This window comes from Nicotiana tomentosiformis, chromosome 5 (genome assembly GCF_000390325.3).
Source record: "Nicotiana tomentosiformis chromosome 5, ASM39032v3, whole genome shotgun sequence".
Taxonomy (NCBI): Eukaryota; Viridiplantae; Streptophyta; class Magnoliopsida; order Solanales; family Solanaceae; genus Nicotiana; species Nicotiana tomentosiformis.
This window is the reverse complement of record NC_090816.1, coordinates 84,682,563-84,754,651: the sequence shown is the minus strand read 5'-3', so window position 1 is coordinate 84,754,651 and position 72,089 is coordinate 84,682,563. Positions and strand designations below refer to the sequence as shown.

Sequence of the window (72,089 nt, the reverse complement as noted above, 5' to 3'; positions counted from 1 at the left end):
GCCTCGATGAATAGCTCATCATCAGCAACTATCTTCTTCTCGACTTCACCCTCGTAGTATTTTAAACATTGATGGTAGGTAGATGGAACTACTTTATTCTCATGTATCCAAGGCCTTCCAAGCTAGACGTTGTATGAAGTCTTTGCACCGATCACATGTAGCCATGCACTTGATTGCATATCTTCAATGGTGATTCCCAGCCTGATCGCGCCTATGGCTCTTTGCCCCCCTTGGTTGAATCCTTGGATCATCACACGACTTTCTGAGAGTTCGTTCATGGGAATACCAAGTTCTTTCACAGTGCGAATTGGCAAGATGTTTACTGAGGATCCTCCATCAACCAAAATTTGATTTACCCTTTCATCATACATATAGCCAACCAGGTACAATGGGCGGTTATGAAGAGTATTACCTAGCAGAAGATCGTCATTCGTGAACGTGACTTTTTCCTCGCATGCATTAACTTCTTGAGAAATAGACTCGATGAGATTTTCTGAAGATGGTGCCAACGGTAGGTCATCACTCTTTTCTTCCCCTTTATCAACATTGCAACAAGAGGCCTCAATACCATCATGAAAAATCTTCATGCGGAACCAACATGGCAAGAAATCCTCCAAGGTCACTGGATGTCGTAGCTTTTGAGGATGGTGTACCTCGACTTTTGTTTTCTTCAAATGCTTAACTGGATTCCATCTCCTTGGTATTTTCACCATTATTTTCCATTTTGGTTGTTCTATTGATTCTTTTCGTGGGCTCCTTTTGTGGCGCCTACGACGAGTCACCAATGTCCAACCTTCATCATTATCAGGTTGATCGTGTTCAACTTTGTTGTTCTCCAATAATTCTTCATCTTTACTTTCTTTAAAACTACATAATTCATCTGGACTGGATGAGCCAAATGTGATAGAGACTTCGTTTGCGCTTGCTTTCTCATCTTCAAGCACGATCTTATTTTAACGAGCCAAGTCCATAACTTTGTCCTTGAAGATAAAGCACTTCTCCAGAGGGCGGATCACAAGTTGATGATATTTGCAGTAATTTGGGTCATCAGTTTTCCCGGCTTCATTTGGCCGCTTCATCACCGGAAGCTCAATGAGATTTAACTCGATGAGTTCTTCAAAAATTGCCGGCATATCAGAATCCAGAAATGGGTACTCCTTCTCTTGCATTTTTTTTAGAGTCAACTTTCCACTTGGTTTATCTTGAAAAGAAGTGGATTTCGTACTTTGCTTCTTGCTCACCTTCGTTGTGAACTTCACAGGTGATGTGTTGACATTCATATCTTCTTTGTTTTCAGACTTGGGTGCAAACTTGCTCCATTTCCTAGACTTCTTGGTTGTCGTTCCCTTTGCGAGGCTCATAGATAGGCAGCCTTTTGTTTCCAGCGGAGGCCATGCTTAACTCCATGTCATGAGCACGAGTCGCAAGTTCTTCAAATGTGCTAGGCTTGATACCTTGCAAGATGTAGCGAAGTCCCCAATGCATGCCTTGGATGCACATCTCAATGCCAGAAGCTTCACTAAGCCTGTCTTTGCAGTTGAGGCTTGCATTCCTCCAACAATTGATAAAGTCGATAACTTGTTTACCCTTCCGTTGACGAGTATTTGTAAGTTCTACCATGCTCATAGTGCGCCTTGTCCTATAAAAGCGATTGAGGAACTCTTGCTCTAGTTGATCCCAACTATCAATGATCCCACCTCCAGGTCTGTATACCAATCAAAAGCATTTCCTTTTAGCAAGTGGACGAACTGCTTGACGAGGTAATCTCCATAAGTCCCAGCGTTGTTGCATGTCTCAACGAAGTGTGCCACATGTTGCTTTGGGTTGCGTTTCCATAAAACTGTTGAAACTTTGGAGGTTGATAGCCAACAAGCATCTTCAACATATCGATCCTCGCAGTATATGGCTTTGCGTATGTGAGAGAGGACTTAGTAACAAATTCGTACTTGCTTTTAATAGTTCCTTCAATGAACTCCTTTAGTTGATCGATTGGAATCATCCCTTCAGATGAGACAGGGATAGCCTTAGCGGATGCAACTTGTCTCGGGGGAGAATTACTCTCTGGAACCTCTAGGAGATTGCTAGGTGCATGGGTGGATTCTTCTTCCATCAAGATTCACACCCTATCTGTTACCTTGTCAATTCTAGCATCTTGATTTTGCATGCACTTGGTCAAGCAGGTGTTTGCTTCCGTCAAATTTGGCAACTGCTATTCCACAGATGAAGTGTTTGTCACTATGGCTTGCATGATTGTTGTAGATGATGGGGAGTAGCATGGATTGTCACACAGATTGATTCTCGAATAGTTCACGCTATGCGGTGTAAGTAGGGAGGATCCATCACTTGAAACATCATCATCTTCCTTCACAGCAGAGTACTTAGATCCGGAGAGGTCAAGCAGAGCAAGAGTTTTCTTGACCTTTTCAGCAACATCGCTTCCTCCTTCGGATGCGTTTGTGGAAGATCTTGTTCATTTTGAGGATGAAGATCCGAAAACAGGGGTTGATGCGGACGACACTTGGAGTACTTGTTGTCCTAAAGAGCTTGCTTTGCTCCTCGTAACTGGTCTGAAGCTTCCAAAGGTAACATCGAGGATGCTTTCCACATCACCATAAATCCTGGAGTTAGCAGCCTTGGTGGAAGTTGATCCGGGGTTGATTTTCTTTGAAATAATTTTTGATGTTCTTAAACTTTGGTGATTGAAAAGTTTAGATGAGAGGTAGAGATTGTCCCACTGGGCGTGCCTGAATTTGTAGACAATAAATTGCGTCGAAAAAATAAAATCAAGACCGAAAAATATTGCAACAATCGTATTATTTTATTTCAAATATTTGAGTGTTACAATCTCTATGATTCCTCTGATTCTACTTTTCCAATATGAATTCAAGAGCCTTCGAGCTTAATCTTGAATTTTATTTCATTTTAATCTAAGTGCTTGCAGCTTGATCTTGATCTTGACGTATTTTTAATCCAAGGGCTTGCAGCTTGTTCTTGAATCTTTGTCTTGATCTTTTAATCCTTAGAACACTTGAATGCTTGTAGCTTTTAGAGAAATCTGCAGCGTTTGATCCACGAGCTCCCTCTTGCTTCTTGTTATAACTTCTGATTTCTTTTCTGGGTTATGAAGACCCCTATTTATAGTTGTGGAAGAGAAGAGTTTTGATAGGAACAAACTCTTTTCGACCAATCAGATTGAAGCATGATAATGCCACATTTGATTGGCCAGAACATGTCACTTGCACATATGGCGCAGTTTAATTGGCCTTTAATTTGACTTGGCATGCCTTATCATTTTTGACACGTGGCACGATCCTATTGGCTCTTCCGTTTGACTTGGCGTGCCACGTCTTTTGACACGTGGCACCAAACTGGGCCTCTAGGAAGATGAATTATTGTACCTAATGAAGTGGGCTCATTATTTGTAGCCCAACTAAATGGGCTAGCCCAGTCAATATTTATTGGACTTAAGTAATTAATCCAATTATATTAGCCCATAATATTTATTTGGACTAATATATATATTGAATTTAAACATAATCTAAAAAATTATTGGATTTAATTTTAATAAATTTTAGATGCCTACATGGACTTTTGCAAAAATATGTCACTCATTTCTGTATCTATTCAATTACCACTATCAATCCGATTGGCCACAGTGCTAGTTTTGTCAATAGGACAACAACATCAGAAAAGAAGATTTCAAGTCTCCCGGTTTCTGCTTTGACGTCCATTTCACAACTTCTGTTATAACGAAAGATGATAAGTCTTGGCCGACCAATCTAACATGCCAAGATATATAGCGTTCCCCAAATAAAAGGAGACAGAAACTAGTACAATACTAGTTAAATCACGCTTTGCAACGTTGTGGCGGGGAGTAAGAATGGGGATCAAGGAACATATATCAACTGATGATGCAGAAAACACTATAACAGAAGAAGAGAACATGGCAGTTTGGCTTCTTGGTATCAAAACACTTCGAATTCAGCCATATAGTCTCCCACCTCTTGGTTGGTATTTCTGTTCTTGCTCTTAGATCCCTGTCTTACTGAAATTTATTAGTTTTGCTGACACAACACTTATTTGAATTAGGTCCTTATGATGTCAAGATTCAAATAAAAGCTGTGGGTATATGTGGAAGTGATATCCATCATTTCAAGGTAAGTTTAGTCTGTTTAATTGTAAAAAAAAAAAGGGTACTTCAATTATTAAGAGTTTGATGGTTCAAGCTAGATAGAAGACTGGTGATACAGAGCAATTGTTATAAGGTACTTAGCTAAATTACTATGATTTGTATGATCCAGAATATGAGAGTAGCAAATTTCGTGGTTAAAAGGCCGATGGTACTTGGGCATGAGTGTGCTGGAATTGTAGAGCAAGTTGGTAGCCAGGTGAAGTCCCTGATGATCGGGGATCGCGTAGCTTTGGAGCCTGGTATTAGTTGCAGGCAGTGTTACTTATGCAAAGACGGTCGCTACAATCTCTGCCGTCAAATGAAATTCTTTGGCTCTCCTCCAACTAATGGTGCTTTAGCCAATCAGGTAATGTATCTGCTTAATCTTTCCCCCCAAAGTAGAATAAAAGGATACTTGAGGCTGGGCTTCACTTCAGACTTTCTCAGAGCTACCGAACTTACATCGATAAACACGAGATAAACAATGGTTGAGGTCTGAGTGTTGTCCTGAGACCTATACTTCAAGAGAATTTACTTTTCTTGAAATCCTTTACTAGGCTTCATAAGAAGTGTGGAACTTGTCTCTGCATCAGGTGGTACATCCTGCAGATCTGTGTTTTAAATTACCAGATAATGTAAGCTTGGAGGAAGGGGCAATGTGTGAACCTCTGAGTGTTGGTGTTCATGCTTGTTGTCGTGCCAAGGTAGGTCCAGAAACCAAAATAATCATTATAGGTGCAGGACCTATCGGCCTTGTCACTATGCTGGCAGCTCGTGCTTTTGGATCACCGAAGATAGTCATTGTTGATATAGATGATCAGCGTTTATCTTTCGCCAAAGACCTTGGTGCTGATGAGATCATTAAAGTTTCTTCCAATGTACAGGTTCTCATCTTCTTGTTCCAATATATTGTGGTAGTCTTTCCCTTAATGGCCAAATATGGCTGTTTCATGCAATGTTCGAGGTGCAGGATGTGGAAGATGAAGTGGGACAAATATGCAATGCAATGGGAGGTCCTGTGGATATGAGCTTTGATTGTGTTGGTTTTAACAAGACTTTGTCTATGGCTCTGCAAGCCACCCATGCTGGTGGTAAGGTTTGCCTCGTTGGATTAGGCCAAAGCGAGATGACTCTCCCTCTTTCTTCAGCTGCTGCAAGGTATTTGTGATTCTATGATTTCTAGATGCTCACTAAAATACCTCTTGAAATTTTCAATCAGTCATTTTTTTCTTCTCGTGTCATAGGGAGGTGGATGTCATAGGCATTTTCAGATATAGAAATACATGGCCACTCTGCATTGAACTTCTCAGAACTGGTAAAATAGATGTGAAGCCTCTCATAACCCACAGGTATAGGTTTACTCAAGAGGGGGTCGAAGAAGCCTTTGAGACCAGTTCTCGCGGTGGAAATGCCATCAAGGTCATGTTCAAACTATAGCTGCGTGGAATAGAAATTACTGGTAGTGTAGCCTAAACTGAAAGTCGGTATTCCATTTTACCTCTTTCAGCTAGAAGTATGAATAAAAGAAGAGAAAAACTTGAAACTTGTAGAGAAGGATATTATGGGCATGAATAATGTAGAGCTACTGAGCATTCATCCACTCGTCCACAAATTTCCATGAAACTTGGCTTGTCCACATCTAGAACTTTTACACAAGGTTTAATGTCAACCCATGATCACTAGGATAAATACCAGATATGAACATGATTTAGAAATATACAGTATGACTGAAAAAGTAAATAATCAACCAGTAAGACCTTTGCAGCAACATACCTTCCCATTATGCTGTTACAACTACATGCACAGCCCTATCTTCTAAGGAGTATGCTCCGACCATCTCTCAAATTTTACAGTGTTAGATGGGGCACAGAGGCAGTAGCAACTTGATTTCTAAAATGCAAAGAGCAGAAGACTGGTAGCATACTCGCAATATGCACCTGATATACGATGTATAAGTTACAACAACCATCTATAACCTCCAGGGAGCAGAGATCATAAATACAATTCTCTACTCCAGAATCAAACTTAATATGCTCTTTTAGGTGTCAAACAACAACCTGTATCCATTTCGAGACCTTCATCTTTATAGTGCTGAAGTAAAGCAAACCGAACTCATGCATGAGTTGGCAACTCGTATTAAGCTTTTTAATCCAAAAGGAAGCTAGAGAACAATAACTCTTGCTCACATGATGTGCACCTTGATTTCACGTGTCTTCAACAACTATTGCACGTTGTGTACTCAATCTTGTGATAATATGTACAAATGGTACTATGTGACGGAAGCCTTTGTTTCAGATACTTTACATTTCAAAGACATGGTTCACTGAATGCTAGACGATCGCATTTACTTCAATTGAACTCCATCCTAACGGCCTTTGAACGGCACCATCATTCATCAATTGCCTTAATTTCATTGCATCATCCCACCTCTCTGCAGTCGCATAAGTGCTCGATGACAGAACATAATTACCACCATTATCAGGATCTAATTGAAGAAGTTTGTTGGCAGCAATTTCAGCAAGAACCACGTTACCATGAAGTTTACAAGCACTAAGCAACATTCTCCACAAAACCACATCTGCAGCCATAGGCATAAGATTTATAAACTCAAATGCTCTATTTAAATTACCAGAGCGGCACAACAAATCAACAACACAACCATAATGCTTCATTTCTGGCACCAATCCATGATGTTTTACCATACTATCGAAGTATTCCAAACCTTTATCCACCAAACCTGCATGAGCACAAGCAAGTAGTACGCCGATAAAAGTACCATGAGTTGGCTTACAACGTTCTAACATCTGGGAGAACAGCTGAAGAGCATTGTCATGAAAACCATTCACTGCAAGGCCCGAGATTATCGAAGTCCAAGAAACAGTGTCCTTTCTGTTCATGCTAAAGAATACTTCCAAGGCTGTGTTAACAGATCCACATTTGCAGTACATATCCACCAAAGCATTCCCTACGTAAATATCCATTTTAATGCCATGCTGACGAACGTAATCATGCACTGCCTTACCCACATCAAGTGTACCTAAATGTGCACAAGCAGAGAGTACGCTAGCGACTGTAATTTCATCAGGCTTAACCTTAATTGCCATCATCTCTTGGAAAAGTGCAATACCTTCTGAAAATCGATTAGCTTGACAATATCCCGTGATCATAGAAGTCCAAGAAATCACATCCCTGTTGTGCATCTTATCAAAAAGCTCCCTTGCAGCCATTAAATTCCTTGCTTTAGCATATGCCATGATCATGGCATTCCACGAAACAACATTTCTCTCCTCCATCTTAGCAAAAACTTCTTCAGCTAAGAAAACCAATCCACGTCTACCATACATATCAATCAATGTATTCCCCAAGTAGACATCAATTCTCACACAATTATCCTCAATATACTTTGCCACAAAATCCACAGTGTCAATATCCCCTATATGGCTACAAGCTAGTACTACTTTGACCAAAGTCACCGCATCTGCCTTTACATTTTCTGCCTGCATTGAACCAAAAAGACTCAATACTTCACGAAACCTATTACATTGACTGTATCCACAAATCAATGAGTTCCATGATACTAAGTCTCCGTCAGACATTTCATCGAACACTATTCTAGCTCCAGCTAAATCACCACAAGAACCATACAGATAAATCAGAGTATTACACACATATAAGTAAGACTGGTACCCAAGCTTCAGAACGTTAACATGAACTGCCCGTCCAAGAACAATATCCGAAAGTTGTACACAAGCCTTGAAGATAAAAATAAAAGTGAGGTTATTGCCATGAAATCCTTGTTGACGCATTTTGTCAAACATGCGGAGTGCAGAAATGGGTTGATCACTCTTACACAACCCACGGATCATGTAATTCCAAATTGGCAATGTTGGTCGTTCAATTTGATTAAAAGAGAGAAGGGCTTTGTGTAGGGATGTTGGGAAGAGGGAGTAGAATCTGATAACGTCTGAAATAGCAAAAGGGTCGGTGTGTTTTTCAGTTCTGATAAGGTGACCGTGAAGTTCTTTGGTGGATGAAATGGAATTTGAACTCTTCAAGAATGAGGTAGACGAAAAAAGTCTTGAGAATTTCATGAAATTTTGAGACTTTGATTATAACTCCTATTCCTCGATAATCTCTCTCTCTCTCTTTCTGTCTTACTACGGTATAGTTTGAAAAATGAAACGTTGGTTTAGCCCATTTCAAAAAATAGGTGAAAGAACCCTTCGGGTTGCCGAGTTGGTTTGGAGGGTGGTTATCCATACGAAGGACCTGAGATCGATCCCCCTCAATGTCTTCTGGGTTGAGCATCTCGCACAGGGCTTGCCTAGTGCGGTTTACATCCTCTGTATAGTTTACAGGCTATTACACAAGGGAGGTTTACCCAGTGCGCACAAAATGCTCACTCGAAGGGCAGAGGCTGTGGCAGAGGTTGTAGCGACTGCGGGTTTCCCCTCTTACCAAAAAAAAAAAAAAGGTGAAAAGAAAGTATATGTTATAAAATAAAAGTAACTTAGTAAAACATGAATAAGACATGTTGTTATGAAATAAAAGCAATTTAGTAAAACATGAACAAGAAATGGAGATAGAGAGAAAGAAGATATTTTCTTCTTCAATTGTGTATATTTTCCTATCTATTACAAGGCCTTTATATAGGCATGAAAAGTGAAGAAAAATATGTCATTGAATATGTCATTAAGCATAGAAATATGTCATTGAATATGCCATTAAGCATTTGAGAAGATCATGGAGGAAGAGTAGACATCCACCATAATTTGATTTTTCTTATAATACTCCCTCTTGGATGTCCATAGATAATATGCCTCGTTAAAAACTTATTAAGAAAAAACCCTATGGCAAAAAAATCCCAGTGAAGGAAAATGAGTACACATGTTTAGAAATACGCCTTTTGGTTGCCTCGTTAAAAACCTTGCAAGAAAAACCTAGTGGGACAAAACCTTGTAAGGAAAAAAGAGTACAACGCGTATTAACTCTCCCTGATGAGAGCATCAATTCACATCCTTGAACCTTCGTATCCCAATCTTGTACACTAGTTTCTTGAAGGTTGACGTCGGTAGAGATTTGGTGAACAAATCAGCCATATTATCACTTGAACGGATCTGTTGCACATTGATATCACCATTCTTTTGAAGATCATATGTGAAAAATAACTTTGGTGAAATGTGCTTTGTTATATCCCCTTTTATGAATCCTCCCTTCAACTGGGCTATGCATGCTGCATTGTCTTCATACAAAATTGTGGGTAGTTTGTCACACTTCAAACCACATTTGTCTAGAATAAGGTGTATTATAGACCTCAACCATACATATTCTCGACTTGCTTCATGAATAGCAATTATCTCAGCATGATTAGATGAAGTAGCCACGATTGATTGCTTAGTCGATCGCCAAGATATGGCAGTGCCTCCATATGTAAACACATAGCCTGTTTGAGATCGAACCTTTTGTGGGTCATATAAATATCCAGCATCTGCATAACCAACAAGATTAGGACTGCAATCATTGCCATAAAATAATCCCATATCGGTAGTCCCTTTTAGATACCCAATATGTGTTTGATTCCATTCCAATGTCTCCTTGTAGAAGTAGAGCTATATCTTGTTAAGACATTAACTGAAAAAATTATGTCAGACCTTGTAATATTAGAAAGATACATTAGTGCACCAATTGCACTAAGATATGGTACGTCGGGACCAAAAAGCTCTTCATTATTTTTTTGAGATCGGAATGGATGGGCTTTATCCATATAAAATCGCTTTAAAATCATTTTAGTGTATGTTGATTGATGGACAAAAATTTCATCTTTCATATACTCAATTTGTAGACCAAGACAAAATTTTGTCTTTCCAAGATCTTTCATTTCAAATTCTTTCTTTAAATAGTCTACTACTTTAGGAAGCTCTACTGCTTTAGGAAGCTCCCTAGGAGTTCCAATGATATTTAAATCATCAACATACACGGTGATTATAACAAATTTAGATCAAGATCTTTTTATAAAGATGCAAGGACAAATTGAATCATTCTTGTACCCTTCTTTTAACAGGTACTCACTCAGGCGATTATACCACATGCGCCCTGATTGTTTCAATCCATATAAGAATTTTTGAAGATTTATTTAATAAATTTTTTGGAAACCTTAATATGCTTCAAAACAATTTAAATTCTTAAATGATTTCCATTATACGCATATCACGTTTTTCTTGTATTGCCAGATTAAAACCTGAAATGGCGACATCCACCACAAGAGAACATGTCTCTATACAATCAATGCCAGGATATTTACAAATCTTCTTGTGACACAAGTCATCTTTATGTCTATCGACTTGACCTTTTTTCTCCGCACAAGAACATATTTATACCTCCACTGGCTTTATACTTTCAGGTGTTGGGACTATCCGTCCAACTTCATATTTTTCAGGTGAAATCAATTTTCATTGCGTATTTTTCATTTGGCCAATTATTTATCTGTCCAAATTTCATGACAGATTTGATCTCAAGATCCTCGTCAATATTAATAATATTGAGCGCTACATTATATTAACAATATCGTCGACGATCATTTTATATCGGTTCTACTATTACCCAATAAAGACATAACTTATTGAGATCTCTTTATCTTATTATTTTCAGGGTACCTGAGCCTCTCCCATGAGGTCTTATGAAGTGTTATGTCGTGGTACTCTTCTAGAGCACTTGCCTCCTTATTATGACCATCTTGAACATTTGCTCCTCTCCTTCTTCAAGGAGTTTTATCTTTGGAACCGATTAGTCTATTATGCTTTATGCATGCCATGGACCCTATTCATTATGAACTTTATTTTATTTGGAGCATTAGCAGCTAAATATGACATTTAGCTTTGGGTCAGCAAATACGCCTGACAATATTTTGCAAATGAATTATCACTTGAACTTCAAGTTCACATTTTCTCGTACGAGGATCTCGATGTACTCATAATAATTCATTACATGCATTACTTTTTCAGCTTCCCATTTTCTCCCCCTATTGTTGAGATCACCAACACATATCCCTAGCCTTATTTGGGGATCCATCTTTGTGCATTGTGGTGGAATAATTAAATCATATAGCACATTCATATTTCTAGATGGAAATTATTTGGTTCCTGACCCTGAACCGATTGTGATAGGGAGAACTTATCATAACTTGGCTAGATGCGTACAACTGCTATTGTATATTAAATAATACATCACATACCAAATTTTATTTTGGCAATTTTGTTCTCATAATCAATGGTTTAGATATAATTGGAGGCATACAATTTCTGCTAAACCAACTTGGATTTAAACCAGTATTATCAAGATAAATCATCATAATTTATATTCTAAAACTGTGCTCTAATAATTTGAGCAATCAATCTTGCAAAAGCCAAACTACAAGTTGATAACAAATACACATATGACCATATAATAGATGCATCTATTAAAATCATATAATAGTAAACGGTCCACATAGAAGGTGACTGGGCCCATATATTTATCAACTTTTATTCGTTCCAGAAATCAAAGGATTCAATCCCAACCTTAACTGGTATATCATGAGAATAAGCAGCACAAGAGAATTCTTGAAGAATCTTATATTTCTTCAATATATGCCAATATAATTCTCAATTAATTTTTTCGCATCATAAGTGAACCGAGATGGTCAACCGGTCATGCCAACTAATATTTATTTCAGTAAACCTCTAGTTTACTTGTGGCTTGTGATTGCATCATTATGCTTATACTTGTGTAGTACAAATAGAAGAAAAGTCAGGCAACCTTTCATATTTACCCGGTATGATTATAGTAATATAAAGATATTCAATCTTCTTTTCATTTATAGTCTCAATATGCCAACCACTTTGGCTAATATATTTGTAAATCAAAATATTTCTTTTGATACTTACTACAATATTAATGTCATGAATAATTTTATTCATCCGGGTAGTAACAAATTAGTTCTTTCAGAACTCTTAACTGCTTTTGTACTACAAGATCTTTTGTCACACCATCCATATAATGAATGTCTCTTTCACAAAGAGAATCATATTATAATAATTGTCATGTTCAAAATCATCACAAGCAAAATAATTTCTTGCTTTAATTTTGCTTTTAATAACTTTCATAAGGCATGACAAAATATTTTTTTGGCGTATCACATGCATACGACCAATGATATATTCATGTAACTATACAATAATATTCATTATCTTTCTTTGTCTCAAACCTCCCTTAGAGGTGAGTTGTAGTATTTATCCAACTATGCACAAGTACATTATTATGCATAATCTTTATCATATATATATATTTTCACATTCGCTTTCTGGAATGAGTATGCAATCTCAATGTTTATCACAAGTCACATTCTCTTCAAAGAATTTCTCCCTTTTTATAATTACCATAGTGATTACAATTATTATTTTGGCCTTTCGCACGCCCGCATCCATTGGTCAACCACTTGTCTTTATTTAGACTTATCATGCACTGCTATCACATTCACTTCAAGAATGGAGCAAATCAAGTGGGACAAGCTTCATGCTTTTTCATGAAAATTAAATTAATTTTTCTTTAGTTATTATTATTATTATTATCAATATGGTGCATTAGGACTCAAGCCCAATGCTTTACCCATATAAAAGCATGCTAGGCCATAATGCGTTGATAGATAATGCGTTGGCATAACATGATGTATTTCATTAGGATATATGCCAATTTTGCTTTCAATGAAATACATCATGTTTTGGTAAAAATATTATTACTAAATTACCTTAATTATTATCTATCATAGTATGTAAAAGGTCAGAACATATATATATACGTTACAATATTATCTTTGTCCTATAAAAGATGTAGCAAATAAAGACATACCTTTTCAGTTCTTTATTTCACTGGATACAATTGAAAAAAATATTTTTACTAAACACTGCACATAAAGTTAATGTAAAGATATGAAAGTATGAATGAGTTTAGATGGATGTAAAACTTATCTTTGTATTATCATCCAAGACATTTTTCATTGTACTTGATCTCATTGCCTGCTTATAATTTACATAGTCTTGACGTAGAAGATCATGAAATGAGCAATTCGTGCTGATAACATGTTATAAAATAAAAGCAACTTAGTAAAACATGAATAAGACATGTTGTAATGAAATAAAAGCAATTTAGTAAAACATGAACAAGAAATGGAGATAGAGAGAAAGAAGAGATTTTCTTCTTCAATTGTGTATATTTTTCTATCTATTACAAAGCCTTTATATAGGCATGCAAAGTGAAAAAAAATATGTCATTGAATATGTCATTAAGCATAGAAATATGTCATTGAATATGTCATTAAGCATTTGAGAAGATCATGGAGGAAGAGTAGACATCCACCATAACTTGTTTTTTCTTATAACAGTATACATTAACTACTACTTGTGCATTATACTAAACATATATTTTGATATTTACTTATCCTTTTAGAAAATCAAAAGAAAAATAACTTTTTTTTCTTATTTTACCCTTGTCATATAATTATTCATTTCCGAAACCATTTCTAAAGATATTTTAAAATACTATTATTATTATTATTATTATTATTATTATTATTATTATTATTATTATTATTATTATTATTATTATTATTATTATTATTATTATTATGGGTATTATGGTAAAAAGTATACTTCATTTATAATTTTTTAAGGAGAGTGCAAAGTTTATTGTAGATAAGTAAAAGTGAACGAAGAGAGTAATAACTAAGCACCATTAGAGAGAAATTTAAAATATGACATTCAATTTTAAATCAAATTTTGGTAGTGTATTTTCATTTATTCAGAATAGTGTTTTACAAAATGTGCGCGCCAAGCGAGGCCTCTACCTACTAAGAGGCGAGCCGCAAGCTTTGAGGCACTGAACTTAATCCCCATAATTTTTTAATTATTAACATTTATAAATTAATATTAGTTTCTATGTACATATATTGCACATATTGTTTACCCGAAAAATCAGATAACGTTAAATTTATGTATGGTTCTAAGGATACGTGATACCCTTTGATACAAATCGTATAGAGAGATAGAAATACGAATATTCTTGACTATGAGAATATGAATAATGAGCAGAAAGAATGAGTAAAATGAAGTAAAACAAGCACAAGGAGATATCTTTCTTTTCAGTGTATTCAGTCCCTCCATAGTTTACAAGGATCCCCATTTTATAGTAGAGGATCATTACTTTATTTATAACAAAAAATAATAAAATAAAGCATATAGTGAAGGACCCATAATGATTTGTCTCTTCCTCGATTCCCACCAAGATTCTCTCTCTTGGTGCGGTTGCAACGGCTCTTGCTTGTGAGCTCGATACTGGGTCGAGCCCTTCGGTCTTGGCTCGAGTTCGACCTTCGGGATAGGCGTCGCGCATTTCCGACCTTGAAGCAATGCCTTGCGGATCGATTTGGTCACGGGCTCGATAAGATTATCGAGCCGACTCCTCGAGCAGCCTTCGGACTCGAGACTCGTTAGTACTGTTTTCAAAGCTCACTCTCAAAATCCCACTCCGATTTCTTACCACTTGAACTCGATCGAACGTAGGAAGGCCGAAATCTGTTTCGACCATATACAGATAGTCCCCTCGTTTCTCACAAAGGATGCGGTGAGAATCGATATGATTTTTGACGGTTCAACTTCCGCCTTGGCCTCAGCAAGCCGTGCTTCAAGCTCCTCGATCCTCTTAGCTTGAGCTGAATCTTGGCGGATAAGTCCATTGCCGTGTATCGGGCTGATGCCGAGGCTGCTCAGATGGAGGCACGAGAGGCGGCGGATACTGCCGACACTCGAGCACATTGGGTTGCCGAACTTGCTAAATGTAGGTCTCGGAGGGAGACCCTCGAGGAGATACACGCTCGAGGTTTCGACCTTACTGGAGAAATAAAAAAGGCTAAAGAGCTCGAAGCTAAAGCTAAAGCCTTGGCTTCTGATGGCGATGATGATGATGATGACAGTAGCAAGAGCGGATCCGAGGACGGGGAAGAGCCTGACAGAGAAGAAAATGCCCCTGAGGATGATCAGGAAGCTTAGTTCTTAATTTTTTACGTTTGTAATCAATCATGTACACAATTTTGTATATAGATTGAGACTTGATGGCCATACGAGATTGATATTCGATATCGTACCCACTGAGTTCGACGGCCTATTTGGCCAATCGGCCTGATAGTTCGGTCTTGTGCAAAATATTGCGAAGCGGGTAATGGTTAATACGCATATGGGGTGACATTGAAAGTACGGTCTTAACTTTATAGAGGCGCTTATCAGTGCAAGTGCCAATTTTTCTAGGTGCGGATATCTAGTTTCTACTTCTCCTAAGGTCCGACTTATATAATAAATGAGAAATTGCGTACCTTGCTCTTCTCTAACTAGGACACCGCTTACGGCGATTTCCGATACTGCCAAGTCCAAGAAAAGTTTTTTGTCCGTTTTTGGAGTGTGAAGTAGTGGTGGTCTCGATAGATATCGTTTTAGTTCCTAATGCTTGTTGGCATTCCGGGGTCCAAGCGAAATCGTTCTTCTTTTTGAGTAGATAGAAAAATTGCTGACTTCGATCTGATGATCTTGAAATGAATCGGCCTAAGGCTGCAATCCATCCCGTTAGTCTTTGTACGGCTTTCACGCTGTCCACGATGGTGATGTCTTCGATGGCCTTGATTTTATCGGGGTTAATCTCGATTCCCCGATTTGTCACCATGAAGCCGAGGAACTTGCCCGAACCGACCCCGAAAGTACATTTTTTGGGGTTGAGCTTCATGTTGTATTTCCTCAAAATCTCGAACGTTTCCTGCAAATGGGTCAAATGGTCCTCTGCGTGCAGGGACTTAACTAGCATGTCGTCAATATAAACTTCCATTGATTTACCTATTTGTTCTTCGAACATTTTATTTACTAGGCATTGGTAAGTAGCCCCTACATTTTTTAGCCCGAAGGGCATCACATTATAACAATATGTTCCATATTTGGTGACAAATAAAGTCTTTTCTTGGTCCTCCGGGTTCATCTAGATTTGATTATACCCAGAATAGGCATCGTGAAAAGTGAGGATCTCGTGGCCGGCTGTGGCATCGATCATGCGATCGATGTTAGGCAGCGGAAAGGAATCTTTGGGGCATGCTTTGTTAAAATCCTTATAGTCCACACACATTCTAAGTTTGTTCCCTTTTTTAGGCACTACAACTACGTTGGCTAACCATTCAGGATATTTCACCTCCCGAATGGACCCTATTTTGAGAAGTTTGGTTACTTCGTCCTTTATGAATGCGTGCTTTTCCTCGAACTGGGGTCTTCTCTTTTGCTTCACCAGTCTGACCCTAGGGTCCAAGCTTAGCCGATGCATCGTTATGTCCGGTGAGATCCCTGTTATATCTAAATGGGACCAGGCAAAACAATCAATGTTATCGATAAGAAATCGAACAAGTTTCTTCCTGAGTTCGGGGCTCAACCCCATTCCCAAGTATACCTTTTGCTCGGGCCAGTGCTCGATTAATATGATTTGCTCTAGTTCTTCAATTGTTGATTTGGTGGTGTCGGAGTCATCGGGAATCATGAAAGATTGAGGGACCCTTTGACCATCATCTTCTTTGATCTTCTGGTTATCTGGCTGGGTCGAAGCCGACATCTGTGATTCCTATTTGGTGTCTCGTTCTCCTTCTGAGCCCGATCCCTTTATCGGCGAAGGCGAGGATATTGATTTCGCTTCCTCGACGGTGAATATTTCTTTTGCGGCCGGTTGTTCTCCATACACTATTTTGACACCTCTCGATGTTGGGAATTTGAGGACCTGGTGTAGGGTCGAAGGTACAACTCTCATGTTGTGGATCCATGGCCTTCCGAAAAGGGCGTTGTACCTCATGTCGCCTTCGATCACGTGAAACTTCATTTCCTGGATGGTTTCGGCCACGTTTATTGGTAGGATTATCTCGCCTTTGGTGGTTTCATATGCCATATTGATTCCGTTTAGAACCAGAGTTGCGGGTACGATCTGGTCCTGCAGGCCGAGCTATTCTACGACCATCAATCTGATGATGTTGGCCGAGCTACTTGGATCGATTAACACACGCTTAATCTTAGTTTTATTCATGAGTACTGATATTACTAGTGCATCATTATGGGGTTGGATGACTCATTCTGCATCTTCATCATCGAAGGACAAAGTCCCTATGGGTGCGTAATCTTGAGTCTGAGATCGCTTTTCCCTCACAATCGATGTTTTAGTGCGTTTAAGCATTGGTCCCTGAGGGGTATCGGCGCCGCCGATGATCATGTGAATGACGTGCTACGGTTCTTCTTGCTCGTTTTGCTTGCCGAAATCCCTGTTTTTAAAATGGTTCTTTGCCCTATCACTCAGAAATTCCCGAAGGTGCCCTTTGTTAAATAAGCGAGCTACTTCCTCTTTTAGTTGCCTGCAATCTTCCGTTCTGTGACCATGGGTGCCATGATATTTGCACATTTTGTTAGGATTCCTTTGAGCAGGATCGGTCTGCATGGGTCGAGGCCACTTAGTGTCTTTGATGCCTCCGATAGCCAACACGATGGCGGATGCAACAACGCTATAGTTATACTCTGATAACCGAGGTACTTCTATAGGATCGACATATTTATTAAAGCCGCTCTTGCTCATAAGTCCCCGAGAATTTTGCCTTCGATTGTTCCGAACTGTATTGCGTGTTGAACCGTTGTTCATCCGATCTGCGACGTACGGTTGATATCGGTCTTTGTTCGACCTTTGTTCTCTGTCGATCTCCCTTTGGTTTTTAGTAGCTGTCCTGTTCTGATGCACGGGTCCATACGGAGCTCCCAACTGGTCATCTTCGACCCTAATTTTCGATTGATATCCGTGGTGTATATCTGCCCAAGTTATTGCTGGATACTCGATCAAATTTTTCTTCAGCCGACTTGATGCTGTCGAACTTAGCTCGTTTAACCCTTGGGTGAAAGCTTGTACGACCCAATCGTCTGTGACCGGTGGAAATTTCATGTGTTCCATTTGAAATCGGGATACGAATTCCCTCAGTATTTCATTACCCCTTTCTTTACTTTGAAGAGGTCTGATTTCCTTGTTGCAACCTTTATGGCACCAATATGTGCCTTTACGAACGAATCTACTAACATGGGAAAAGAATCGATGGAATTTGGCGGTAAATTGTGATACCAGATTATTGCTCCCTTCGAGAGGGTCTCCCCAAACCTTTTCAACAACACTGATTTGATCTCATCGTCTTCCAAATCGTTACCTTTGATGGCACATGTATAAAAGGTGACGTGTTCATTAGGATCGGTCGTACCGTTATATTTGGGAATTTCGGGCATACGGAGTTTTTTGGAGATTGGTTTTGGGGCCGCACTCGAGGGAAAAGGCTTTTGTATGAATTTTTTCGAATCAAGCCCTTTTATCATTGGTGGAGCTCCCGGGATTTGATCGACCCTGGCATTGTATGTTTCCACTCTCTTATCGTTGGCTTCGACTCATTTTGTGAGTTCCTCGAGCAATTTAGTAATTTTGGGAGTGATCCCCGATTCTTGCTCGTTTGATTTCACTATGGCGGGCTCCGTTCTGGGGGTGATTTCTCGAAGCGGATTGGGATTCGGCCTGCTTTGTATATTAGTTTGGCTATGTAACTGAGCTATCGCTACTTGTTGGGCTTGTAGCATCTCGAAGATCATACGTAAGCTGGCTCCGATTTCTCCCATGTTATGGGTGTCTCGGGCTACGAATCGAGTACCGCCCTGAATGCTTTTTTTTCCGGTTCGTAACGCTGATTCGCCTCCAAAGCTATTTGTAAATTGATATCCAATGGTACTTCAGATCGAATTTCGGGTACTTCAATTCGAGCCTCAGTGCCATCGTCAAGTGGCCTTCCGCCCCCGGGTACCAAGTTGTTGGTTTCATCTTGAAGGCCGGCTTCGTGGTCGATAGGTAAAGCCATTGCTGATTTGAAGTTGTAAACTGGTATGTACTGCAGATTTATATCAAACAATCACTGTTATCCTTAGCCCCACGGTGGGCGCCAAACTGTTTACCTGAAAAATATGATAATATTAAATTTACGTATGGTTCTAAGGATACATGATACCCTTTGATACAAATCGTATAGAGAGATAGCAATACGAATATTCTTGACTATGAGAATATCAATAATGAACAGAAAGAATGAGTATAATGAAGTAAAACAAGCACAAGGAGATATCTTTCTTTCCAGTGTATTCAGTCCCTCCATAGCTTACAAGGATCCCCATTTTATAGTAGAGGGTCATTACTTTATTTATAACAAAAAATAATAAAATAAAGCATATAGTGGAGGACCCATGATAATTTGTCTCTTCCTCGATTCCCGCCAAGATTCTCTCTCTTGGTGCGGTTGCAACGGCTCTTGTATGTGAGCTCGATACTGGCTCGAAATCATTACTGGGTCGAGCCATTCGATCTTGGCTCGAGTTCGACCTTCGGGATGGGTGTCGCGCATTTCCGACCTCGAAGCAATGCCTTGCGGATCGATTTGGTCACGGGCTCGATAAGATTATCGAGCCGACTTCTCGAGCAGCCTTCGGACTCGAGGCTCGTTAGTACTATCTTCAGAGCTCACTCTCAAAATCCCACTCCGATTTCTTACCACTTGAAATCGATCGAACGTAGGAAAGCCGAAATCTGTTTCGACCATATACACATATATCTCTCGCTAATTATTAAAAAATAAGGTAAAAAATATTTTCTTCCTCTAGCTTTATATTAAAGATCAACCTTTTGCTCTAACTTTAAATAATATACATTGTTCACGTCATGTCTCAAAATTGTGTTAATTAAGACGACTTTAGAAAGACAATGTAATTGTCAACCAAGTGATGATTTTAGACAGACAACGTCATTTTGCTCTTCTTTGTCAAGTCTTCTTCTATGTCAAATTTCTTTTTCATGATATTTTTATTTGTCTTTCTGAATAAAAGCAGAAATATCTAAGTTTATATTAAAAATCAACTTACTATCTAACTTTAAACAATATATAGACGTTTTTCTTGGCATGTCTCAAAATATACCAATTAAGCAATGATCGTGGAAAGGTGGCCGTGTCACTTTACCCTTTTGATTATTAAGTTATTCTCTTATATGTCCGATATATACAGCGAGCCAAAAGTTCAATTTCATACAACTTATTTTAGCGGCGAACATATACTATTTGAGGGATTGCGACAAAAAATGAGGAAAGAGACTGGTTAAATGTATATCAAACGAGAAGAACTGTGAATCTAATATAAAACTTTTGACCTTATATATCAAGCGAGAAAATATCCATAACCATAAGAATAAAAAAATAAGAAAAATAGGAAAATCAAACAAAAGAAAGCTTGACAGTCTGACACATTTACTAAGTTTAGTAAGCTTCATACACAGTTGATAAGAGCACGAATGCTCTTACCTTGAGAATCATCATGTGGTCCAAGTAAGTTCAAAATCGAATGTAGAAGTTAGAGGTTCAAAAGTTCATTAGGCTTGAATCGATGCGCGATTCGTAGTTTTAGCATTGTTTGAAGTGATTTGAAGGCTCGACTAAGTTCGTATCGTGTTTTAGGACTTGTTGATATCTTTGGTTGAGATCCTGGGGGGCCTCGGATGAGTTTCAGATGGTTAACAGCTCAATTTTTGGACTTGGGGATGTGCTGAAGTTTTTCTGGTGTTTGTATCTGGTTTCCTTGTACGTGATCGCGTGGGAAGGTCCGCGATCGCGTAGGCTAATTGGGGCAGCTAGGGAAATTTGTTCTATGCAATCACCTGTTGGGGCATGCAATCGTGTAAGCTGGAGGAGTCTGAGAATCGCAAACGCGTGGGAAGGGCCGCGTTCGTGTAGAAGAAGTGAAGCAGCAACTGAGTTCACGCATTGTTCTTCGCGACCGCGTGAAGAAGAGCGCGATCACATTGGTCTGAGGAGGCAGTGGTCCGCGTTCGTAGGTGTAGTGATGCATTCGCGTAGGCTTGAATTTCTGGGCAGCTGAGTTGTGCTTTGCGATCACGAGGCAATTTGTGCGATCGCGAGCCAATTTGCGCGATCGCGATGAAGGGTTGTCTAGGCAGAACTTAAATATTTCAAAACGAGGGTTTGAGTTCATAACACAAATTTGATTTTGGGAGCTCGGTTGGAGGCGATTCTTGGAGAGATTTTCAAGGAAGTGATTGGGGTGAGTGATTCTTACTTAGTTTTGGTTAAATTTCATGTTTATGTCTTTGATTTCATCATTTAATTAGTGATTTGGGTTGAAACATTGGGGAAAAATGGAGGAAAGTTCTTAGGCCGAATTTTGGGGATTTGAGCGAGATTTTTGGTATCGGATTTGTGTAATTCTTGTATGGTTGGACTCGATATCGAATGAGTGTTTGATTTTTGTAATTTTGGTCGGGTTCCGAGACGCGGGCCCAGGTAATTGTTTTGGAGCGATATTTCAAATTCTTAGCTAAGATCGTTATTTCAGTATTTAAAATTAGTTTCCTATAGTTATATTTATAGTATGAAATTATTTTGGATAGATTCGAGCCGTTCGGAGTTGGACAATCAAGGAAAAAGCCTTCAAATTGATTAATTGGGCGCGATTTGAGGTAAGTATCTTGCCTAACTTTGTGTGAGGGAACTATCCCTTAGGATTTGAGTCATTTGTGCTAATTGCGTCATGTGAAGACCGTGTACGCGGAGTGACGAGTACGTACTCGGGCTTATTTGTGAAAATTTGACCGTTTATGGCTCTTAAGTTCTTATGTTCATTAGATATGAAGTTGGTTGTCATGTTAAATCCCCCATTTACTAAATTCACCCTCACGCGTCTTAATTGGAATTAATTGCTTCATGTTCACCCTTATTGTCGATTAAACGCTTATGTGCCTTAATTGAGGTAGGTGCCTCTTTTATCATCATGCTATCTTTTCGTAATTTCTTAAACTTAATTAAAATTACTATTATCTCTTCCGTAATTGCTTAACATTAATTGAAATTATTATTATCTCTTCCATAATTGGTTAGCCTTAATGGAAGTTTGTCACCCCTTTCATGTATTGACGTATTCGTATTCAGGGTCATTGATTCATGCTATCTCTCTTGTTATTGAATTGCACTTTCGTGGAATCATTGTTACACATTACCTCTCCCTTGTTGAACTATTCTTGTTGAGACTATTATTTCCCTATTGTGCCTTTCTCTGTGAATTCGTTCTTCTGCTTCTTTGCGTTCTGAAGTTCTTGTGTTGATTTACTTGCTGTATTCTCCTGTTATTGTTGTATTTGTCGTTGTATTCAGTGTTGTTGAGCCGAGGGCTATACGTGATTGTGATATTGAAACTGTTTTGAGGAAATGTTATGGCATGTGGGCACATATTGTGAACGTCATTTATTTGAGTTGTTATGTTTTTGGCATACGTGTGTTGTTGAGAAAATTGTTATGTGTTTGCACGAGATTTCTGTCGTGCGGTTGTTATGTGTTTGCACGAGGTTTTTGCCTTGTGGTTGTTATTGTGTTTGCACGAGGTTTCTATTGTGTTGTTGTTATTGTGTTGCACTATGTTTCTGTTGTGTTGTTGTTATTATTGATACACATGCGGTGGTATAAGGTCTGGGTGTTGAAACACATGCGGTGAGATAAAGTGGGCTTAAAACGCGTGGCTAGTAGGAGAACTACTAAAAGCCATGCGGTATGATAAGGTGGGCTAAAATGCGGGAAGCTATTTCAAGAAAATAATTTTCAAAACTAAATATAAAGGCTCCCGCGGTGATATAAAAAAATTGTGATTCATTCTACGATTTGAGACTACGAGGCGGTACTTTGGGAGGGCTCTTATTGTCATTTTCCCTTTTCTGTGCACTTGTCTTTGATTGTTGTTTTCCTTAGCATACTATTAATTATTTTTCTCCGTGTTGCACTATTTGTTCAGTTCTATGTAGCTAATCTTGTTATGTTGGTCGCTGCTTCAAACTTCATTACTTCTTTTATTACACTGTACATTTCGTGGTGATCATTTCTTATGTGTCATTCATTGTTTCTTCTCTTATTTATTGACTGGAATCATGGTAGAACACTTGCACAAGCATACACGTAGTTAAATCACCCATATCGATTTTAAAAGGTGAAACCTGACGTCATTAACCATTATACGTACTCTTGTCTTTTTGCCTTCTGTGTGAGGATTGTTCTATTGGCACGTGAGTCGTCCGTGCGTTTATGAGTTGTAATGTGGGCACAAGATGTCAAGTGATTAGGGTTCATGAATTGGGACCCGTGAGCTGTGATTATGAGGTTCGGTACCTCGTGGAAATACTTTAATAGATTTGGCGTGGAAGCGGTTGTTCTTATTGAGTTGTTGCTGATTTTCCCCTTTATTTGGTTTCCCCAGACTTAGACTGTGATCAGTTACTCTACAGCATTATTACCTGACTGCTTCCTGTTGAATATTGTTGTTATTAGTGTATCATTGCAAGTATAGTTTTGTATTCCTTATCCTGCTTAGCTTTATATTAATATTGTTTCTCTGTTAATTCATCTACACAGTTGTTCAGGTTGTTTAGTCTGGTAGGTTTCTCACCTGTCCCTCGTCACTACTCCACCGAGGTTAGTCTTGAAACTTACTAGGTACCATTGTGGTGTACTCATACCATGCTTCTGCACATTTTTGGGCAGATCCAAGTGCCACGATTGTTGTTGATTATTAGCTGGCTGGTCGAGCTGTGGAGACTTAAGGTAAAATTATCGCCGCATTCGCAGGCCTCGGAGTTACTTTCTGATATTTTCATTGTATTGTTTAATTCCATTCCGAACAATTGTATTTCGGGATTTTTCTAGCAAATTCAGTAGAGCTTATGACTTGTACTACCAGTTTTGGGAATTGTAAGTTATGTATAAATATTTCTATTTCGTATTTATCGTTGATGGTTGAATTCTTCTATTAAATTAGTAAGTGTTAGGATTATCTAGTCTTAGAGACTAGGTGCCGTAACGACATCCTACGAAAGGAAATTGGGGTCGTGACAAATTGGTATCATAGCTCTAGGTTCATAGGTACTATGAGTCATAAGCGAGTTTAGTAGAGTCTTGCAGATCAGTACGGAGATGCCTGTGCTTATCTTCGAGAGGCTACGGAACTATTAGGACAGTTATATTTCTTTCATTCCTATCGTGCGAGTTCATTCCTATCGTGGTGAGGACACAAGCAACAGTTACCGACGACGCTGCCCCCAAAGCCGGTATGGCTAGGGGCTGGGGCAGAGGTAGAGGAGGAGCATGTGCTATAGCTAGAGTGCCTGTTAGTGCAGCTGTTGAGGAGCCGCTAGTAGCTCCAGTTGGGGTACGGGTATCGGAGGTGCCTGATGTGACCCCAAGACTTCAGGAGACTTTAGCATAGTTTCTGAGCACGTTTGGTACATTAGCACAGGCGGGGTTGATTCCGGTTGCACAAGCTGCTTCACAGATCGGGGGAAAAGCTCAGACGCCCGCCGCCCGTACTCCAGAGCAGCGAGTCCACGTTTGTCAGGTTCCAGGTGTCATGCCGGCACATTGTGTTGTCCCAGTTCATCCCGTGGTTAGGGCAGTAATATCTGAGGAAGAACAACTTAGACTTGTGAGTTTAAGTTGGCCAGTAATGTCCCAATTCATACCATGCTTCTGCATATTTTTGGGTAGATCCAGGTGCCACGATTGTTGTTGATTATTAGTTGGCTGGTCGAGCTGTGGAGACTCAAGGTAAAATTATCGCCGCGTTCGCAGGCCTCGGAGTTACCTTCTGATATTTTCATTGTATTGTTTAATTCCATTCCGAATAGTTGTATTTTGGGATTTTTCTAGCAAACTCAGTAGAGCTTATGACTTGTACTACCGGTTTTGGGAATTGTAAGTTATGTATAAATATTTCTATTTCGTATTTATCGTTGATGGTTGAATTCTTCTATTAATTTAGTAAGTGTTAGGATTATCTAGTCTTAGAGACTAGGTGCCGTAACAACATCCTACGAAAGGAAATTGGGGTCGTGACAAGTTGGTATCATAGCTCTAGGTTCATAGGTACTACGAGTCATAAGCGAGTTTAGTAGAGTCTTGCAGATCAGTACGGAGACGCCTGCGCTTATCTTTGAGAGGCTACGGAACTATTAGGACAGTTATATTTCTTTCATTCCTATCGTGCGAGTTCATTCCTATCGTGGTGAGGACACAAGCAATAGTTACTGACGACGCTGCCCCCAAAGCCGGTATGGCTAGGGGCTGGGGAAGAGGTAGAGGAGGAGCATGTGCTATAGCTAGAGTGCCTGTTAGTGCAGCTGTTGAGGAGCCGCTAGTAGCTCCTGTTGTGGTACGGGTATCGGAGGCGCCTGATGTGACCCCAAGACTTCAGGAGACTTTAGCATAGTTTCTGAGCACGTTTGGTACATTGGCACAGGCGGGGTTGATTCCGGTTGCACAAGCTGCTTCACAGATCGGGGGAAAAGCTCAGACTCCCACCGCCCGTACTCCAGAGCAACGAGTCCACGTTTGTCAGGTTCCAGGTGTCATGCCGGCACATTGTGTTGTCCCAGTTCATCCCGTGGTTAGGGCAGTAATATCTGAGGAAGAACAACTTAGACTTGTGAGTTTCAAGAAGTATTACCCTCCTACTTTTAGTGGGTTGGCTTTAGAGGATGCGCATGGGTTCCTAGGGGAGTGCTACCATATTCTCCGCGCTATGGGTATTGTGGAGATGATTGGGGTTGCTTTTACCACGTTCTAGCTTAAGGGAGCAGCATATCAGTAGTGGCAAGCGTATGAGTTGGATAGTCCGGCCGATGCAACTTCACTTTCATGGGTTCAGTTTTCAGGGATGTTCTTGAGAGAGTTTGTTCCCCCAACCCTTCGGGATGCATGGCGCGTGGAGTTGAGCAGCTGTGCCAGGGAACTATGTAAGTGTTAGAGTATGCCGTTATATTCAGCGATTTGTCCAGACAAGCACTTACCTTGGTTGCCACAGTTAGAGAGCGAGTCCGCAGGTTCATTGAAGGGAGCTCAGTCATGATATCCAGTTCAACATGGCTCGGGAGTTGGAGTCGGATGTTCCTTTTTAGCAGATGGTAGAGGTCGCTCACTGATTAGAGGGCATGCAGGGTATAAGAGAGAGAGGGCAGGGAGGCTAGGAGGCCTCATAGACCGGAGAGATCTACTGGTGCTTATTTTGGAGGCAGGGTACAACATGGTAGAGGTTTTATGGGTCAACTAGTTCAGTTTGCACTTAAGGATTCGCACGGTGTTTCAGGTGGTCTCAGGGTACCCGTATCGGACAACTTCCATAGCCACGTCAGCAAAGAGGTTGCTTTGAGTGTGGAGATACCAGCCACATTGTGAGAGATTGTCCCAGACTTTGAGAAAATATGTCACATCGGGATATTCAAGCTATGAGTTCTGCTCCAGTTGCTGATATCCCTGCACCGCCGGCTTGGGGTGCATGTCAGGAGAGTAGAGAGCGCCCAAGAAGGGGAGGCCCGACCTGTTGATCTGTTTCTACGGTAGGGCTGAGACCGCGACACCCGATAATGTCGTACAGATATGGTTTCTACTTGTTATAGAGGAGCATCATTAGTATTTTGGTTCCCGTTCTGCTTATCGGGTTGAGTCCTTCTATTTATTTCACATATGGGTGAGTTTCATGATTTTGTACTCTATTTATGTGTTTAGCCCCATTGGCAGATTCTATAGTGGTAGCCCGTGTCTATCATTTTATTTTATTTTTCATTATTGAGAGTTATGAAACTAGAAGTGACTTTCTATTTCCCATTACGGTAGGTTTTGATGCGATTTCTGGGTGATACGATTTGTGATTTAGATGCTCTACCAAAGTGGAATTTCAGTATGTGTTGTGATTTTGTTAGAGGAATTGAACTAGTGGTAGGTTTCGGTTGGTATGATGTGCATTCTACTTGCGATTCAGAGCTGAGGATGGGATCCTCGCGTCTTCATGTGATTTGATATGTTTGAACCGGGCTACAGGCCGCGGTGGAGTTATATCAGGATGAGATCCTTGTAATTTATTCATATGCTTCGATTCTCCCTTTGTGAAATTGATTCATAGTCTGATACTGATAGGGAGTTGTGCCTGCCAGGCTTGTTTAATAGTTCTCTTATGTGTTTCTCCTTACATATTCAGTGATGTTCGTGTTATGCTTATTGAGTTTTAGCTTGCGAGGTGTGTGTCCCGGTGGCGTTAGATGTGACTTGTTGATTCGAGTGAATAGTTACGTGGTCTTTATGTTTCTTGCATCATTGTCAGAGTTGTAAAGGTTTGAAACAGGGTTCTAACGGATATGAGGTTGATTGTCGGTGCTGGATTTGATTAAGGGTAGCTATTGTGATCAGAGATGTGCTCATGGGCATATGTGTGATGTGTTACATCGTGTGGTTGTACCTTGTGGGTGTAGGCATAAGTTGTTGTAGCTGGTTGAGGTCGGTACCGTGTGTGGATGTGGGAATTGGGTCTTTTGGAAGTAAATGGATGGTGGAAAATTTGGTTGTAAGGCCTATCAGTATGGGTGGAAGGAATAATATTCAGTTGAGATGGTGTCGTCGGGCCTATGTGGATTGTGGTGACGTGGGATCACCCGCGGGTATATGTATGGTTGTTCACTCAGTGATTTGATGACTTTGGAATGGGTCTTGACACGTTCGAGGATGAATGTTTGTTTAAGAGGACGAGAATATAAATGAAATTACGGACCTACTCTAACTTCAGCAATCGAAATCCGACCCCGATATCAAAAATTCCACTCCCGGTCAATCTTTCCAAAAATCTTCCAACTTTCTAACTTTCGCCAATTAACGCCAAAATGACCTGCGAACCTCCAAATCAGCATACAGACATGCTCTAAGACTCAAATCACCATACAGAGCTATTGGAACCATCAAAATGTCATTTCAGAGTCGTCTACACAAAAGTTAAAACTGCGGTCAACTCTTACCGCTTAAGCTTCTAAAATAAGAATTCTTCTTCCAAATTGACCCTAAATCATCCGAAAACCGAACTCGACCACACACGCAAGTCATAACACATGATACTAAGTTGCTAGAGGCCTTATGCTGCCAAACGAGATGATTTGATAGGTTTCGGCATCGAATGTAGACGTTAGGAGTTCAAAAGTTTATTAGGCTTGAATCGATGCACGATTTGTGATTTTAGCATTATTTGAAGTGATTTGAAGGCTCTACTAAGTTTGTATTGTGTTTTAGGACTTGTTGATATATTTGGTTGAGGTCCCGGAGGGCCTCGGGTGAGTTTCGGATAGTTAACAGATCAATTTTTGGACTTGGGGATGTGCTGAAGTTTTTCTGATGTTTGTATCTGGTTTCCTTGTACGTGATCGCGTAGGCTAATTGGGGAAGCTGGGGGAGTTTGTTCTATGTGATCGCCAGTTGGGGCATGCGATCGCGTAAGGTGGAGGAGTCTGAGCACCGCGAATGCGTGGGTAAGGGCCACATTCGCATAGAAGAAGTGAAGCAGCAACTGAGTTTAGGCGTTGTTCTTCGTGACCGCGTGAAGAGGAACACGATCGCGTAGGTCTGAGGAGGCAGTGGTCCGCGTTCGCATGTATAGTGATGCGTTCGTGTAGGCTTGAATTTCTGGCAGCTGAGTTGTGCTTCACGATTGCGTGGCAATTTTCGCATTCGCGATGAAGGGTCGTCTGGGCAGAACTTAAATATTTCAAAACGAGGGTTTGAGTTCATAACACAAATTTGATTTTGGGAGCTCGGTTTGAGGCGATTCTTGGAGAGATTTTCAAGGGAGTGATTCTTACTTAGGTTTGGTTAAATTCCATGTTTATGTCTTTGATTTCATCATATAATTAGTGGTTTGGGTTGAAAAATTGGGGAAAATGGAGGAAAGTTTTTAGGTCAAATTTTGGGAATTTGAGCGAGATTTTGGTATCGGATTTGTGTAATTCTTGTATTGTTGGACTCGATATCAAATGGGTATTTGATTTTTATAATTTTGGTCGGGTTCTGAGACGCGGGCCCGGGTCGACTTTCTCTGTGAATTCGTTCTTCCGCTTCTTTGCGTTTGGAAGTTCTTGTATTGATTTACTTGCCGTATTCTCGTGTTATTGTTGTATTTGCCGTTGTATTCAGTGTTGTTGAGCTAAGGTCTATACTTGGTTGTGATATTGAAACTGTTTTGAGGAAATGTTGTGGCATGTGGGCATATATTGTGAAAGTCATTTATTTGAGTTGTTATATTTTTGGCATACGTGTCTTGTTGAGAAAATTATTATGTGTTTGCACGAGATTTCTGCCATGTGGTTGTTATGTGTTTGCACGAGGCTTTTGCGGTGCAGTTGTTATTGTATTTGCACGAGGTTTCTGCTGTGCAGTTGTTATTGTGTTGCACGAGGTTTCTGTCGTGCTGTTGTTATTATTGATACGTATGCGGTGATATAGAGTCTAGGTATTGAAACATATGCGGTGAGATAAAGTGGGCTTGAAATGCGTGGCTAGTAGGGAAACTACTAGAAACCATGCGGTGTGATAAGATAGGCTAAAACGCGGGATGCTATTTCAGGAAAATAATTTTCAAAACTAAATATAAAGGCTCCCGCGGTGATATAAGAAATTTGTGATTCATTTTACGATTTGAGACTACGAGGCGGTACCTCGGGAAGGCTCTTGTGGCCATTCCTCTTTTCTGTGCACTTGTCTTTGATTGTTGTTTTCCTTAGCATACTATTAATTATTTTTCTATGTGTTGCACTATTTGTTCAGTTCTATGTAGCTAATCTTGTTATCTGGGCACTGCTTCAAACTTCATTGTTGCTTTTATTACACTGTACATTTCGTGGTGATCGTTTCTATGTGCCATTCATTATCTCTTCTCTTATTTGTTGACTGGAATCATGGTAGAACACTTGCACAAGCATACACGTAGTTAAATCACCCATATCGATTTTAAAGGTAAATCCTGATTAACCATTATACGTACTCTTGTCTTCTTGCCTTATGTGTGAGGATTGTTCTATTGGCACGTGAGTCGTCCATGCGTTTATGAGTTGTAATATGGGCACAAGATGCCAAGTGATTAGGGTTTATGAATTGGGACCCGTGAGATGTGATTATGAGGTTCGATACCTCGTAAAAATACTTGAACAGATCTGGTGTGGAAGCGGTTGTTCTTATTGAGTTGTTGCTTGCTTTCTCCTTTATTTGGTTTTCCTAGACTTAGACTGTGATCAGTTACTCTACAACATTACTACCTGACTGCTTCCTGTTGAATATTGTTGTTACTAGTGTATCATTGCAAGTATTGTTTTGTATTCCTAGCTTATCCTGCTTAGCTTTATATTAATATTATTTCTCTTTTAGTTCACCTATACACTTGTTCAGGTTGTTTAATCCGGTATGTATCTTGACTGTCCCTCGTCACTACTCCACCGAGGTTAGTCTTGATACTTACTAGGTACCGCTGTGGTGTACTCATACTACACTTCTGCATATTTTTGTGTAGATCCAGGTGCCACGGTTGTTGTTGATTATTATCTGGATGGTCGAGCTGTGGAGACTCAAGGTAAACCTGTCGTCGCGTTCGCAGGCCTCAGAGTCACCTTCTGATATTTTCATTATACTGTTTAATTCCATCCCGGACAGTTGTATTTAGGAATTATTCTAGCAAACTCAGTAGAGCTTATGATTTGTACTACCAATTTTGGGAATTGTAAGTATAAAGATTTCTATTTCGTATTTATTGTTGATGGTTGAATTCTTCTATTAATTTAGTAAGTGTTAGACTTACCTAATCTTAGAGATTAGGTGCAGTCACGACATCCTATGGAGGAAAATTGGGGTCGTGACAATTTTACTATCAGAGACATCCATATAACCAATTAACGGAATATTGTGCTAAAACACAAGGTGTATATCAAGAACCAATACAATATAAGTAAATAACACCATATAATAGTCTATAAAAGAGAATTTATCATACTTTTCATACCTCTGAGTACCCTTAACCGCATGCTCTCAATAACCTATCGATTTTAAGAAGTTGGGACAGTCCAAAATTGTTATCTTAACAGACATTATTTGGAAAAGAAATTTCTATAATTTGGGAGTACACAAGTACAGTGACAATATAAAAAATACCAGCAAACTTTGATTCATACATATCATGTACCGGTAAAAAAGAAGAAACTTATATAATGACACACGTTACCTTGTGTTCTAAAGAATTAAAATATAAATACTTTTAAAAGGAAGTTTAAGGGTCCTACTTTCATTGAGATTCAAAATGATGGAAAAAGATTGGTTTCTGCATTTGAGCATCTTGAACAATGATGTCTGCGTTCAAACTGGGAAGGCCTAGGACTCTCTCATATGTTTTAGTCAAATACACAGTTAATTGATCAATTATGCATATTTGATCCATATCAGAAATTAGAACTGAAGCAACTTTCGTTGAGATACACAATTAATTGATCACAGAAAGACAAGAGTTGAGCAACACCAAAATAATCGATAAGAGAAATAAGGGTCATGATAGGATAGGTGCAAGATGGCTACTCGGGATCTAACTCTAGTTCAATATACTCTAATGTTCTAATGATTCTTACAAATTCACTCGATGATCAATTCAAACGTGTAGTCAAGACTCCTCTCTCGATTAAATCTTAACTCTACGAGATGAATTAATATAAAGCACTATGAAAATATGCAAGAACGTATTAATAGATTAGTCTTTAGGAAAACATCTCTCGACTATTCTCCTAACTTGATTTAATCAACAATTCAACAAGCACTTTCGATTACTTAAAAGAATCACTGAATTAAACCAAATAAAATAATGCAAAGATAATCACCAAAATATCACTATTGAATAGAGTTGCAATCAATTCAGATCTGCATAAATGAATTCATGCAAAGAACTAGAGTTAAAATTCATAAATATCAATCAAAATACCATATCCGTCAAACCCTAAGGTAAATTACTCCATAATCATGGAGAAAGCCATTACAAATAAAGTTGAATAATGAAAAATATAAATTCAATCCAAACTCGGGTGTTGAGTTGAGGAAAGAATGGTGAATCCTTGTGTTTTGAGTCTCCAACGCTCTTCCAATCTTCCGTAGGTAAAACAGTCATCCCAAAATCGCGTTTTTGATGTATTTATACCATGTAGGAACGGACCTAGACGAAACTACCATTTTCAAGCCGAAGTAGGAAATTACTCTAAGGAAAATACACATGCGCGACGCGCCTCGCATCGCCCCATGCGCCGTGCCAGTGGAAAGGTTCATGAGAGCATGTTTTTTTCCACTCTGCAGGAATTTTGCACTAGCACCTTGTGCCCCGCAGCGCACCCCGCGACGCGGTTGTGTATTTTTCTTAGAGTAATTTTTTTTTTGCTCACTTTTTGATATCCAGACTTGGTCCTCGACTCTCGAACGTGATCTTGACTTAATTGGTTGGGCTTCTACTCAGACTTCAAAACTTCAAAGCATCCATTTTAGCTCCAAACTTGCTTCTTCACTCAAAATCATATCCGACACAGTATAACACACATAATAAGTACAAAGTACTAATGATTAGGCTCAAATATAATCAAAGTGTAGTAGTTAGAGTACGAAATATAATTAAAAATATGAGTTCCTAGACTATCATCAACACTCCACACTTAAAACATTGCTCGTCTTCAAGAAATCAAACTAGACTTCACCTCGAGACGACCTTTTCATCAAACATCTTCCCTAACTCATCATGCCAAGAATATTTAAAGAAGACTAAGCACCCTATAATAACATCCTAGCCTCAAGACTTGACTCAAAAACACCCTATATTTTCTTCAAAAACCTTCTCACATACTCTAATACAGAGGCCAAAGACATTACCTTTCCTTCACAAGTCATGTGCCCTCACACCAACAAAAGAGAGTAGTTCCACACACAAAAAAGTTCAAGAATAATTAGATACTCAAGATAGAAAGAATTAACTCACTCTTAGAAATAAAATTAATGTGCCACCGAAGATGTACCATATGTTTTTTCATAGTGTAATACTCTACTAATTTGAGTCCATTCAGTCAAGGATCAAGTATGACTTTATTTGGTTATAATGTAGGCTCAGAACCGATATGATACAATTTAAATAATAGTAACTATACCTCCCTCAGCACTTTAAAACATACAAATTCATATTTTTTAAATTCCACACTTGGGTTGAATCACTCTGCAACCTTCACACAATAATAGCACCAAGTTCCCACCTTCTTTAAGCATACATAATATGAGAACTACCACTAGCAAGGACTTAGTTTTTTCTTTTCTACTACAAGCACAAACTTTTTTCCCCCTTATTTCTAAATTCTGAATTTTTTTTTCAAGACAATTTACTTTGTTTTTTCAATTCCTTACACGTGGCTCTCACAATTATTTATAAAAGTGCACGTTTATGCTTTTTCAATAGTTCCACTCAAAAATCCAACCATACCTTCACTTAGTTTTTACAAGCTCGTAACAACTTCAAGTGCTCAAGAAGGTAAAATATTTAAACAGATAATCAATTCAACCAAAAAGGGGCCAGGCTTGTAGTGTGGTTTCCAAGCAAATAGGATTACAGGATCAACGGGGCTAACTAGTATACAAAACAGTTAGGTGGGTTACAAGCATATAACTGGCTCAACAAAGAAATACCTATATCACTTCCTAGACTGAACAAGGCTGCCATTTCGCTTTGTAAACACATGGGGACAAGTTCTAAACATCAACTCATATGTACATAATATCACAAAAACCTCTCACACACATGACACATAACTCGCTTAGGACTGGATCTATCCCGACTCTTTAGTCAAATCAATTAAGCAACGTCAAAATCAAACATTTTAAGGCCGTTATACATGAGTCAAGAATTGAGCCTAGGCGTCACAACTAAAGCATTCACCGCTCTCAAGACATAACAAAGTCAAGAAAAGTTATCTCCATTTAATACCATAGCACAAGACTTTAAATTTCCTAACAAAAGAAAAACTAACTATACTCGGTTCAAGCAAAACCCTTGGAAAAGAACCGCTTCACAAAGAAAAATCAAGGGAAAATTGTTACACTACCTAAGAAAAAAAAACTTTTTTTATTTTTCTTTTTCGACTTTGATCCCTCAAGAAGACAGTCGAGGAAATCCATCGCTGGGAACAGTAAATTTTTTTAATGTTTTTCCAAACAAAACAATGACGAAAACACACAAAAAGATAAATAAAGAAAAACAGATATGCATCTATGTATTTACATCCCCACCCCACACTTTAAATTATGTCATGTCCCTATGACACACAAATAAAAAGGAAGAGGTAAAAGAACTTCCCATGAATCATCTAGTCGGGGTCTTTAACGAAGTTGGGATCCACTTTGCACGCCCGACCCAATGCACACATTCATGCTAAAAATAATTTTCTGCCTTCTTTGGGTACACCCCACACTTATCATGCTTACCCTCTACAACTCACTCTTTTAGGGCCCTTGCCTTGAATTCAGAGCGTGCAATCAGCTCTTTTCTAGGTGCCCCCATTTCTCCCTTTATTTTGAACATCACTCTTTCTTCCCCCACTCTTAGCATGAGCTGCTTTCCTGAATGTCCAGAATAGCTCTGCCAGAAGCCAAGAAAGGTCTTCCTAAAATCAGAGGGACCTCCTTATTCTCTTCCATGTTCACCAAGATTAAGTCCACAGGGAACACAAATTTGTCTACTCGAACTAGCACTTCCTCCACTATTCCTTCAGGTATGATTGTGGTCTGATCCGCCAGCTGCAATGACACAGGTATAGATCTGATTACTCCAATCTCTCCCTTCAATTTCCTGAAAATAGACAAGGGTATAAGATTAATAGAAGCACCTGAATTAGTACTTCTTAAAGAGAAAGGTATAGTAAAAACTCCCTGGATCTTCACACTTTTGAGGGAGCTTATTTTGCATAATAGCACTACAATGCTTTATGAGCTTGACATTCGATGTCTCTTCCACCTTAAGATTGTTGGACAATATCTCCTTCAGGAACTTAGCATAGGTTGTCATTTGTGAAAGCACCTCTGTGAAAGGTATATTCACATACACCTGCTTGAGAACTTCTATAAAATGCCCTAATAGTTTGTCCAGCTTCTATCTTCTTTGCTTCTCGGGGAAAGGTAGGGCAGGCATGTATTTGCTCTCATCAGTCTCCTCATTCATTAAATTCCCATCCTTATTCTTCTTCTGATCTCTTGTCTTACCCTTCTTCTTCAGACCATCATCTATCCTTACTTCACCTTCTTGAATGTTGCTATTTTTATGTTCCTCCACAATCTCTACATGTCCTTCAATCAACTCATCCTTTTATTTTGCAATGAGGTCGTTCAATACGTGCCCACTTCTCAAAGACACCGTATTTATTATTTTTTTTGGATTTCTTTCAGTATCAGGGGGAGAGTTCCTTGAATCCTCTCATACAATAGATTCGCAAGTTATCCTACCTGTATCTCCAAGTTTGGATAGTCGTTCCATGAGTTTCAAGTCTATCATCTGTCATAATGATAAATACCTTCATTAGATCTTCCATACTAGACTGATTGGACTATTGAGGCTGGTACTGCATCCTCTACTGATTTAGAAAACTTGGAGCTCCTTATTCCTAGGGTCTGGAGTTATACTGTTGCCATGCATTTGCACTACCACTGGGTGAACTCCATGAAAATTCGGGGTGCCTCTAGTCCATGGAATTGAATTATCACTACTCTGGTAGTTGCCTTTGTCAAAGCTTCCCACAACATTTACCACATCATCTATATTCGAGGCTTGACACTCATGCATTGGATGACCCATTCTATAAAAGTCAAAAAGTGATGATGGCTGGCTCTGGACCTTTAAGGTTAACTTTCTTATCTCTCTGGCCATAGTGTCTAGCTGGGCTTGCACTGATGTGTAAGATTCTAGCTAGTGAACCCCAACTGATTTCCTTATATCATTACTCTCAGCAAGCCATTGGATAGCATCTTTAGAGAGCTCATCAAGAATCACAACAATCTCCTTAGAAGTTTTCTTCATTCAAGGACTGCCTACTGCAGTACTCAGAGTTCTTCGTGAGGAGGGTGTCAGTCCATACCAAAAGTCCTGGAGTTGCATCCACAATTCGATTCCATTATGCTGACACCTTCTCACTATTTCCTTGAATCGTTCCCAAGCCTCGAAGACCGTTTCAGTATCCTTCTGGCAGAAGTTGTGAATTTCCCTTATAAATTTCACTATTTTTGCAACTGAGAAGTACTTGTCAAGGAACGTTTTAGTCATATCTTCCCATGTCCTGATCGATCCAGTTGGTAGGCTTCAAAGCCAGGGCTTCGTGTTATCCTTCATTGAAAAAGGGGAATGCCCTTAAGTAGACCGCATCTTTTGATACTCCGTTGTACTGGAAGGTGTTTATGATTTCCTCAAAGTCCATCAAGTGAGTGTTATGATCTTTATTCGCCTTCCCTCTAAAGACATAGTTGTTCTGGATGGTTTGAAGTAAGCCTTGCTTCAACTCAAAATTATTTGCTACTATAGGTGGAGGTCTGACACTTGACAGTCCCTGATTGTAGATTGGTCTGGCATACTCACCCAATGCTCTCCCGGACATGGGAGCCATATTTTCAAACTGGTCTTCAATTAGGTGTGGATTTAGATTGAATCTTCAACCCCCATCTTCTTCCACGGTCTCATCAATAGCTCTAAGGGCAGCTTCAGCTGCTATCCGTGCATCTTGTTCTCTCTATTGGGCTGCTTCCCGTGTAGCCAAATCAACTACCTCCTCACCATTTTTATCCATGTTCTATTGAGTTGAAGATTTCCCCAAGAATTGTCCAGTGAGTTCTTTCTCTCTTCTCAGTTGTCGCATGTGTTTTTCCAACTTCGGTTTGTAGGGTATCACTTCTTTTGAAGAAGATTGAGTCATACGCCAACGAACTTAACCTGTTGCTTGCACACGAAAGAGAAAAATCGTGAAGAATAATATAAAATTGATTCCTGAATTAGCACCAAAAATTATTTTGAAAATTATTGATTGCCAATCCCTGGCAATGACGCCAAATTTTGACGAGCACAAAACACAACACGAAATTGATGCCCGCTAGCAAAAGATAGTATAATTTAATTATTGTCTCCACAAGGATTGAATTTAAATAATATTTAAGTAATTTTTAGTTTAACGCTATTCACGATGATTAGCACTTTGGTTAGGATGATTAATAACTAAAATTAACTATGAAAATTAAAGCAATTAACAATTGATCATAGAAAGACAAGAGTTGAGCAACACCGGAATAATCAATAGGAGAACTAAGGGTTGTGACAGGATAGGTGCAAGATGGCTATTCCAGATCTAAATCTAGTTCAATTCACTCTAATGTTCTAATGTTTCTCACGAATTCACTCATTGATTAATTCAAACGTATAGTCAAGACTCTTCTCTCGATTAAATTTTAACTCTATGTGGTGTGCTAATTGTCACGACCCAAAAATCCAACTAGTCGTGATGACACCTAACCCAACCCATTAGATAAGCCAATTAACAACTATCCAATTTAATGAGATTTATTAAGAGAAGAAATGATAATACAACTGCTTTTATACAAATAATTTCTCAAGGATTGGTAGTACAAATCATGAGCTTCTAAGATTTAGATTTTTACAAGACTGAACTGAAATAATTACAACATCTGTTTGAAATGTAAATGAACATAATTTGAATCTAATACTACCAAGGACAAGTGATAGCCATAACTAGAACGTAGGTACATCTTCAGATCCAGCTCCCGTCGTATGTAGCAACATCAACATTCAACATTTGCACGCAAGGTGCAGAAGTGTAGTATGAGTACAACCGACCCCATATACTCAATAAGTAACAAACTCTAATCTTAGGTTGAAAGTAGTGACGAGCTGGAACAAGGGTCAGAGTCCAACACCAATCAACATAATAAAAATGGTACAAGAAATAATTAAGAGGCACGATGCTCAACTCGTTCACAATTACGGGAAAATAGGCATGTTATTTCAAAGATGTCAGTAAAACTCAATCCTTTTCACCAAATCACCAGAGATATGATTATATTTGAAAACTGTAATTTTCCCCAATAATCTTTCAACAATAATTAAGATGTTTCATTTTCAGATAGTATGAGGAAAATACATCTCTATACCTACATGTCAATATGCAAGTGAAGTCCTGAATGTAACAAAAACTAGGTAGCATGAGGAAATGCATCTCTATGCATGTATCAAGTATGCTTGTCTCGTATTCTCACTCATCATGTTACATACTCAGCACTCTCAGTAACTCAGTACTGCACAGGGAAGATCCAGCCCAAACATAAATAAATCCAGGGCAGATCCAACCCAATACAAATGAATCCAGGGCAGATCCAGCCCAACACAATTGAATCCAAGGCAGATCCAACTCAAAAATCAATGGCAACTACACCCACTATGGACATGCAGACTCCGGAGGGGCCGATCCAGCCCAAGTGCTATAATAAGCCAAATCTTGGAATGAATCAATAAAGCCTACTACGACGTGCAGCCCGATCCCATAAATACCACTCACAACAGGACCTCGTCTCACTCAGTCATCAATCTCTCCAGCCTCTCGGGCTCACAACACTCATGCTAAGAAGCCCTAATCAATGATACGAGATGTGACAATATACGATAACAGAGATTGAGATATGATACGTAATGATAAATGTGACTGAGTACATAACTGCAATTAAGCAAATAACTCAGCAGCAAAAAACGACCACTGTGGGTCCCAATAGTACCAGCATATAGCCTAAACATGATTTCTATCATAAATTATAGCTCAAGTGCTCTAATACATAGAGTACGGTAAAAATATTCGGATAAGATAGCTATACAGTTTCATGGAATCGACTAAATCACAATTCACACGGTGCACGCCCATACACCCATCACCTAGCATGTGCGTCACCTCAACATCAATCATATAACACAAAATTCGGTGTTTCATACCCTCAACACCAATTTTAGAAGTGTTACTTACCTCGAACAAGCCAAATCCAATACTGAGCAAGTCAAACGATATACCAAAAATTCCATCCTGTGCGTACCGACCTCCGAACGGCTCGAAGCTAACCAAAAGCAACTCAAACATCTCAAATAATGCCTAAGGAAACAATTCCAAATGATAAAGGTCGAATCATTAATCAAAAGCCCAAAGTCAACCAAAAGTCAAACCCAGGCCCGCGCCTCGGAACCCGATGAAACTCACAAAATCCGATAATCCATTCAATTACGAGTCTAACCATACTTGTTTCATTCGAATCCGACTCCGAATCGATGTTCAAAACTCAAAAATTCACTGTATGAAACTTTAGACAAAACCCCCAAATTTCTCTCTTGAAACCTCAATCAAATGCCAAAAATGAAGATAGATTCATGAAATAAAATCAAAATCGAGCAGAGAACACTTACTCCAATCCATATGGTGAAAGTCGCCTCAAAATTCGATTCAATCCGAGTTCCAGAGCTCCAAATATGCAAAAATGGCTGAAACCTCCGAAATAGAATACTTTATAATCACTGGGAAGATTAATGAATCGTGATCGCGGAAATACCATCGCGATCGCGAAGAAGAAAAATGCACTGCCTAGAATTACCCTCCATGATCGCGGATGAACCTTCGCTAATGTGAAGAACAACCATCACTGCCTCCCAATAATTGCCCTACGGGATCGCGTAACTATCCATGCGTACGCGATGACAGCATGCATCTGAACTATGTGATCACAACATAGTTAGTGCTAACGTGAAGGAGAAACCAGCCTCTGCCCAGCTCATCCCAAATCATTACACGAACGCGTGCACACTTGCGCGAACACGATACTCGCTTTGAAGAAACCTACACGAACGCGTCTGAGGACTCGCGAATGAGATGAACAACTTCTTCCCAGCCATCAAACAATTCTACGCGATCGCGATTAACCCTACGTGATCGCGAACAAGGAAACCAGATGCTCAGCAGAACCAGCAATGCCAAAATGAAGGAAAATGATCCGAATTTGATCCAAAACATGCCCGACACCCTCGTGACCATGTACGAACATCCCAACAAGTACCATATCATAACACGGACTTACTCGAAGTCTCAAATCATGCATAACAACCTCGAAATGATGAATCGCACCTCAAATCGAACTTAATGAACTTTGAACTTTTTCAACATCCAAAACTCGTGCCAAAACATATCAAATCAACTCGGAATGAACTCAAATTTTGCACACAAGTCCCAAATGATGTAACGAAGCTATTCCAATTCCCAGAACCACAATCCAAATCTGAATTTCTCAAAGTCAACTCTCAGTCAAACTTATGAACTTTTGCAAACCTTCAAATTTTCAACTTTTGTCAATTACTGCCGAAATCTTCTAGAAACATCCAAATACAAATCCGGGTATACGCCCGAGTCCAAAATCACCATCTAGATCTAACAGAATCGTCAAAACTTCAATCCAATGTCAAATACTAAAAAATCAAACTTGGTCAACTCTTCCAACTTAAAGCTTCAATCATGAAATTCATTCTTGCAAATCGATTCTGAATGACCTGAAAGCCAAAATAGATGATTCACACAAACCATAATACATCATACAGAGCTACTCATAACCTCAAACTACCGACCAAAGTACAAATGCTCAAAATGACCGGTCGGGTCGTTACACTAATATAAAGCACTTTGAAAATATGCAAGAACACGTTAGTGGATTAGTTTTTAGGAAATCGTCTCTCAAATATTCTCCTAACTTGATTTAATCAATATTTCAACAAGCTCTTTCGATTACTTAAAAGAACCACTGAATTAAATCAAACAAAATAATGCAAAAATAATCACCAAAATATTCCTCTTTCGATTAAATAAACTAGTGAATAGAGTTGCAATCAATTCAAAGCTCCATAAACGAATTCATACAAAGAACTAGAGTTAAAATCAACAAATATCAATCAAAATACCATATCCGTCAAACCCTAAGGTAAACTACTCCATAATCATGGAGAAAGTCTTCTTAAATAATATTGAATAATTAAAAACATGAATTCAATCCGAACTCGGGCATGAGTTGAGGAAAGAATGATGAATCCTTGTGCTTTGAGTCTCCAAAGCTCTTCCAATCTTCCGTAGGTCAAAAATCTTCCCAAAATCGTATTTTTCGTTTATTTATACCATGTAGGAAGGGGCCTGGACGAAACTAGCCTTTCCAAGCCGAAGTGAGAAATTACTCTAAGGAAAATACACATGCGCGGCCTGACTTGTGTCACCCCGTGCGCCGTGCTAGTGGAAAAGTTCAGAGAGTAGGGTTTTTTTTCACTCTGCGGGAATTTTGCACTAGCACCTTGTGCCCCGCGACGCGGTAGTGCATTTTTCTCGAGTAATCATTTTTTCTCACTTTTTGATATCTAGACTTGGTCCTCGACCCCCGAATGTGATCCCGACTTAATTTCTTGGGCTTTTACTTAGACTTCAAAGCTCCAAATCATCCATTTTATCTCCAAACTTGCTTTTAAACTCGAAATCACATCCTACACAGCATAACACGCGTAATAAGTACAAAGTACTAACGATTAGACTCGAATACAATCAAAGTATAGTATTAGAATATAAAATATAGTTTAAAATATGAGTTCCTAGACTATCATCACCAACCAATTTTCCTTTTATGGATTTCATAACCAACGGCTTTTCAAAGTTACTTAACTAATTATCATCTTTATGTTTCGGCAGAAAGTTGGATTGAAAACTTCAAACAACATCGAATAATATTTCGTGGTGGCATGTTTGTCTTTGCAATATATGATGACTTTCCTTCTTCAGATTAATTCATTTTGTAAACAACCATGGGATCTTCATTGGCAACAGAAGATGGTATACCTGAAGACCAATGTTTGTCGGCGAGATCAAGAAAGAGAAGCAAACGAATTGGTATGGAATATACCACTAGTTTGCCTTTGTTTACCCTTATATCGGATAACAATAAAATTTGTATGCAGTTTTAAGGATACATGAATTGATTCAACACAAATAATCAAGAATATTAGATAAACAAGTTAAAGACTAAATAAATGATCAAACCAGTTGTAATGCTACGGTCTACCCCAAACCTAGGTTGAATAGTAATTTTACCCTCGATCGGACCCTTGGTTCGAGCTCAATTGTGAATGAAGAACGAAACAGTTAAATAAGAACTTTTGCAGTAGCTAGAAAGCAAAAAATAAATTTGTATTGCCTTGATTCGCGTGTTACCATGTGTGTTACAAAAGAAACACTTCTCCTTTATATAGTAGGAGAGTTTCATCCCTGGTACAAGTCTAAAAAAGGTAAAAATCTTCCTTTTTCGTTAATTACTGATCAATAACCGACATCGAGCAAGATCTGAGCCGTGATATCCAGTTAGGTATGAATATCACGACCTCTATCTGTCGTGTGTAACCATTTACCGTGTTTTCCGAGGTTTTAGAACTCGTTTTGGGTACGGGGAGCATCGCTTTATTATGACCGATGATGAACACATCGTTCACTTTCTATGGGTCTCGATACGAAGAGCTCCCAGCCTTGATTTCGATCTCGTTCCTCCATGCCCTTCTTCCGTTTTTTTTACCGAGAAATTGGGGTATGCATTACCCCCGCTTTTACCCGTATACAGATAGTCCCCTCATTTTCCGAATAGTAGGTTTGCCGAAACGAGAGAAAATGATCGATGAATCCCGGTCCCTTCCTTCGTACGTTACAACTGAGATGACGGGTAAATCGAAACGTTCCGTCAGACACGTCATTCTGACTTCGGACATGTGTCAGTCACCGACTGGCTATCTTCGAGTCCAAAACGCCGCACATTGATTGTCTTTTCTCCTATAAAATCTTCAACCTTTCTCACTTCTTGCACTTTTCGATTCTAGACTTTGCCCTCGAACTTTCTAACGGCTTTTTACTTCTCAAAATCTTCATACATTGTTCTTTGAACATTCATATCTTCACCTTCAATCCCCATACATCTTCTTTGAACCTTCAACCCATACCTTAAAACCTTCATATCATCTTCAAATCTTCATATTTTTCTTCAGGCCTTCATATTTCCCAGATTTACAATGGCAAAAACCTCCAAGTCAGTGCCTCAGCAAGCTGCTCCTTCATCTTTCCACCCGACCGCATATGCCGAGGTGGCCATTCCCGAAGTGGATTAGGACCCCCCCATGAAGAGATTCATACCCGGGGGTTGTCCTATCGGGGATGATTTCAAGGTTGAGAAGGCCTCTAGTCAGCAAGACCGAGGCGAGAGAGCATGGAGATACATATGCTCTGTCACTAAAGAAAGCCTACTCATAGTCTAAGCGGACTGTAAATGAGAGGGTAAGGATGTGATCGTTCTCGGGTCCAATAACGATATTACTACTCACATGAAGGGGTATTTGAGTGTTTATACTTACCCTTTCACACTTGCCCTAGTGAACCCTATAGTTCTTGCTTTCTGCAAAAGGTATGAGGTGTGTCTTAGGCAAATCGACCCGCCCTTCTAGAGGATTGTGATCCTCTTACGCCATTTCGTGAATAATACCGAAGTCCCCCGGTTCACCCTCGATCATCTACTCTGCCTATACAATCCCCGAATATTCCCAGGGGGACTGATCAAGCTCTTTCGCCGAGCAAGCAAGGCCCCTTTCTCGAGCATCGATGAGGACCGAGACTGAGGCTAGCAGAGGATGTTCATTCGGGCAAAAATCGAAGACCTGATCACTCCCGAGTTTCTACCGTTCCCCGAAGAGTGGAACGCATACTGTAAGTATTGTCTTTCTTGAGTATTCCTTTATTTTTATTCGTTCTCTCATTGCTCGTATTTGTGGTTGTGTATCTGTTGACCAAGTTACTGATGCATTCCCCCGATTCAAGGAGTGGATCGAGGGGATCTGCAAGCAGATATCGTACTCCAAGAGTGCATGGCGCAAGCTTTTGAAGGGCAAATGGGAGGCCCGTTCTCATGGTAAGGTTCTTCGTGGGACAATTATCACCATGCTATTAACTTGCATTGTGCTAACTCTTTCTCTTTTCTAACAGGTTTGCCTAAGACCAACGAACTTAGGCCGTTCGATGTGGACGAGGATCTGTCCTCGCTTGTCGAGCCCTTTATTTCGGGGCAGCCCGAGACTACTGTGAAGGAGAAGGAGAAGAAACTCCTCGGGTTCTTCCGACGCCGAGGCGAAGAAGAAGAGGGTGACTATCCGGGTCCAGAAGCCCAATAAGAGCACCAAGTCCAGGGTACCGGACCCTGATGCTCTATACCGGCTCAGGGATGAGTCCGAAGATGAAGACCTTTTCATCGCTCATGGGTCGTGTAACGACTCGGTCGGTCATTTCGAGAGTCGTAGCCCTGTTTCTCCCATATCTTCTTATTTGTGTGTTGTTCAGCTGTGCTGAGTTGTTTTGAATTGGTAGTTTGGGTTCAGAGTAGTTTTGGAGTGAAATGAGGCACTTAGACTCTTAGTTAGAAAGCTAAGTTAGAAAAGTCAACCGAAAGTTGACTTATAAGTAAACGAATTCGGATTTGGATTTTTATGATTCGGTTAGCTTCGTTGAGTGATTTTAGACTTAGGAGTGTGTCCGGAAGGTAATTTGGAGTTCCGTGGTAGAATTAGGATTGAATTGGCGAAAGTTAGAAATTTGGCGATTTTGATCGGCAGTGGAAAATTAGGTATCGGGGTCGGAATGGAATTTAGGAAGTTGGAGTAGGTTCGTAGTGTCATTTTGATGTGTGTGCAAAAGTTTAGTTAATTCTGAGTTGATTTGATATGTTTCGGCGCGAGTGTTTGGAAGTCGAAAGTTCATTTAGTTTGATTTGAGGAGCGTTTCATTGTTTAAATGTTGTTATGCATGATTTGAGGCCTTGAGTTGGTCTGTATTATGTTATGGGACTTGTTAGTATGTTCGTACGGGGTCCCGAGGAGCTCGGGTGAGTTTCGGATAGGTTTGAGCTGCGTTGCGCTTGTTTTTCTTATGTTGCGACGTCGTTTCTTCAAGCATAAATGGTACCACATTAAGCAAATGAGCTCCTATTTCTGTTTTGATTGAATAATTAGATTGGTATTGTAATTACGGAGCCATAGCAAAAAGAATCGTCGAATTTGGGCATCGTATGAGGAATTTATAGTCATTTTATAAAAATATTGGGTTGCCAGATTTGTCAGATGAATTACGGAATTGCCACTGCATTCGTATTTAAAAATCTGCACTATTTGCAAATATTAAAACCTACATAGCTCCTTCATTATGAGGTCAAATTGAGTGATTCAAAAGCCTAACTTGACTAAAGTTTCACAAGAAATCCATTGGAGGCATAAAAATCAAATTTAGGGATCGTTTGCACAAGAAACGAGGCAGAATATCTGGCAAAAAAATATATAAAACGAGGGTTTGTTCATTCGGTCATATTTTGAGTTTGGGAGCTCGGATTTGGACGATTCTGGGTGCGATTTTCACCATAAGGATTTGGGTAAGTTTTCTCTACTCAGTTTGGGTTATATTTCATGAATTCATCTTCGTTTTTGAGATTTGATTGATGATTTCAAAGTGAAATTGAGGGAGTTAGGGTTTGAGTTTTGGAGAGTTTAAGTGAGGATTTGAGGGACCAAACAGAGTCCGATTTTGATAAATTTTATATGGTTAGACTCAGGAGAGGACGATGTGTATTATTCTACCATTTTGACTAATTTCGAGACGTGGGCCCGGAGGCCGGGTTTTGGCCAATTTCGGATTTTTGGCATATTTATGTAGTTGTTATTGTGGAATTCGATTCTTTAGACTATGTTGATATTAGTATTTTGATTTTTGGTTAGATTCGGAGCTTTTGGAGACCGAGTCCAGAGACGAGGGCATCCCGGAGTAGGATTTTATGCTGTTAAGGTAAGTAACAGTTTTAACTTTGGCTTTGAGGGTATAAACCCGGAGAATTTGATATCGTTTGACTGTTTGGTGGTGATACCCACGCTAGGTGACAGGCGTGTGGGTGTATACCTCGAGGAATTAAGACTTGGTCCGTCCCGTGAGGCCTCATGACCATCATCTGTGTTTACGTAGTTACTTGTTGTTGAACTTGTCTGCTTTCATGTTAGAGATCATGTTTAGGCTTTATTCATGCTCACATTATTTGTACTCAGTCATAGAAATTATGGTACATGTTTACATCAATCTCTATTATTTTCTAATATGTTGTGATACTTGATGTGGGCTGTGTTCCCTTATTTGTTGATGATGGTGAGGCTAGTGAGGTACATGATTGAGTGAGGCCGAGGGCCTGGTTGTGAGGATATTAATACCATAGCGCATGAGTTGTCCGCGTAGCACGTGAGTTGACCGTGCGGGTCCAAGTATTGATACCATTGCGCGTGAGTTGTCCGCGTAGCACACGAGTTGACCGTGCGGATTCAGGTATTGATATGATGGCACGTGAGTTGTCCGTGCTTAGCGCTTGGGATTTGGTAGCCCCTCCGTAGTCTGTATACACCTCCAGTGAGCGCAGAGTGTTGAGTGTTGGGTTCTGAGTGCGAGTGCTGAGTGATGGAGTGACATTGCTGTGAGGTTGTATTTACTTTTGTTGTTGCTGCATTTACCTGTTAATTTTCCTTGTAGTCTTACTCATTTATGAAATTACTTGTCTGCTCCTGTTTGTACTTAATTGTGGAAATAATAATTGGATCATTCTGCTTAGCTCATCACTACTGCTCAGTTCCTTAGTTATTTCTGTTACTATTGAGTCGGTTGTACTCATACTACACCCTGCACTTTATGTGCAGATCCAGGTGAGTTAGAAGGCGGCGATCGTTGAGTTCAGACCGGCTATCTTTGGAGACTGCAAGGTAGCTGTTAGCGTCTGCAGGACCTTGTTACTCCTCTTGTCATTTCTGTTTTTGGACAATTAGACAATTTATATATCTTAGTTCATAGTTTTAGATGCTCATGACTTAGTGATACCCAGATGTTTGGGGCTCATTTTCATATTTTCTATACTATATTTAGAGTTGATTTAGTTTATGAGAAATTCAAATGTTGGTATTATTTTATTAAATTCTTATAATCGATTTAGTAGTAATATTTTGGGAAATAGGGAAATAGGCTTGCCTTGTAACACGATAGGCTCTATCACGACCATGGTTAGATTTTGGGTCATGACAAGTTGGTATCAAAGCCTAGGTTACATAGGTCTCACGAGAGACGTCTGTACTTATGAGATTTTGGATCGGTACAGAGACGTCTGTACTTATCTTCGAGAGGCTGCCGAACCCTTAGGAAAATTTCACTTTCTTATATTCTATCGTGCGGAATTGATTCAGCTTGAAACATAACTCTTTGAATTCCTTCCACGCATTCGTATGCGCACATGAGCGCTCGGTATTAGTTGTGCATCATCTGCTTGTGATTCCATGAACAATGTTTGAGATGTGTATTCCGTGTTCTGGTGATAGGCCAGTCTGGAGGACTTGAGGCAAGGTTTAGACCGCAACTTAGGCTCGGTAGCTTCAGTTGTAACATTGTAGTTGTGGTGGTGCTTGTTCAACTTGCAATATGGTTCTCTTCCTTAATACATCTCCCATAGTTGGGTACACGGATTGCGCAGTGGTGGCTGGAGTTATATCGATGTAGCGTGTCTGTGGGATAGTTGTGTTGAATAATATAAGGTCATTGGACCTAGAATGGGCACCATCAAGCTTGATTATGGTAGATTCGAGAGGGTTATGGTTTTGGTTGGGGCGAGAGAGCTCCATGGCTGGTTGATGTGATGAGTGGTTATGCATTTTTGACTGTTTCTTTCATCATTGGCAGTGTACGAAGGTTGCGGAATGAGATTTTGTTGACTGTGGGGCTTTATACTAGTACTTGGTTGGTTTGGAGTAGATACTGTGATCAGGAATGGTACTACGAGCGGGCGAGTTGTGTAATATGCTGGGTGATTATATCCGTGATTATAGTTATAGCTCGATGCAGCTTGTTTAGACTCATACATTCTGTAAATGTAAGATTCTTGTCTTGAAAAGAAATTCTGAAGGTTTGGAATTGAATTCCAAGGTTTTTGGGCTAAGGCTAAATTAAGGATTTCCAGGCCTATGTGGACAGAGTTCGGGAATAGGCAGTCGAGTTGTGGACAGAGAGTTTAAGTTCTGAAAATGGGACTTTGTCCCATTTTCAGTTTTTGACGGATTTGAGCTTGGGAAGAGGTGATTTTCGGAGTTTTTCAAGGAAAATAACGGGGTAAGTGTTCTTAACTCAATATTGGTTAAATTACCCAAATCCATGGTTGTTTTTATCATTTAATTGGCAAATTAAATTGGAAAAATTTAAAAACCCTCTTAGTTTAAATTGAAGATTTGAGGGTCGAGTTGGGATCAGATTTTGATAAAAATTGGTATGGTTAGACTCGTGGTTGAATGAGCTTTCGAATTTTGTAACTTTTGTCGAGTTCTGAGACGTGGGCCCCACATGCGATTTTTGAGCTAAAATTTGGATTTTTATGGAAAATTAGTATTTTCTTATGAAGTTAATTCCAATAAATTTTATTGACTGAAACGAATTATTTGTGACTAGATTCGAGGCATTCGGAGGCCGATTTGCAAGGCAAAGGCATAGCAGAGTAAAGAATTTCACGCTCTGAGGTAAGTAACAATTATAAATCTGGTCCTGAGGGTATGAAACGCCGAATTTTGGTATCATGCAATTATTTTGGAGGTGACGCATATGCTAGGTGATGCGCGTGTGGGCGTGCACCGAGGGGATTGTAACTTGGTCCTTCCCAGAAAACTATAAAGTTGAATAATTTGTTGTTAGCTATATGCTCTCTATGTGTTGATAAAATTTGACTGTAAATCATGTTAGAAATCATGCTTAGGCTATGTGATAGTACTATTGGGACCCACAGAGGTCGCGTACTTGTTGAATTGCCTGCTAAATTCTATATGCACTCAGTCTTAGTTTTTACTTGCACATTTTATCTCAGTCTCTATTATTATTATTATTATTATTATTATTATTATTGATACATCATACCATTATTGTTTGGGCTGATTTCATGATTATTGAGAGCCCAAGAGACTGGAGAGGTTTATGACTGAGTGAGGTCGATGGTCTGATTGTGAGATATTGATACTATAGCACGTGAGTTGTCCGTGCAGCACGTGAGTTGGCCGTGCGGATCCTTATATTATACTATAGCACGTGAGTTGGTCATGCAACACGTGAGTTGGTCGTGCGAATCCTTATATTATACTATAGCACGTGAGTTGGCCGTGCGGATCGAGATATTTATATTATGGCACATGAGTTATCCATGCAGATTATAGCGCTTGGGCTGTAGGAGCCCCTCCGGAGTCTGTACACCCCCAGTGAGCGCGGGTACCCATTGAGAGTGAGTGATGAGGGCTGGGAGCCCAGGGAGTGATGAGGGCTGGAGCCTAGTGAGTGATTGGTGTCCTAAGAGGTTGTACTCGATTTCCATTTGTTGTTGCACTTAGTTGCTATCTGTCATTGTTGTGAAATCTCTGAAAGATTGTTGATATACGGATTACATGAACAAAAACTGTATAAAAAAATTGATTTGACATTAAACTGCCAGATTTGATAGCATGTCTATTCTTTGCTGGAATTACTGGAAATGAACCATAACTGTGTAGCTCGTTACTATCTTCAGTTCCTTATTTGTTATTGTTACTTGTTGAGTTGGTTGTACTCATACTACACCCTGCACTTCGTGTGCAGATCAGGTGTTCCTGGACATAGCGGGTGTTGATCCTTTCGCACGGTTGATTTTCAGGAGATTTTGAGGTAGCTGCCGTGTTTCGCAGACCTTGTCTCTCCTTCTCTATCTCTTTGTTTACTGTATTTGGTCTCAGACTATTATGGACTATATTTTCCATACTTGTATTCATATTAGATGCTCATGTACTCAGTGACACCAGGTTTTGGGGAGTGTTTGTATTGTATTTAAATATTATATTTTCAACCTTAAAGAGAAGTTTTCATTTTTTGAGATTATCGGTTTTCCTAGTATCGAGATAGGCGCCATCATGGCAGGTTGGGATTTTGGGTCGTGACAAGTTAGTATCAGAGCCTAGGTTACATAGGTCTCTCGAGTCATGAGAAGGTTTAGTAGAGTCTTGCGGATCAGTACGGAGACGTCTGTACTTATCTTCGAGAGGCTGCAAAACCCTTAGGAAAATTTTACTTTCTTGTATTCTATCGTGCAGAATTGATTCAGCTTGAAACATAACTCTTTGAATTCCTTCCACGCATTCGTATGCGCACATGAGCGCTCGGTATCAGCTGTGCATCGCCGGCTTGTGATTTTATGAATGAGGTTCAAGATGTGTATTCTATGTTTTGGTGATGGGCTAGTTTGGAGGACTTAAGGCCAGGTTTAGACCGCAGCTTAGGCTCGGTAGCTTTAGTTGTAACCTATACATTTGGACATATAAGTCCGGTAATGTCCCTTCTAGTGGTATTTGTGGCTCAATGAGCGGTGGAATGGCTTTTTGATGAGTATGATGTAACTGCAGGATGTGTTAAGATGATTTGAACGTGACGAGAAGTGTTTTCTTGAAATGTAAAGGAAGGCCATTGGGTGCTTTATTTTCGTTTTGATGTGACGTACAATCTTGAGTGTGAATATTTTGAAAGATCTTTCACGTTGTTTAATTTTGGGGTAAATTAAATTCTCATGTCTGGTTAATGAGTTTAGACTCAGAAAGATTAAGTGGTTTCATAGTAATTGTGGCTGCGAAAGGGTATAACAAGATGCCAATTTAAGACTAAGCAGGTGGATTATCTCCTGCGCAGTAATCTATGTAGGTGTGCTCCTTATGATGTGAATAGAGAGTTTCTTTTCTGCCAACGGAGCGTATGTGTTGAGATTTAAATTTGAATCAGGTTGAGAAAATTTGACTTGATTATCGCGAGAATAAATGCTAACTTAGCGGATGATTGAGGTATTTTATGGTGGGTGTTGCATAAGCTTGAGAAATATTTTCGTTAAACTAACTGCAGTATTATGGCAGTAATAAAGTATGGGTATTATGAGTTATCAAGTGTTTTGTTCTATGGCTTTGAGCTAAGTGGGGGAGTCTGCTATTGACAATTCAATTTCATGGATATATGTTAAATTTAAGTTTTGGTTTGAGGCATACTTGTGGGTTAGTTATGACTTACAGAGGTAGAGATCGAGGATGACTAAGGTAAGTAAATTCCTGGATACAGGTTACATTGCAAATATGAAAATTATGGAATGATTAAGTTGTTAATTTGAAGGATGTAGTGCGCACGAAGTATGAATTCGATTGGTCGTGTTAAGGCAGGGTTACTTCTTTGAGTGTTGATCGTGCTAAATGAGCACATATCTTTTGGCCCGTTTGGGGCAGAGTAAATTAGATTTGAGCAGAGTGGATGACTCTCGAGAGGCTTTTAATGGATTCAAAATGTATGTGTTGAAATTGAAATTTTTTCGAATTTGTATATTACTAGAATCGGTTACTTACATTGGATGGTATCGGGAGGTGCGGTAATTCTGTTTGACTATGGATTCTACATTTCAGTATAAGAAAGGAAAGAGGAACAATTTTAAATTCGCATAAGGTATTTTCAGAGTGAGTGTTATAGTTGTGGTATTTATAGAGGTACTTAAGAAGAATACAATGGCTTATGGGTCTTAGGGCGGTGTAGTTTTATGTTAGGATGTCTTGTAGTGAGCTTTGGGTAAAGTAGTGGTGTTCTGACAAGGAGAAATGGCGACTTGAGGATAATCCAGAAGAAACTCGGAGAAAATAGGACAAATAGGTAACATGCTGCATCAATATGGTAATGGTATGCTCGGTTCTTTTAGTTCTTATGATGAGGTGAGGCTTTACGGGTGTTTTGTGGCAATACTCTCGAATTTGGCAACTTGTGTGGCTCGGTGGAGTTATAGGGATTTAGTTCTGATATCTTGGTTATGTGCAAATGGATTTCAAAGTATTCTTAATGGTTCCCACCATGGGTTGAACCGGATATATTCTACCGGTGTAGGGAACGTGTTGCGTATTATGAATTCTTCCTAGAAAGAAGCAAGATGAAGGTTACTGAATGACCGGGTATGTAATTTGCTGGTTACTCAAAGTTGATAATGAGATTCTCGTGCTTGTCACATGATGACATGATAGATGTGGTGTGTGGCGCGGGATTAAGATTTACATGTACAAGGTGGCAGTTCATTCTTGAAAGGAAGATCACGAATTTTGGACAGAATGGTCAATTTCAGATAATTGGATGAATGTTATAACTGCTCGGTAATCCCTGAGAAGGGTGCGCATTTCAAAAGGCACATTGTGTTTTGGCTTACGGATGTTCATTGGTATTGCAGTACTTACCTTGTTGATAGACTGCTAATATTCAAATTATTTCTATGTGGCACAGAAGAATTATGAAAGTATTCCTTATGGAAAGATCGTGAATGGAAGATGTGTTAGTCATTCTAGTGCTGGAGTTGAGATCAGTTACGGTGATTCATGTGTTTGATGAATTTGGAGACTGGGAGTTCTCAGAAGTATATTGTTTCGGGTTGCGGCCTGTTTGAGATGAGTATTTTCTTTAACTCAGTGGAGAAACTAGTTGCGTTAATTATTTGTGATGGCTACACGCTATAAGTGTGCATATATGAGAGGTTTGAGCCAATGTGCGAGCATCATGGCGTGTATTCATACTCGAAAGAATGCTTAGGCTATGATATGCCTAGAGTTGACTGTTAAGCGTAAAGTTATAACGTTTCTCATGTTCATACCTTTGTTGAAAACTATATGGGCTACATTTGAGGTTACAAAGAGGCTAATTTCCTTGAATAAATGGGGTAGTTACTATTTATGCATTAAATTGCCGATTTGATGTGTGATAGTAGACTTTGCACATGCTTACACTATGGCGTGTTATTTATACCAGTCCAGGAGCATGGGATTCTTATTTTATTATCATATACAAGTGTACTTGTTTAATTGCTCCTGTATGATATGTTGGGACTGGAGGCCTGTGACCATGCCAGGCGATTCATATTATTGGCACGTAAGTCGTCTGTGTCGTGTGTGAGAATTTTATTTCTCTGATACTTTATCTGATTCATTAATTTTCTTCCTCTATAATTGTGCACATGCGCCTACGGCTTCACAAAATTTGAGGAGCTAGTTGTAACATTGCGGTTGTGGTGGTGCTTGTGGAACTTGCAATACAGTTCTCTTCCTTGAGACATCTCCCATATTTGGGTACAGGGAGTGCGCAGTGGTGGCTTAAGTTATATTGATGTGGCGTGTTTGTGGGATAGTTGCGTTTTATAAAATAAAGTTGTTGGACCTAAAATGGGTACTATCAGGCTTGATTATGGTATATTTGGGAGGATAACATTGAAAGTCGGCTTAGGAGAGGATTGTGGTTCTGGTTGGGGCAAGAGAGCTCCATGACTAGTTGATCTGATGAGTGATTATGAGTTTTTGATTGTTTCTTTCATCTTTGGCAGTGTACGAAGGTTTTGGAATGAGGTTGTATTGAATGTAGGGTTTTATACTAGTACTTGGTTGGTTTGAAGTAGTTATTGTGATCAGGAATGGTGCTACGAGCAGGCGAGATGTGTAATATGCTGGGTGATTATAGTTATTGCTCGATGTAGCTTGTTCAGACTCATACAATGTGTAAATGTATGATTCGTGTCTTGAAAAGAAATTCTGAAGGTTGGGAATTGAATTCCAAGGTTTTTGGGCTAAGGTTAAATTAAGGATTTTCAGTTGTATTGTGTTGTCAGGCCTATGTGGAATAGGGTGACGTGGGATCACCTCGGGTACGTGCGTGGTAAGATGGAATAGTGATTTAAAGGCTTCAGAACAACTCTTGGCACGTTCGAGGACGAAGGTATGTTTAAGTGAGGGAAATTGTAACGACCCGACCGGTCGTTTTGAGCATTTACGATAGTAGGCTTTGGTTTTAAGGTATTTCAGAGTTAGCTTGGAAGAATGAATTTCATGATTGGAAGCTTAAGTTGAAATAATTGACCAGATATTGACTTATGTGTATACGACCTCGGAATTAAATTTTGATGATTTCAATAGCTCCGTATGGTGATTTTGGACTAAGGAGCGTGTCCGAAAAATTATCTAGAGGTCCGTAGTGGAACTAGGCTTGAAATGCCGAAAGTTGAATTTTGGGAAGTTTGACCGGGGGGTTGACTTTTTGATATCGAGGTCGGAATTCTATTCTGGAAATTGGAATAGTTTCGTTATGTAATTTATGACTTGTGTGCAAAATTTGAAGTCATTCTGGATTGATTTGATGTATTTCGGCACAAGATATAGAATTTGAAAGTTCAAAGTTCATTAGGCTTGAATTGAGGTGTAATTCATGGTTTTAGCGTTGTTTGAGGTGATTTGAAGGTTCGACTAAGTCCGTATGATATTTTAGGACTTGTTGGTATATTTGGTTCAGGTCCCGAGGGGCTCGGATAAGTTTTGGATGGTTAACGGATCATTTTTGGCCTTGGTGAGATTGCTAATATCTGCTGCTGTATTTTTTCTGATTTTCTCTTTCGCGTTCACGAGTGGGCCCTCGCGTTCGCGAAGAGTGTTTTCTGAGTGTGAGGTTTTGTTCTTTGCGTCCTCGAAGGGGAGGACACGAACGCGAGGTATGGTCTGTATGTGCATCGCGAACGTGTGAGAGGTGTCGCGTTCGCAAAGAGGATTGAGGCTATTAGGGACCCCCAAGTCCTTGTTCTACGGGTTCGCGAGGTGGCCGTCGCGTTCGCGAAGGTCTGAGCTGGTAAAGCTTCGCGTTCATGAAGCCGTGGTCGCGTTCGCGAAGGGTAAGATTTGCAAAGCTTCGCGTTCACGAAGCGACGGTCGCGTTCGCGAAGGGTTAAATTTGTGGGCAGTCGAGTTGTGCTTCGCGAACGCGAGGGACCTGTCGCGTTCGCGAAGAAGAGAGGTCTGGACAGAGAGTTTATGTTCTAAAAATGGGATTTCGTTCCATTTTCAGTTTTTGACGGATTTGAGCTGGGGAAGAGGCGATTTTCGGGAGTTTTTCAAGGAAAACAATGGGGTAAGTGTTCTTAACTCAATATTGGTTAAATTACCCGAATCCATGGTTGTTTTTATCATTTAATTGGCTAATTAAGTTGGAAAAGTTTGAAAATCCTCTTAGTTTAAATTGAAGATTTGAGGGTCGAGTTAGGCTTGGATTTTGATAAAATTGGTATGGTTAGACTCGTGGTTGAATGGGCTTTTGGATTTTGTCACTTTTGTCGAGTTCCGAGATGTGGGCTCCACATGCGATTTTTGAGCTAAAATTCGGATTTTTATGGAAAATTAGCATTTTCTAATGAAGTTAATTCCAATAAATTTTATTGACTGAAATGAATTATTTGTGACTAGATTCGAGGCATTCGGAGGCCGATTTGCGAGGCAAAGGCATAGTAGAGTAAAGAATTTCACACTCTGAGGTAAGTAACAGTTTTAAATCTGGTCCTGAGGGTATGAAACCCCGGATTTTGGTATCATATGATTATTTTGGAGGTGACGCACATGCTAGGTGACGTGCGTGTGGGCGTGCACCGAGGGGATTATGACTTGGTCCGTCCCGAGAAACTGTAAAGTTGAATAATTTGTTGTTAGCTATATGCTCTCTATGTGTTGATAAAATTTGACTGTAAATCATGTTAGAAATCATGCTTAGGCTATGTGATAGTACTGTTGGGACCCACAGAGGTCGCGTACTTATTGAATTGCCTGCTAAATGCTATATGTACTCAGTCTCAGTTTTTACTTGCACATTTTATCTCAGTCTCTATTATTATTATTGATACATCATATCATTGTCGTTTGGGCTGATTTCATGATTATTGAGAGCACGAGAGACTGAAGAGATTTATGACTGAGTGAGGCCGAGGGCCTGATTGTGAGATATTGATACTTTAGCACGTGAGTTGTCTGTGCAGCACGTGAGTTGACCGTGCAGATCCTTATATTATACTATAGCACGTGAGTTGGCCGTGCATATCCTTATATTATACTATAGCACGTGAGTTGGCCATGCAGATCCAGATATTTATATTATGGCGCGTGAGTTGTCTGTGCAGATTATAGCGCTTGGGCTGTAGGAGCCCTTCCGGAGTCTGTACACCCCAGTGAGCGCGGGTACCCATTGAGAGTGAGTGATGAGGGATGGGAGCCCAGGGAGTGATTGTTGTCCTAAGAGGCTGTACTTGATTTCCATTTGTTATTGCACTTAGTTGCTATCTGTCATTGTTGTAAAATCTCTGAAAGATTGTTGATATACGAATTACATGACAAGAACTGTATAAAAAAATTGATTTGACATTAAACTGCCAGATTTGATAGCATGTCTATTCTTTGCTGGAATTACTGGAAATGAACCATAACTGTGCAGCTCGTTACTATCTTCAGTTCCTTATTTATTATTGTTACTTACTGAGTTGGTTGTACTCATACTACATCCTGCACTTCGTGTGCAGATCCAGGTGTTCTCGGACATAGCGGGTGTTGATCCTTTCGCGCAGTTGATTTTCAGGAGATTTTGAGGTAGCTACCGTGTTCCACAGACCTTGTCTCTCCTTCTCTATCTCTTTGTTTACTGTATTTGGTCTCAGACTATTATGGACTATATTTTCCAGACTTGTATTCATATTAGATGCTCATGTACTCAGTGACACCAAGTTTTTGGGAGTGTTTGTATTGTATTTAAATATTATACTTTTAACCTTAAAGAGAAGTTTTGGTTCATTGAGATTATAGGCTTGCCTAGTATCGAGATAGGCGCCATCACGACAGGTTGGGATTTTGGGTCGTGATAATAATAGTGGTGATTTGATACAAATCTCCATAACACACTCTATTTTACGCTTGTTCTTTAAAGTCTAAATTTTAGGTCAACTTACAAATGTCGAATTCTCAATCTGCCCACTTGAACGTTGACGCTGAGTTTGGCCATCATGGCAAAAATAATAATTTGGTACCTAGCAACGAGGTGCCTCATGCTGATCCCAACGGTGTCCCAGTTGCCGATCCAGTCGATGCTAACTCATAGGTGGCCATCGACGTCAATCTACCAACTGATCCCGAAAACAGCGTTCGTGGGGGACCCTGACTAACAGCTAGTGAAGCGTCCGAAGGCGAAGGTGATGGGGGTAAGCCTACGGTTAATCTTCGAAATGTTGCAGGATCAAAAGGAGGCGATAGCGCAACTACAGAATCAAAGCCATGCCCCCAGAAGGGTTGAGCCCAAATAATCCCGGGAAAACATTCGAAGAAACGAACATATCCCAAGAGACCGGGTTAAGCTGAGCCCGGGGTCAATCCCGAGATAATGAAAATGCTTGAAGCATTAATGAATGGGGTAGAGTCAGGCGAGAAGAATTGAGCCCAATATTGAAACATATAATTCCAAGGTCGATCAAATCCTAGGAGCACCTACAATATTGAAAGGTTTGGATTCCAAGAAGTTTATCCAGAAATATTTTCCTTCGAGCACGGCACCGAAGCCGATCCCAAAGAGGTTTCGTATTCCCGATATCCCCAATAACGGAACCATGGATCCGAATGAGCATGTAACCTCTTATACATGCGCAATCAAAGGGAATGACTTGTAGGATGATGAAATCGAGTCGGTGTTACTGAAAATGTTTGGGGAGACTTTGTCCAAAGGAGCGATCATATGGTATCACAACTTACCCCCAAATTCCATTGATTCATTTGCTATGCTTGCAGATGCTTTCGTGAAGGCCCATGCCGGGGCCATCAAGGTCGAGACCAGAAAGTCAGACTTTTTCAAGGTTAAACAAAGAAACAACGAGATGCTCAGGGAGTTCGTATCAAGGTTCCAGATGGAACGGAAGGACCTGCCTCCGGTTGCAGATGATTGGGCCGTTCAGGCATTCACTCAGGGGCTTAACCCCCAAAGATCCTTGGCTTCACAACAGCTAAAATAAAATTCGGTAGAGTACCTAGCAGTGACTTGGGCTGACATCCACAACGGGTACCAGTCGAAGATTAGGGTTGAGGACTACCAACTCGGAGCCCATTCTGGGTTAGTTTATCCCATCGGGGCCAAGGACAGGTCTAAGAGAGCTATTGATCATAAGCCAAGGTCGGTCCAAGATCGGTACACCATACAGCGCGAACCAAAGGGGAAATGGGTCCTGGCGTCACACTACAAGGAACGAAAAGAGAGGTGGTCGAGGGTCTAGTAGCCGAGGTTTGATGAGCAATAATGATTTTGACAAGCCGCGTGGGAGTAGGGAAGCACCGAGATTATCAGAGTATAACTTCAACATTAATGCTGCCAGCATCGTGTCAGCCATCGGGCGCATCAAAGAGACCAAGTGGCCCCAACCATTGCAGTTCGACCCTACCCAAAGAGATCCTAACTTAATATGTAAGTATCACGGCACTCATGGTCACAGGACCAAGGATTGATGATAGCTAAGAGAAAAAGTTGCCCGGTTATTCAACAACGGGCACCTCCGAGAATTTCTAAGTGATCGGGCCAAAAACCACTTCAGGAACAGGGACGCCAACAAACAGGTTGAACAAGAGGGTCCTCAACACATCATCAACATGATCATCGGAGGGGTCGATGTCTCCCAAGGACCAGTGATAAAATGCACTAAAGTGTCTATCACGAGGGGAAAATGCACCCGAGATTATGTCCAGGAGGGAACCATTTCATTCAGTGATGAGGATGTCGAGGGCATCATGCAACCTCACAATGATGTGCTGGTAATATTCGTACTTGTCAATAAAGCTCGAGTTAAACATGTTTTGATTGATCCAGGTAGCTCGGCCAACATCATCAGATCAAGGGTCGTAGAGCAATTAGGGTTACAGGACCAAATAGTGCTAGCAGTAAGGGTGTTGAACTAATTTAACATGGCATGAGAAACCATTAAAGGGGAGATAACCCTGCCGGGGAACACCACTGGGACGATCCAAGAGACAAAGTTCTACGTGATCGAAAGGGACATGAGGTATAACGCTCTATTCGGAAGGTCATGGGTTCACAACATGAGGGCGATACCCTCGACCTTGCACCAGGCATTGAAATTCCCTACACCAGGAGGAGTCAGGACGGTCTAACGAAGAGTAGCCGGCCACAAAGGAGATGTTCGTAGCTGACAAGGTAATCCCGGTGCCCGTAGTTTTGACATCAAGGAATGAAGAGCCGACCAGAAAGGAAGAAATTAAATAGCAATCACTGATTCCAATTTCAGTTGAACCAAAAGAACAAGAAATAGATGAGGAGGATGATTACGGAGTCCCGAGATCATTCATAGCTCCTGATGACACCGACGCCACCAAATCGACAGTCGAAAAGTTGGAGCAAGTCATATTTATTGAACACCTATCGGATCGAAAGGTATACTTGGGCACGAGGCTAACCCCCGAGCTCAGGAAAAAACTCATTGATTTTCTTAAAGCTAACATAGATTGTTTCGCTTGGTTCCATCTTGACATGACAGGGATCCCACCGGAGGTAACCACTCATAAGCTGAGTTTGGACCCAAAGTTCCATCCTGTTAAGCAGAAGATGAGGTCGCAGTCCGAGATCGAGCATGCATTCATCAAGGATGAGGTATCCAAACTCCTTAAAATAAGATCCATCCGGGAAGTTAAATACCCGGACTGGTTAGCTAACGTAATGGTAGTGCCCAAAAAAGGGAATAAGCTAAGAATGTGTGTAGATTACAAAGAATTAAACAAAGCATGCCCTAAGGTTTCTTTCCTTTTGCCTAACATCGATCGAATGATTGATGCGATGGCCGGGCATGAGATACTCAGCTTTCTCATTGCCTATTCCGGGTACAACCAAATTCGGATGGACCCGGACGATCAGGAAAAGACTTCTTTCATCACTAAATTTGGCACCTACTATCATAATGTAATGCCATTTGGATTAAAAAATGCCGGGCCAAAAGTAGTTATGGGAAAAATCGAGACGTTGGGAGCCAGTTGAACTGGCTACTGGGTCACCTCGCTTGATGATTAACATGATCTTTGATGAAATGAAGTAAATGGGGTGACATTTTCAGCAGCAAAGAAGACGACGATATCGGTAAATCATGGCAAGAGGATCGGAAAAGCTTCAGAAGATGATGATATCACCTTAACAGAAGAGGATATTGATGGCCTTCTTCTACCGCACAAACGATGCTCTGGTAATATCTCTTAAAGTCTTAGATTTTAAAATTAAATGTGCCTCGGTGCTTGATTTCGAAGTTGTACGGTATGCCCTTCATGAACTTCTCTCATGAAGTATTTGGTCTCACCCGGTACCAAGCATCTGGTTAGCGGGCTGTCGAAGGTCCTCTAGAACAATTCCCCTTCAACCAAACTAAATTTGGAAGCCTTAGTGCACAGGGCTCTCGATTCTTTGTGATCCGAAGGCAATTTTCCGGTCTTCAGGTAGTCTATATATTTGTTCCTCCAATCCCAAGTTAAACTCGTTGATTTTACTTCGGCATTGATTTCTTCTATCACCAAGTTCATTAGTTGCACTAATGCTCTCGAGCTGAATTCATCGGAATCGACCGACGACCCCAAGTTAGCAAGTGCATCGACCTCACTGTTCTGATCTCAGGGTACATACTGCAGGGTCCATTCCTTGAATTGATATAGAGTTACATGTAATTTATCCAACTATCTTCGCATCCATTCTTCTTTTACTTCGAACATCCCATTAACTTGATTTACCACGAGGAGAGAGTCGCACTTAGCTTCGATCGCCTCATCCCCAAGGCTTTTAGCCAATTCTAGATCTGCAATCATGGCCTCATACTGGCCTCGTTGTTAGTCAATTTCACAGTTCTAAAATTGCCTAATTACATTTCCCGTAGGCGGTGTTAATATGATACCAAGTCCGGACCTCTTCGCATTTGAGGCACCGTCTGTGAAAAGGGTCCAGATTCCCGAAGTGGTCCCCGAGGTCAACAGTAATTCCCTTTCGACTTCGGATATTAAGGTCGACGTAAAGTTGACCATGAAGTCTACCATAATCTGAAATTTTATGGTAGTTCGGGGTCGATACTCGATATCGTACCCACTAATTTCCACGGTCCATTTGGCCAATCGGTCCGAGAGCTTGGGTTTGTGCATGATGTTTCTTAGTGGGTAAGAGGTCACGACACATATGTGGTGGCATTGAAAGTATGACTTTAGCTTCCTGGAGCCCTTAGCAAAGCGAGCGCCAATTTTTCCAGGTGAGAATACCTTGATTCGGCCTCACCTAGAGTTCTACTGACATAGTGAATAGGAAATTGCGTACCTTCTTCCTCCCGGACTAAGACTCCACTTACTGCCACCTTGAAAGCTGCCAACTAGTGGTACAACTGTTCATCTGTTTTCGAAGTGTGCAATAAGGGTGGACTCGATATGTACCATTTGAGTTCTTACAAAGCTTGCTAGCATTCTGGGATCCGGGAAAAATTCTTCTTCTTCTTTAACAATGAGAAGAATCGATGGCTTTTGTCCGAGGACCTCGAGATGAACTGGCGCAAAGCGGCTTTACGCCCGGTCAGTCTTTCGAAGACCTTGACGTTGTCCACCACGGTGATGTCCTCTATGACCTTGATTTGGTCGGGGTTGATTATCCCTCGATTTGATACCATGAACCCAAGGAATTTTTCTGATCCGACCCCGAATGCTCACTTCTCCGGGTTCAACTTCATATTGTATTTCTCCAGTATGTCGAAGATCTCATGCAAATGTTTCAAATGGTCTTCTACTCGCAGGGACTTGACTAACATATCGTCAATATAAACTTCTATTTATGTTCCTATCTGTTCTTCGAACATCCGATTTACTAGGCGTTGATAGGTTGAGCAAATTAAAACATGTGGAAAATATTTTCCTTCGTACCAAACACACCCTAAGTATCTGAGTATTTTCCATTTTAGCTAGTTTTCTTAAGCTTTCTTGAGTAATTATCCCTCCGGTGCAAATGAAAAGGATAAATTCAATCTAAAGTCCAAGGCTTGTACTTGTGCGTTAAAAGGAACGGGATAAACGAATGCAGTCATGTTGTCTTCTCTCTTTTCCTTTTCATAATATTATTACAAAAATTCATGGGGAAGCATTTTATATGATGTATTTGTTTCAATTAATAATTTTCAACTATGTATATTTTTATTTCTTTCAATTGATAGTTTTCAACATCACAAATTGCTTGTCATTCTTCTAATGTTATGTATGTTTTGTTTTATAAGAATTTCATTCTTCCATTGAGTACGTTCTTGGCAGTTTAAAAAGGTAAACACTTGAAGTCAGACCCCCCAATTGAATTCACAACTCACAAGAATATTGAGAAACGCAATAACCAATTGCGAATTACGTAGAGTCGTCTGGCACAGAGATGGAAGAAGAGATGTCTGAAACAGAGATCGAGATCGAGTTGGAAAACCAATTTTTGCAGATTCTGAGACTGGAGTGGGAAGGAATAGAATGAATTCTTGATTCCACAATGATTTAGGTGTTATAGATTATAAAATAGAAGAGAACTGGCCAATTGAAGAAGAGCAAAACAACTATGAGAACTTGCAAAGGGGGATGGGGTCATTTCCTCTTGGTGTAACATATTGGTATAATGACATGTTTGTTGCGATCAGTGTGTATTTACAATTGTTGCCCTATGGTTTAGGGTCAACACACGACTCATCTGATACTTTATAAGTTCCTAAAATCAAGAAAAATTTCTAATCGGAGCCACGCGTTCCAATTTGCAAGGACCAGAGAAGTTGATTAATCAAGTGTCCCGATCACTTCTAGCTTCTAAGATAGTGGCTCACCAAACAAGTTTGCTCAATCACATTTTTTTTGTTTTATTAATATTGCAGAGTAGTTGCTTGAATAATCGGAGGTTAGTTACTAGACGGGTGGATTATTGTTTTCCTAGTTTCTTCATGACATGTGTCCTGTTTCATTCTATTCATTTTTTTAACACAAGCTTCAATTCTGTTTAAAAATAAGCTTTAAGAAAAAATTTATACCATTTCACTAAGTTCATCATCCCAATAAATAACAACGAATATTTGTAAATCCACTTGAAATTGTTAAACGTATGCTCCCTACGTTCATTTTTAATTGTTCACATTTGACTTTGCATTTCCTTTAAGAAAAAATACATTAAGTATGTATTTTATAATTTTACTCATATTAATTATAGCACTTCAAAAAATTTTGAGAAATGATTTGAGAAATAAGTAGTTAATGATAAGAGTAAACAAGACAAAAAAGAATGTCTTTCTCATGATTCACAAATATAAACAAGTAAAAATGAAAATATATTTTTAATATAGTAGACAAGTAAAAGCAAACCGAGGGTATATTCCATCTTCCATTTATAGCAGTACATTTTTTGTGTGTTAAAAAGAAAAATATTCTTTTTATATTTAGAACTTTTTCACCATTAAATTTTTTATTTTTTCCTTAACAATATGCTTTTATATCATAGAAATGTCATCAAATATTTTATTTGGTAATTAATGTAGTTGAATGTTCAATACCCCATATTTTGACAGTACCTATAATATGTGACAGAAATCTTTTTTACTTGACTAATTAAATATTGTTACGTCATTACGGTCCGTTTCACCGACCGTAATGAACTCCCACCTACCACCAAAAGGAAAATGTTAAAATTTCACAAGGGTAGGTCATTTAATTTATTAATAGCTAACTAAAGAAACCAAATATATCATGGGAAACTTTTGTATCCAACTAGCGGACCAATTAGCTAACTACATGACACACGACTGAAAAGCTAACTCTTCTCCCACCTCCCATGTCAGTTACCCCCAATTCGTCCCTTCCTTTCCTTCTATATAAAGGAAACATGGAAACATCCCTTTGAAACTTCATCAATACTCTTTTCTCTCTCTAGCTATCAAAAACTACGTACATACACCCCTTAATATGGCTGTCTCAGTAAAGACCAGAAAAGCAAAATTAGCCATATCAGATGTTGCATCTTGGTACTGTACTATTGTAATATTATGTCTATTTCTATTGAGCTCAGTACAAGAGAATTATGCAATATTGAAAGGGTACCAGTTACTGCACAGGCCTTGTGATGAAATATACGTGGTTGGAGAAGGTGAAACTCTTCATACCATCAGCGACAAGTGTGGTGATCCCTTCATAGTTGAGCAGAATCCACATATCCATGATCCTGATGATGTTTTCCCTGGTCTTATCATCAAGATCACTCCTAAGCATATTATTCAGTCATAGACTTTCTTAGTCCTTATATGGACTGTGGACCCTGAAATGAATTGCTTATTTTTTTTTCCTTTTCTTTTTGTTCATTTTTGTAATTATAACGAAGAAAAACAAAGCTCTAATCATTAGGATCGGTGGTGTTTGGTTACAGACTTACAGTACAGAGACTAAATGGTTCTTGCCAATAGAACAAATCTGTTTGCTTTTCGCCTTTTCCTGATTTTCAATTTATTGCACAAGAGAAAAATTACGTGACTGTTGGATCAATGTAAACACTGTGTTTCCTATTTTTTTCTGCTTTTCTTGTTTAGGCGCATTATTGAAGATTATCATTCCGCATCCCGCTCCCAAAATCGTTATAAGTCAAAAATACCCGAGTTTTGATGAGTCGATCGCCAACAAAAAACTAATTTCTTGTCGTGAATTTCCTAATTTGAACTGAACGTAGATTTTTATTCCTCTACCTTTTAAACAGGGGATTGCATTAACAGTTCCTCGTAGACTTTAGCTAGCAATTGGGATACAGTTAATCTCAAATCTATCAAGTGCCTAGACTAATTATAAATCTTGACCCGCCTCATTTTGATGCTGACACTTAATAAGAGCTAGCTGCCAACTGCAGAGAAATAGGGGACTTGGATCATTAACTCATTATAATTATTGTAATATCTCAAGCGTAAATACTAGTTCAGGAGATTTATGGGTTTCTCCTTAGCGAAAGCAGACCTGGAGCAACCGCAATTTGTGCCACCAATCATTCGGAATCTTCACGAAACGGATAAATTCCATTTGTCCGCAACCTACTAATCCGCTAGATAATGTAGAGAAGCTAACCCTAGCCGCTCTTTGTTTTCCATAAGAAATATTAGGAAAATTTATTTTCTCTACACTCATAATCGTATATTTATAGGTTATAAGTAGGGTTTAGAAGGATGACAAGCTAATGGTCTAATTAGCACCCCTTATAGGTGGATCCGACCAATAGATTTTTTCAACATCTCCCGCTCACACATAAGAGAGTACTTAAGCTTCACCAAGCTAAGAAAAATATATTTTTCTTTATAATTCTCTTGCATTATTTCATATTGAAAAAATAGGTCGTGCAACCAGCTTACCATGTATAACGACCCGACCGGTCGTTTTGAGAATAAGAATTTCCGTTCGGTGGCTTAAGGTCTTGAGAAGTTTCTTATTGTGTATTATGACTTGCGTGTACGGTCAGATTCAGTTTTCGGGTGATTCAGGATTTATTTAGAAGAATAGTTCTTGTGTTAGAAGTTTAAGTGGTAAGAGTTGACAGGAGTTTGAATTTTGTGAAAACGACTCCGGAATGGTGTTTTGACGATTCCAATAGCTTCGTATAGTGATTTTGGACTTAGGCTATGTCCGGATTTGAATTTGGAAATCCGTAGCTTGATTTGATGCATTTTGGTGAAAGTTGAAGGTTTGGAAGGTTGAAAGGTTTGAACGGGAGTTGACTTTGTTGGTATCGGGGTCGGATTTCGATTCTGGGTGTTGGTATAGCTTGAGTCATTTGGGAGTTGCATGCAAAAATTTGAGGTCATTCCAAGTTGATTTGATATGATTTGGCATGGGTTGTAGAAGTTGAAAGTTCATTAATTTCATTAGGCTTGAATTGAGGTGCGATCCGTTATTTTGATGTTGTTTGATGTGATTTGAGGCCTCGAGCGGGTTTGCATTATATTTTGAAATTGGTTGGTATGATTGGAGGGGGTCCTGGGGACCTCGGGTGTGTTTCAGACGAGTTTGGGGTCATTTCCATGTGGTTAAGGAAGTCTAGTTCTGGTGTTTCGCATCTGCCTATTTTGGAGCGCAGGCGCGGATCCGCTTCTGCGTTTTTTTGTGTCGCTTCTACGATGTTGAGGCCTGGGCGGGAGAGCTTCTGTGGGTGAAGTATGGCATGTGCGAAGGTTGCATCTGCGGGTTATGGATCGCAGATGCGATGAAGTCCGCTTCTCCGTTTATGTAGGCGCTTCTGCGGCGTCGCAGGTGCGGTCGCTGGCCTGGTAAGTGAAAACCGCAGATGCGGGATTTTTCTTGCAAAAGCAAGAGCGTAGGTGGACTGTTTTGTCCGCACATGCGAAAATTGTTGGGCAGCTTCATATATATCGTGGGTATGGTTATTTTTATCATATTTTGAGTTGTAGAGCTCAGATTTGACCGATTTTGGAGGGGAGTTTCACCATTTGGATTGGGGTAAGTATTCTTGACCCGAATTTGATTATATTTCATGATTCCATCTTTATTTTTATCATTTAATTGATGATTTGAATTGGAAAAATTGTAGATTTTTGTAAAACTTTTCAATATGTAAAATGATGATTCGAAGGCCGATTTGATGTCGAAATTGGATAATTTGGGTATGGTTGGACTCATATCAGAATGAGTGTTCGGATTTTATGAGTTTTGTCGGGTTTCGAGGTGCGAGCCTGAGGTTGACTTTTTAGTTTTCATTAAAGATCGAAGCTTTATTATTTAAAATTATTTTTTATGATTTTTATTTATGATATTAAGTTATTTTGGCTAGATTCGAGCTGTTCGGAGGTCCTTTCACATGAGAAGGTCATTTTAGATTATTGATTTAGCTTCTTTGAGGTAAATAGCTTACCTAACTTTGGAGGGGGGGGGGAGGGGGACTACCCCTTAGGATTTGGGATTTTTTGTATTATTTGAATTATGGAAAAGAGGTGTACGTGAGGTGACGAGTGCGTACTCGGACTTATATGTGAAAATTGATCGGTTTAGACTATTAGGTTTCTTTCATGTATTTATTTGAAGTTGTTACATGTTCTATCTTTATTTGTCAAGTTTGTTCTTTCATGTATCTATTTGAAGTTGTTAGCACATGATATGTCTTTTACTTGTCAAGTTTACTCTTATATGCTTTATCTGAAGTTGTTATCTCTTTTATTATTATGTGATTTCTTCTATTGTTCAGTTATTCTTAACTGAAATTGTTGTTACATGATATCTTTTCGTTGCCGAGATTTTCTTATGCATTTAGATGTAGTTACTAGTTCATGCCATCTCTTTCATTGTTAGCTTATGTCGTATACTAGAAATCGAAGTTTGCCATTTTATGGAAATACCTTCATTATTGAGTTTATTCTTAAGCAATTAATTAAAGTTGAAGTTATTGAAATTCACTAAACTATTTTAGTTGAAGTTGTGTTTAATGAGGTGTTGTTCATTGTTGAGTTACTTTCTCGTTCATTTTATTGTTATTGAAATTTTGTACACATCGTGTTTGAGCCGTGTGCTATGTGATGTGGTGATTTTTGTATTGTTATTTTGGAAATGTTGTGGCCTATGGGCACTTGTGGTACGAGTTGATATATCGTGTTGTTTGTGATATTAGCACATGTGATCTTGTTGTGTGGATTGATTGTTTTCATGCAGAGCATAAGGGTGGCATCTCACTATTGTTGATTGTGCGAAGTGATACGGGTAGTTATTATGTTATTGTCCACGAGGAGAGATAAGCGTGGCTATTATGTGGAGTGATACGGGTAGCTATACGAATGATAAGGGTGGACATTGTGTTAATGTTTGTGCTAAGTGATAAAGATAGCTATTATGATGTTATAAATACAGAGAGATAATGGTGGCAATGTCAGGGATGATATATGATGGCCTGGGGGCATTATGTTAATGATATTCGTGTGATGGTGTGATTTTTGTTGTGTATGTCATGAACCTTACATGACTTATTGTATTGCTTTCAATGAGCTACTCGATGTATTTGATATTACTTGTTGACTTGGATTGTGATAGTATGCTCGCACAAGCATACACCGTAGCATGCCACTTATACCAGTTCAGGAGTATGAACGTTGACATTCATTGATCATGTCCATATATTCTTGTATTATCTGCTTCCATTATGATATTGAGCCTATGACTACGCCGGACGGATTGTGATATTGAGCATGTGATCATGTCGGAAAGATTGAGCTATTGGCACGTGAGTTATCTGTGTGATGATAATTGATAATGTGGGCACGAGGTGCCATGAGCATATGAGTTGTGATTTGAGACTCGTGACTTGTGATTTTGGGATGAGATATCTTGGAGTAATTTCGTTGTGAGACTTGTGTTAAATCTTTTTGATTATTTGGTTGCCAGTGGTTTTCTCATTTGGTTCACTGGTACTTTAACGGTGTTTCGATTACTTTACTGTTTATATCGCATATTTATTCCTTGATGCCATTTAGTGATTCTTGCTTCCATTATTAGCCTTATACTTATATACTGCACATGTTAGTATGACTAGTAGGTGTTTTGACTTGTACCTCGTCACTACTCTACAGAGGTTAGTCTTGCTACTTATTGGGTACTGACCGTGGTATACTCATACTATACTTCTGCACATTTTTTATGCAGATTTAGGTATTAGAAATATCGGACTCAGGCAGAGTTAGCTTCTTGATCGCGAGGATTCAAGGTAGAGGTGCTTGGTAGTCGCAGTTCCTTGGAGTCCTTTATCTTTTTATTGTACTATCAATTCGTTATCCGAACAATATTGTATTTTGATTTTTGAGATATATCTATGTATTCATCTAGAGTTTGTGGCTCTGTATTACCTAGTCTTGGGAGGTTATTGTGATTAATATTGCCGCGTAGGCTTGTTTCACCTTTAGTTCGATTTTTATATTAAAATCTTTTTTAAAACGTAAAAGGTCCAAATATGTCCTTGTACTATACGAAATTGAGCACATTTGCCCTTCGTTAATACTTTAGCTCAAGAATGCCCTTAATGTCATATAGTTGGTCCACATATGCTCTTAGAGTTGCACAGTTGGCCCATATATGTCTTTTTCGAAACGGAATCCACCCAAACTAATTAGCTCTTTCGTTAATTGTATTAAAGTGTATTACAAATACTGTTTTCTTTTTATTAGTACTTGTTTTCTTTACCTTTCTCTTTTCATTCTTCTTTTTTCTTTTCTTCTCTTTTTGTTTTTCTTTTTCTTTCTCCCTTATCCGATTTCCCCCATTGTTGATGTCTTCTCCATTTTCGTCACCAATTTTACTTGACAAAACTCATGAATTCCATATTCTCGGCATTTAATCTATTGGTCATTTGTACAATTACGAATTAAAGGTTTGTTATATATATATATATATATATATATATATATATATATATATATATATATATATATATATATAGAGAGAGAGAGAGAGAGAGAGAGAGAGAGAGAGAGAGATCATTTTTTAGATATACTCATGCTCAATATAACAAATACTACTACTACTACTACTACTACTAAATTCATATGAACCTGTTGAAGCTATAATGCGTCCCCTCCGTACATCCTTTGCACATCAACTCGCTGCTGTGATGTTGGCCCTCTAAATAAACAAAATTAAATTGTTCCAAAAATTATGGTTTAAACCTTAAAATAATAAAAATATCTCAACCTTTAACAATACTCAAAAGACCAAAATATTTAAATTGTTTCTAGAAAGGTAATTTAATGATTAAAAGCCCAGAGTTCAAGTTCTAGTGTTATAAATTTGAGTTGTTAGTCTTTTTTTATCTTTTTTCATCTGAATATTTTCTATTTTTTTATTAACTATATAAATTAGGGGTGTACATGGATCGGGTTGGTTCGGTTTTTATCAAAACCAAACCAAACCAAGTATATCGGTTTGGATTGGTTCGGTCTTGTTGGATTTTTCGGGTTTTTTGTTACATAAATATTATTTCAATCTTACTTTGTTAAATTTTTTATAACTAAATGTATGTTCAGTAAAAATTATAAAATTGACAAACATATGATCTATTAAAATATTCTTATGGGAGAATTTTCTTAGTAATTGGAATTCATGAGTTTTGTGAAGTGAAATTGGTGACGAAAATGGAGAAGACATCAGCAATGGAGTAAATCGGATAAGGGAGAAAGAAAAAGGAAAGAAAAGAGAAGAAAAGAAAAAAGAAGAAAGAAAAGAGAAAGGTAAAGGAAAAAAAATGTACTAATAAAAAGAAAATAGTGTTTGTAATACACTTTAATACAATTAACGAAAGAGCTAATTAGTTTGAGTCAATTCCGTTTCGAAAAGGGCATATATGGGTCAACTGTGTGACTCTAAGGGCATATATGGACCAACTATATGACGATAAGGGCATTCTTGAGCCAAAGTATTAATGAAGGGCAAATGTGCTCAATTTCGTATATTACAAGGGCATATTTGGACCTTTTTCGTCTTTAAAAAATCATTGTTAAACTGGCTTAATTGTTGTTAGTAATCAACTTACCTAGTCTTAGAGACTAGGTGCCATCACGACGCCTAAGGCGCGATTTTGGGTCGTGACAAGTTTGTATCAGAGCTCTAGGTTCATAGGTTCTACGAGTCACGAGCAAGTTTAGTAGAGTCTTGCGGATCGGTACGGAGACGCCTATACTTATCTTTGAGAGGCTACAAAACTATTAGAAAAATTTTACTTCTTTCATTCATGTAGTGCGGATTTGTTGATTTCAAAGTTTGAGTCATTGCATCTTTATTCTCTCACAGATTGTGAGGACACGCATAACCGGATCAGCCAAGCAGACACCCGCGCCCCCTGCTAGAGTCGCGAGAGGCTGGGGCCGTGGTAGAGGATGAGGAGAGGCACGTGATGTAGTTAGAGCACCTAGTCTCGAGAGGCTGGGGCAGTAGTTGAGGAGCCATAGTAGCTCCAGTTTGGGGACAGGCATCAGAGGCGCTGTTGTTACCCCCGAACTCCAGGAGACTTTAGCGCAGTACCTGAGCATGTTTGGTACATTGGCTCTGGCGTGATCAATCTCCGTTGCACTAGCTACATCACAGATTGGGGGAGGAGCTCAGACTCCCGCCGCCCTTACTCCAGAGTAACGGGCTCACATTGGTCAGGTTCCGGGTGTTATGACGATACTGCATGTTATTCCGATTTAGCCTGAGGTCAGGCTAGGGGCATCGGAGGAGGAGCAAAAGAGGCTTGAGCTTGAGAGGTTCAAAAAGTATCACCCTCCTACTTACAATGGCGCAGTGACTGAGGATTCACAGGGTTTTCTAGAGGAGTGTCACCATATTCTTCGCACCATGGGGATTGTGGAGGTGAACAAAGTTGCTTTTACTACTTTTCAGCTATCGAGAGCAGCGTATCAGTAATGGCAGGCTTATGAGGAGGGTAGGCCAGCTGATGCAACACCATTCACTTGGACTCAGTTTTCAGAGATATTTTTGAGGGAGTTTGTTACCCTAGACCCTCCGGGATACGTGACGCACAGAGTTTGAGCAACTGTGCCAGGGAACCAAGACGGTGTTGGAGTATGCCATCAGGTTTAGTGAGTTATCCTGACATGCACCTACCTTGGTTCCTATAGTCAGAGAGCAAGTCCGCATATTTATTGAGTGCCTTAGTTATGGTCTTAGATTCAACATTGCTCGGGAGTTAGAAACTGATGCTCCATTCCAGTAGGTTGTGGAGATTTCCAGGAGGTTAGAGCGTATTCGGGGTGAGGAGAGGGAGGATAAGGAGTACAAGAGGTCTCGAGATTCTATAGGATTCAGTGGATTCAGCTCTT

The 72,089-nt window shown here is 39.5% G+C and overlaps 4 protein-coding genes across 7 annotated transcripts; 2 read left to right on the top strand and 2 right to left on the bottom strand.

Moving 5' to 3' along the window:
- Positions 1-3,659: 3,659 nt before the first annotated feature.
- Positions 3,660-5,794, top strand: LOC104101984 (L-idonate 5-dehydrogenase-like). 4 transcript variants are annotated; one of them, XM_070175044.1, is made up of 7 exons: positions 3,664-4,007; positions 4,090-4,157; positions 4,302-4,538; positions 4,765-4,937; positions 4,998-5,049; positions 5,142-5,329; positions 5,416-5,794. In XM_070175044.1, the coding sequence occupies exons 1-7, from the start codon at positions 3,881-3,883 to the stop codon at positions 5,606-5,608; spliced, it is 1,038 nt and encodes a 345-aa protein (XP_070031145.1). In that variant the 5' UTR covers positions 3,664-3,880; the 3' UTR covers positions 5,609-5,794. The 4 variants fall into 4 exon arrangements, with proteins under 4 accessions (XP_009607894.1, XP_070031145.1, XP_009607956.1 ...); XM_070175043.1 differs by having other exon boundaries at positions 3,665-4,007; positions 4,998-5,055; XM_009609599.4 differs by having other exon boundaries at positions 3,660-4,007; positions 4,765-5,055.
- On the bottom strand, positions 5,773-8,444 carry LOC104101912 (pentatricopeptide repeat-containing protein At2g22410, mitochondrial-like). Its single transcript, XM_009609492.4, has one exon. The coding sequence runs from the start codon at positions 8,260-8,262 to the stop codon at positions 6,502-6,504; it is 1,761 nt and encodes a 586-aa protein (XP_009607787.1). The 5' UTR covers positions 8,263-8,444; the 3' UTR covers positions 5,773-6,501.
- A 26,340-nt stretch (positions 8,445-34,784) lies between these two features.
- On the bottom strand, positions 34,785-35,247 carry LOC138892702 (uncharacterized). Its single transcript, XM_070176438.1, has 2 exons — positions 35,126-35,247; positions 34,785-35,031 (listed from the first exon to the last, which is right to left on the bottom strand). The coding sequence occupies exons 1-2, from the start codon at positions 35,245-35,247 to the stop codon at positions 34,785-34,787; spliced, it is 369 nt and encodes a 122-aa protein (XP_070032539.1).
- A 28,965-nt stretch (positions 35,248-64,212) lies between these two features.
- On the top strand, positions 64,213-64,530 carry LOC138892701 (uncharacterized). The gene has a single exon (XM_070176437.1). It carries the CDS (start codon positions 64,213-64,215, stop codon positions 64,528-64,530), a length of 318 nt encoding a protein of 105 aa, XP_070032538.1.
- The last annotated feature ends 7,559 nt before the right edge of the window (positions 64,531-72,089 follow it).

Coding starts and splice junctions, on each gene's coding strand:
- LOC104101984 (XM_009609599.4), top strand. CDS start 3,881: ATGGGGATCAAGGAACATATATCAACTGATGATGCAGAAAACACTATA. Junction 4,158..4,301: donor GTGATATCCATCATTTCAAG/GTAAGTTTAGTC, acceptor TGTATGATCCAG/AATATGAGAGTAGCAAATTT. Junction 5,330..5,415: donor CTTTCTTCAGCTGCTGCAAG/GTATTTGTGATT, acceptor CTCGTGTCATAG/GGAGGTGGATGTCATAGGCA.
- LOC104101912 (XM_009609492.4), bottom strand. CDS start 8,262: ATGAAATTCTCAAGACTTTTTTCGTCTACCTCATTCTTGAAGAGTTCA.
- LOC138892702 (XM_070176438.1), bottom strand. CDS start 35,247: ATGACAACCTATGCTAAGTTCCTGAAGGAGATATTGTCCAACAATCTT. Junction 35,032..35,125: donor CAAAATAAGCTCCCTCAAAA/GTGTGAAGATCC, acceptor GTCTATTTTCAG/GAAATTGAAGGGAGAGATTG.
- LOC138892701 (XM_070176437.1), top strand. CDS start 64,213: ATGGCTGTCTCAGTAAAGACCAGAAAAGCAAAATTAGCCATATCAGAT.